Raw genomic sequence first — 68,425 nt, 5'->3', positions numbered from 1 at the left:
TTGCCAGTCTACATTTTATATCCTCTCTACTTCGACCATCATCAGTTATTTTACTCCCTAAATAGCAAAACTCCTTTACTACTTTAAGTGTCTCATTTCCTAATCTAATCCCCTGAGCATCACCCGATTTAATTTGACTACATTCCATTATCCTCGTTTTGCTTTTGTTGATGTTCATCTTATATCCTCCTTTCAAGACACTGTCCATTCCGTTCAACTGCTCTTCCAAGTCCTTTGCTGTCTCTGACAGAATTACAATGTCATCGGCGAACCTCAAAGTTTTTATTTCTTCTCCATGGATTTTAATGCCTACTCCGAATTTTTCTTTTGTTTCCTTTACTGCTTGCTCAATATACAGATTGAATAACATCGGGGAGAGGCTACAACCCTGTCTTACTCCTTTCCCAACCACTGCTTCCCTTTCATGCCCCTCGACTCTTATAACTGCCATCTGGTTTCTGTACAAATTGTAAATAGCCTTTCGCTCCCTGTATTTTACCCCTGCCACCTTTAGAATGTGAAAGAGAGTATTCCAGTCAACATTGTCAAAAGCTTTCTCTAAGTCTACAAATCCCAGAAACGTAGGTTTGCCTTTTCTTAATCTTTCTTCTAAGATAAGTCGTAAGGTTAGTATTGCCTCTCGTGTTCCAACATTTCTATGGAATCCAAACTGATCTTCCCCGAGGTCCGCTTCTACCAGTTTTTCCATTCGTCTGTAAAGAATTCACGTTAGTATTTTGCAGCTGTGACTTATTAAACTGATAGTTCGGTAATTTTCACATCTGTCAACACCTGCTTTCTTTGAGATTGGAATTATTATATTCTTCTTGAAGTCTGAGGGTATTTCGCCTGTTTCATACATCTTGCTCACCAGATGGTAGAGTTTTGTCAGGACTGGCTCTCCCACGGCCGTCAATAGTTCTAATGGAATGTTGTCTACTCCCGGGGCCTTGTTTCGACTCAGGTCTTTCAGTGCTCTGTCAAACTCTTCACGCAGTATCATATCTACCATTTCATCTTCATCTACATCCTCTTCCATTTCCATAATATTGTCCTCAAGTACATCGCCCTTGTATAGACCCTCTATATACTCCTTCCACCTTTCTGCTTTCCCTTCTTTGCTTAGAACTGGGTTTCCATCTGAGCTCTTGATATTCATACAAGTCGTTCTCTTATCTCCAAAGGTCTCTTTAATTTTCCTGTAGGCGGTATCTATCTTACCCCTAGTGAGATAAGCCTCTACATGCTTACATTTGTCCTCTAGCCATCCCTGCTTAGCCATTTTGCACTTCCTGTCGATCTCATTTTTGAGACGTTTGTATTCCTTTTTGCCTGCTTCATTTACTGCATTTTTATATTTTCTCCTTTCATCAATAAAACTCAATATTTCTTCTGTTACCCAAGGATTTCTATTAGCCCTCGTCTTTTTACCTACTTGATCCTCTGCTGCCTTCACTACCTCATCCCTCAGAGCTACCCATTCTTCTTCTTCTGTATTTCTTTCCCCCATTCCTGTCAATTGTTCCCTTATGCTCCCACTGAAACTCTGTACACCCTCTGGTTCTTTCAGTTTATCCAGGTCCCATCTCCCTAAATTCCCGCCTTTTTGCAGTTTCTTCAGTTTCAATCTGCAGTTCGTAACCAATAGGTTGTGGTCGGAATCCACATCTGCCCCTGGAAATGTCTTACAATTTAAAACCTGTTTCCTAAATCTCTGGTTTACCATTATGTAATCTATCTGATACCTTTTAGTATCTCCAGGATTCTTCCAGGTATACAACCTTCTTTCATGATTCTTGAACCAAGTGTTAGCTATGATTAAGTTATGCTCTGTGCAAAATTCTACAAGGCGGCTTCCTCTTTCATTTCTTCCCCCCAATCCATATTCACCTACTATGTTTCCTTCTCTCCCTTTTCCTACTGACGAATTCCAGTCACCCATGGCTATTAAATTTTCGTCTCCCTTTTCATTTTCATGTGCAAGACTAAATATGTTGTGCCCTTTTCAAATTGAAAGTGCAACCATTCGAAAAAACCCAGAACCTTGTGTACTATTTTTTCTGTTGTTGTATGTATGCTTAGAATGATTACAACGGTAGTGACATCAACAATAAACTAATATCATTTGTTGTACATAAAGCTTTAAAAATTGGGAAAACCATCACTGTCTTTTCTTCATGGACTCTCTTCCTGCAGTTCTTATTAATCTGTACACCTGCTTCCTCAGGGGGTAAGAATTTGATGTAGAGATATGATTCTGCTATTTGCAATTTTTAAATGACCTCAGCACTCCCTCCATTCGGATTTCATGAACAACAAGTTCACATACACCATCACATTTTCTGTTCACATGACAGCAATGACTGATCTTTGAGAAGACACAGATTTCTTTTCATTTTTGTAACTACTTCCATTACTCACAGTGTATAGAACTCTAGCAGCTCAGGCCTACGAAACTACACAGAAAATAAGGCTGTCGGCGGGGCACTGGCTGACTGATGGTGAGAACACATCCGCTGATTTCCAGGAGTAATCCTCTATATTAATAATATGATAATTAATAATTTTTCTTCCTTGTGGCTCTTCTGCAGATAATATCCTCTGTAGTACAGGTGAGTACGTGATGAGCCAAGGTAGACGCAATGGGCCAGAGCAGTGACCTGATGTTCGAGTAGATCCCCCTGGGGTCTGTGGCCTGATATTTCAGAGGAAGGCAAGGCGACCGCTAAGAGCAGATACCAGACACCAACCTCGCTTTTGTCAGAGCTGGCGACTATCAATCGTCTTTGGCGATTTATCTGGTAATAAATATGCAACCAATAGCTTCTTCAAGATTTATTCACCCATGAACATGTTTTCGAGCCACTGCAGGCTCATCATCAGATGGACATGTTACAAGAACCTTATGTTGAGGACCAAGTGTAGCAAGATGCAGTGTTGGTGTTGCTGGCGGAAATGATGGAAACAAAGTAATCGGTGACGAAACATTTACGTAATTTTTTTTATGTTGTAGATACTTACAGTGCACTGCTTTTGTGGTCTTCATATCAGATAGCTTCCTAAAATGTACATTATTAAGCCCGAAACTTACCCTTTTGTATGTAAGGAATGACAGTGCTGGAAGAACTCTTACGTTATTTGATTTTAAAACAGCTGAGCAAAACTCAACGTACTCAGACATTTTTCTCTATACTTATTCTGATCATCACTAAGTTTACACAATATTTTTAGCGTAACGCAATCTGACTTTCAAAAATCCCTACAAAAGAATGGCCCTGACTAACAATGATCTATACCTTTCATGAATCACTTAGCTCACAAAAATCTTCGTTACTCGAACTACTGCAATACAGCGAGCGCCAATACTAGCAGCTAAATAAAAGATTCTAACAACTGAAGGCACTAATTACTGATAGGCATAGTTAACAAATGAAAAATTTTGATAGAGAAAAAAACAACATATTTACCTTAATAGTGTTCAAAAGTCACAATACATATATAATTTTGTGTCATCCAGTTAAACAAACTTCCTTTTTCTGACAGACACACGTCCAGATCGTGCTCTCATAGTAACCTCTCAAAACTCTGGCATCTCTCTCCCCACATCCACGAATGCTGGCGGCTCACCTCCAACTGCCCAATGGTACGTGCTGTTCACTTCCAACTGCCCAACGGTACACAAGCGAATATTCCAACAACGAGTACAACCAGCCACTGACTGCACACAATGCAGTCAGCGATTTTCATACAGAGCATTACGTGATGCTACCAACATAAAAACCTAAACAGCCTTCTTACATGGCCCCCATGCTCCACACAAAAAATTTTACATATTGTTTTGGGCAGTGGCCAATACTTATTTACTAAAATGTTTTTGTATTAACGATAACAAATATATCAAATGCACACACTTATTGATACAATGTTTGTCAAAAGCAAACATTGTTCTCACAATCCGTAAAGTTAGTCCTGATTATTTATCATGGTAGTAATTGCAGTTTTTGCAAAAAGTCTGAGTAGTAAAAGAAAATGCACATGGAATCAGTGGATTTCCATGCACTCTTGAAGAAGTGGCGTTGTCCTTCCAACGGAAGGACAGTGCTGACTCTTGACAGCCAGACAGGTAAGGGGCCACAACACAGCAAACCCACAGCTGAGTCAGTCGAAGTTTTGGATAATATTGACAGGTAGGTCATCACAGAGCAGACCCACAGTATTTCTTGTAGAGATGATAATACTGGTGGGCCACAGATCCACTGTAGTCCTGGTAGAGATGGGCAGCAGCCATCTGTTGTGACTGTGCGAGTGCACAATCACCATTGAAGAGTCTTGCAGATAATATAGCAAGTCTATGAAGCACTACTTGTGCACTCACAAACTTTTGGAATGTCCTTAGAACCAGAAATGCTGTCAACCAGTCCCTTGCTAAATTATCAACACTCCTGTGACCACTAACAGTCTTTTTTTTTAACTTCTCACATATTGCGAATATACTGCGACCAACAGAAATGTGCGCAGCGAAATGAAACCTTACTATATACTTAATTGAAGAACTGGTGTCTATACAATTACAAATTTATGGCATAAGAATGGATTTATAAAGGTACAGAAAACATAATTAAAGAACATTATAATACAGATAACATTTGTAGTAATACAGGCTTTATAAAAGAATAGAAATAAATACATACATCAGTGTTACAGGAATTATGACATAAGTAAATAAATATAAAAAATGAGAATATCTTCTTAAAGATTGACTTCACACAATAGCATTAAAAACATAACAGAATAAATAATCTCTAGACATCTTTACAAAGTAAATAACATCATATCAATGCAAATTATATTTGAGGATAGCAATATACCTCATCATAATGAATGTAGCGTAGTATTAAAAAAATTCTGCAACATAACTCTTATCATCTAAACACATAAAGACAGGAAGAACACAAATACACAAGGATACACAAACACATAGCAGAATAACACGAAAGGAAAGGACAGGGTTCTTTCTCAGTATAACATTTGGTACTGCAGTTCAACCCAAAACCTCATTTCATATATCTCTCCCCTGATTTCAATATTTGTTCCCGTAAGAAAAATCCTATCTAAGTACGCTTTCTGTATTTATATGTTCACACATTTCTTACCTCATTGTTTATTTTCCATTATCTTATCTCAACATTTGTTTCAAAGAAAATCCTATCTAAACCTGTTGTCCCTAAACCCTACGTCTTTGTTCATATCCTCTTTCAAAATAATTATTCTTCATTGTACACTACTTTTTTGGCCAAACCTTTTTCTTATAGCTTCTCAATGCATTTCTTCCCATTTATCACAACTCATTCTCTTATATAGCCTACCCCCTTTTAAGCTAACTTAAATCTACTGAGCTCAGACACATAAACTAAGGACCAAGGCAATGGCGCAGCACAAACATTAACACAAACAAGAACGAGAAAAAAATACAATGTGACACAGCAAGCCTCAGTATGCCTAAATTAGCAAAGCAAATCCAACATTACAACTAATATGAGTCAATGTACAGATAAGAAATCAGTAGTAAAACAGGCTTAGCAGGGTAATGCAGAGTGAAATTCAGTAGAACTATGCCTTGAAAACAGCAGCAACAACATGACAAAGCTCAAGTAGAAAAGATATTACAGTAAAGATAGCCATACCTAATACCTATGTCACATCTTAACACCAGAGTGATGCATCACGATACCTTACTTCACCAAAGGGTTATGAACTCATTGAAAAGATTATGTATGCAATTCCAGTGAAAGGAAATGTCTATTTGTGTTCCCTTTTTTAAGAAAGTAGATCATAAAATTATTATTTGATGCATCTGTAAACAGAAAATATTTACATTAGTACATAAATTAAATTTTTCTTTAACCAATGCTGCAGCACAGCTAGAAACTAGATATTAAACAAAATGAGCAAGTATATATGTAAAGCAATGGATGAAACATCATTCACTACTAATATGTCATCTCCTAAGGGGGAAAAAACTCTCAACTAGAAAGAAACTAGTCATAATCAGGTGTGTAGACGTAAAAGATTTCTCATCATTTCATTAGGCATTTCAGTAAATATCAGAAATGATGAGCTCCAAAGTGTACTCATATGTCTTCAAGATTGACCATGTCGTATTTGCGATTCTTTCTACAAAGAAATCTCAATAGCGAGGTTAATGGCGTCTTTTTTTCTCCACCTGTGCCTCTGAAAGGCACACACTAATGGCTTTTTTTTCAGGCGACTGTTGCACAGCTGAGCGCCCATAATGCATTACATCAAGGTCACCTACCTTCTTTATTGAAACATTTATGACAGCAGTTTCCGCTACAGTGACAGTCTCATAAAATAAAAAAAGTTCGCAGGTTGCAAATTTACATTAGAAGAGTGTAGGAACAAAATCTCATATATAATAGTGTCCAAAATTTCTGTTAGCATAGTGGTACTCGCATTCACGCATGCGCACACATTTCATAACTCTCAAAGTACGATTCTTGGTTTCTAACACCCTTCTCAAAAACCAGAGTCCCTAACCTCTACTCATTATTCATATACATATGAACACATGATCACATTACTCATACAGCATCATCTTATTGATCATAAGCACACCTCAACAGTATAATACACATTGTCGTCGTAGTAAAATCATCATAACAGATCAATCACATCTCAAAATCATCATAGCTTCTTTCAGTAATTTCAAAACTTAAAAAAACTTCTCTGCTCGTTTTAATAGTGTCATCTACCTCAAACATACTTCGAAAATCATTATCCCATACCAAATACATCATTCAAAGCTCTTATAGTATCACAATGGCCCCAAAACAATATTAACAGTTCACAAAGTACAGAAAAAATACAATTTCATTCATGTGAATTAATTAAACTGTGTAATTATGTAAATGTGTGTCACTGACATAGAAAAAAATATTTGTCTCCCTCTCTTAAATGATCAGATAGCTGTGTAATTCTGTGATAGAGAAATATGGTACCGATGTGTAAAGTTGTACAAGCACATTACCATATTAGCTAGGTACACGCTTAGTACACAAAGTAGGCGTGTACCCCCTGAGTATTAATGTAATTATACCTTTAGGTGTTACAGATTACAGCAATGGAATGAAATGTATCACTAAAAACCTTTGTATCTTTATAATTCAAAAATCTTTCAAAAAAATGTTTTAAGTACAAAATTTAATGACTCCAATACGTGTCCTGTAGCGCTAAACTGTGTGTTTTGCTGTAAGATAATTTCTGTCATTACTTAACGGTAAAATGTGCCAAGTGTCGTAGCTGTCGTCGTCCATAAGCAAAGTTCTGCAAAGTTCAATGTACTTACCCCGTCATAAACAAAAGTGAACATGCTATGCATATAGATATCGTAGCTATTATGCTCATTGCTATGATCAAGAAAGTACTGTAGTGTAGTGTATTGTTGTGGTACAGAAAAGGCTGTCTCATTGTAGCTATACCACAAAAGTTACTACTGAAACATGTTTTACTTTACAGAAGAATACAGAAAAACTGTGGAGATATAAAACATATATAGCACAAAAGCAATAATATAAATTGTGTCACTCATTAATAGCGACATGATATAATCGTGTAGCTGTCAAACAAACCAAATACTAAGTCATCTGTAATCCCTCAGAAAGTACTTTAAAAAAAGAATATCTTTTCAAGTAAACCAAAACGTTGCATTAATGTTTCATCAACAGTATATGTTCTAAGTATGTAAGCCTTATAGTCGTAATGTAATCGTGCAAGTAACACGCAAGAATGTATACACAATAATACTGTGTCGTCTGTTCTCTATAACAATGCATTTGTAATTACTGTCTAAATAAGTTTCCTAGTTAACTTCAAACCAAAGTTGCATATTAACAGTTTCCAAGTGTGACAAAGCATACTGGTAATATCAAGTGAAAAATTTGTTGGCAAAGACTATGTTAAAAAGCAGATTATCTCTCAATAAACGGCTTTAATTGTGAAATGTGGTGTAATCCTTTACTCTTCCTAGCATGCAGAGTTGCAACTTCAGCGCAATTATCATGTGGTATACGTCGGATTTTGTAAGGTCCATTGTAAATCAGAAAGAATTTGTGACTCAAGTGTTTCTTCTTATGTGAGCTTTAACGAGAACTTTCTGACCAATATATAGTTTCTTTGGATTTGCTTTACTGTGTAGTTTGCTCCTTTTTTCTGCAGCAGAATTTATATTTTTAATACCCAAATCAATTTATGTCTTTGTGTCGAAGTTTACGTGTATTTGGAAAAGGTACAAGCTCTCTGATTCTGTTCGGTGGTTCTTCATTCTTCAGTAGAAGAATAGGTGGTAAAGCAATGGAGTCATTAAGTATTTCATTCAGCACGTTTTGAAATAAGTGAAAATACCTATCCCAATATTGATGCTTTCTGTGACAAAGTCTGGAAAGCTTATTGATTTCTTTCATAATCTATTCAGACGGGTTACAATGTAGTGAGTACAATGAAATACAAACGGGTTTGATTTTACGATTCCGAAACATATGTGACCAAACAGCAGATTTGAATTGGGGTTCGTTATCTGAAATGATGTTAGCAACATGTCCAACTTCACATAAGAAATATTTAACAAAGGCGTTGGATACAGACCGTCCAGTGGCTTTACGCCACTGTGTGAAAGTAACAATTTTTGAAGTAAGTTCAACAAACAAATTTTGAAGTAAGTTCAACAGCGACTAAAACGTACGAAAATCCATTTGATGTTCTGACAAAGGGTCCCAAGAAATCAACAGCAGCAAATTCCTTTATTTTAGAAGGAATGGTAGGGAACAACAGAGCACGATGTGAGTTGGTAGATGGTTTAGCTTTTTGACAAAGTTTACAAATAGACAAGACTCTTCGAATTCTCTCTTCCATATTGTTAAAATAACGAGTCGTCCGAAGAATATGATAACATTTTCGTGGAACAAAATGTGCGTAGCTGAAATGAATGTACCAAATGAGCTTATTAATATAATCGTCAGGATTGCAAAGTACCCATAGCTTGTTATCAACAGTGCAACATTTGAAGAGTATGTTGTTTCTAACCAGAAAATAATGCCGTATCTGCGTGTTCGTCCTTTCATGCCATTTACTTTTGATGGCTTTCCAAATCGGATCCTTACCTTGTTCATAAGCAATGTCTTTTAAGGATTTAGTGATGAAGTTTTCAAAGGCTACTTTCTGAAAGTAAAGAATACAGAAATTTTTTTCGAGGTTAGCTCCTCTGTTGTTTTTCTCAAGCCCAGCCGGTGCACCTGACAATGCGCCCGCAACAATGTTCTTCTTGCCGGGAATGTAGGATATTGTGAAGTGGAATTCTTGCAGAAACAATGCCCAACGTTTTAACCTGTCATGATTTAATTTTGAAGACATAAGAAATTGTAGTGCACGATGATCACTGTATACTTTTACGTGTTTACCAGAAAGAAACAAACGGAATTTGTTAAATGCCCAAACGATAGCTAAAGCTTCTAATTCAGTGACAGAATAATTCTTTTCAGATTTTGTTAACACGCGGCTAGCAAAAGCAATGGTTTTCTGAACAGTAGTGTCATTTTCTATGGCTTCTTGAAATATGTGGGCACCAAGACCAACTTTAGAAGGATCCATGCTAAGGCAGAAATCTTGTGACAGATCTGGATGAGCTAATATTGGCGCGTTAAGCAGCGCTTCTTTCAAAGAACTGAATTCGAACTGAGCCTGTTCGTCCCAGTCCCAAATAGCATTGTTTCCAGTGAGAGAACAAAGTTTTGATGTAACTAGAATTTGCATATTCGGGAAACGACGGTAAAAATTCACGAGACCTTGAAAATTGCGAACTTGTGTTTTTGTGGATGGAACTGGAATGGCTCTGATTGCTTCTAACTTTTCAGGATCCGGTTGAATGCCTTCAGAAGAAATAATGTGTCCCAAAAACCTCACCTTTGCCCTACCGAATTCAGACTTTTCCAAGTTAACTGTAATTCCACAGTCTGCAAAAATATGTAACAGACTGTTGAGGATGCGATTATGTTGTTCCCATGAGGCTTCTGCTATTAAAATATTGGCCACATATAAGGTGATGTGACGTTTTAAGAACTCAGGTAATATGGAATTTAGCCCACGAATAAATGCTGCCGAAGAAAAGTTCAAACCAAAAGGAAGTTTCCGAAACTGATAACAAACGACGAAATCTGTATATTTTCTACATTATGGATGGCGTTCGATCTGATAAAAGCTCGGTCTGAGATCAATAGAGGAAAAAACTTTAACACCATTAAAATTTTGAAGAAATTCTTCCAACATTGGTGACCTATGTTTCAGGAATGATGATAGTACTGATTTGTCTCAAACCTAAGACAAGCCTGACAAATCCATTTTTCTTCTCGACAACATGTAATGAATTAATGTATGAGCTTGCTGTAGGTTCAATAATGCCCTCGTCAAGCAAAGGTTGTATTTCTGTTCTAACACGGTCCATATAATGAGTCGGTCTAACACAAAATTTAGTATGCTCATGAACACGAAACTGGTATTGAAATCCCTTGATTGTTCCTGTTTTGTGAGTAAAAACTGTGTAATGTGCTTGTAAAATGTCAAAAAGGTCCTGCCTATCAGTGTCATAACAGTTTTCAATTGTTTGAATTTTATTCTGAATTAAGTCATTAGTATCAAATACGTCGTCGATATCGTCCCTGTCAATACTTGCAGAGTGATTGTTAGTGTCAAGTTGCGTCGGAAATTCCGAACTGTTGTCTAACAAGAGGTAAAGCCGATTAATTTCCTCGTCATGATTTGAGAGCCAATCTTCAAATTTTAAAGCTATTGACTTACTTTCTTTCCCTAAACTTATTTCAGCATCATGAAAGTTTAAGATTGCTTTGCATTCTTTCAAAAAGTCTACTCCCAACATAATTTCTGTCGACAATAATGGAGCAATAAGAAAGTTCATAGAGAATCTGTGGTTTTGACAAAAGAATATAAAGTTGGTTTGTTTGCGTACATCTACACTTTTTCCAAAGATTGCACCTTGTAATTAAATCTTACGTAACGGAAGCGTGGGGCAATTGTTCGATTTGTTGAATTTTCTAAAAGCTGTTTCATTGATTACTGAAATGGGACTGCCAGAGCCAAGTACTGCTGTAAATTTTACATCATTTCCTGTAATTTGAATTACAGGATATGCAATGTTGTTATGTTTAACGTCATGTTCCTGGAGTAAGATGTCCCTAATGTCTTCCATTTTTACGTAATTAATAGCCACGGCAGCTACGTCGTCAGCTTCATAAGTACGTTTTGTGGCAGCCAACGTTGTGAGTCATTGTCTACTGTCTCTTTGTTATCAGGCGTCGTTATTGGGATTTGGAGATCTAACCTCTACAATTTCAACTTGTCGAGAGGGCCCTGCTCTGTTTGAATCCCGCCAGTTCTGATTAAATTCTGGTCTATTGTTAAGATTATATCGTCTGTCGTCATGTTGGTAGTTCCGGTAATTTCCCTTGCCGGTAACTTCGTGGAGAATTTCTCCCTGAGTCGTTACTGCGTGGTGGGCTGTTGCATCTGAAATTATTCTGTCTCCCTTGATAATAACAGTTCTGGTTCCCATATTGTCTGTTTCTATGATTGTCTCTGTGATAGTCATTACCACAGAGAGGTCATATTTCCCTGTAATTATTATTACTTTGCCAACGGTTGTCATATGGGTGGTGTCTGTTTTGGTCACGATTTACGTTGTAAGAATAGCCTTGTCGTGTCCAGTTATTTCTGTCGTCACGGAATTGTGATGGATATGACCTGTAATTGTTGTTTTCCTGGTTTTGCTTCTCGCAATTGTCAGTGTCAATTTCCAGTTCTTCTAAAAGTCCATGAAAAGCTTCGATGTCGTCTTTGCAACGTCCTGCCAAAATAATATGTCTTAAATGTTCCAGCAACTTAATTAAGCAAATGCGAATAAGTTCTGAGGGCTGTATGGTTTTGACAGTTACTGATTCTTGTGGAACATGTCTTCAAAATATTTGACGAGACTGGAAAATTCAGATTTTTCAAAGTGTTTCATCATTATGACGCAATGTTTTATTTGGTCTTGAGTAGCTTGAGACCAATGTGCTGAGAGGAAGTCTTGATAAATTTCTCCTTCAGTGTGACAATCGCGAATGACCGATCCCATTCTTATGGCTAGTTCATTCTCTAAGTAGTCACACATAAATTCTAATCTGTGCTCTAATTTCCAGTTGGGAGGAAAACAATGAGGGAATTGATGAAGCCACGCTTGTGGATGAACGTCGTTGCCAGAATTCTTAAATGTTTTGAATTTACGCATAGTAATGAACAGCTTATTGTCAAAGTCATTATGACGGCGAGACGCATATCGGTCATTGTTACGTCGTGTCGGCGGTTCCATCTAAAAATTTGGTGCACCTTGCCAATTTCTTTCAAAATTTCCGAAGTGCCCTGTGGTATTATTTTGTGGATTTTCCGTATTTCTAAGTCCCTCTTCACGTATTGGAGCATGAGTGTCCCCTGAAATACGTAATTCTTGTATTACTTGTGCCAACTGATCATGTACTTCCAAGATTTCTCTTTTGTGTTGCATTATAATTTAATTCTGATTTTGTTTGAATTTGCTAATTTGTTCGTACTCTTCTGTGTCAGTAAAGGCTATTGGTCTTTTGTCATTCAGATCATCGTCAACATTTGTAAATAAGTTAATGAACTGATCCGAAAGTTCGGCTACTTTCGCCGATAATGAACCGTTTTCCTCAGTGTGTTTTTCTGAACCAAGTTTCAGTGTCCATTTGTGTTGAAAGCATATCTACCATGTCCTTTAAGTTTTCTTGAGTTTTTGCTAGTTGCGTAACCGACTCGGTAGATGCAACTGAGTCAGTTTTAGCTTCCAAGGTGTCGTGATTTTCATGAAGAATAGTTTGCAGTTCCTTTATAGCTGCTTCGTGAGTCTGTAATGCATTTTCATGATGCGAAGAAATAGGTTGAAAATGCTCACAAATTTGTGTTTTTACGTCATTACAGACTTTTTGACATTTAGATTCGATGTTATGTAACTCAGTAGTTAAGACTTCACGTGTTTGTTCAAGCGTAGTCTCTAACTTTTGAAGCTGTCGTTCCATTTGTTGCATTAATTCTAATAATAATTTATATATTTAATCGTATGGCTAGGGTGCCCGTCAGACTGGCCGTTCGCCGGTCTTACAATGTGACACTACTTCCACGACCTGCAGTCTATGAGCATGTTAGGATGATGATGACAGTACAACACCCAGTCCCTGGGCGTGGAAAATTCCCCGACTCAGCCGGGAATCGAACCCTGGTTCAGAGAACTGACAATCCGTCACACTGACCATTCAGCTACCGGGGGCGGACGTAATAACAATGCACTGATGTCTGAAACATGTTCCTCTCTACTTTTCGGCTGTGCATTTGCACCGGCAACATTCGCATTTTGAAAAGCAGAAAATGGGTCTTGACTCGATTGAGAAACGGGTAATGACGCAAAACCTGAATCTACAGTATTTGCAAGATTGTGTCCTGTCATTTCGCATTCCTGGGGCGAGCTGCTGCCAACCGATCGATCGACAATACTACCGTGTTCACTAGCTGTTTCACTGTCTACACCATTATTTATTGCCTGGTCCGTTTCCCTATGCACAATCATTAAATTGCTATTCTGAATATTTGTTAATCTATTACATGGTGGTGCTAACACACTACTATCGTCTTCATTGTAATTTCTCAATTGACTTTGCTGCCTAGTGTTACGTTTTACACACGCCATAATTGCGAAAATATTTCACACAATAACACAGAAAAGCACAATTTGAAGAGCAAAATAAGAAAACTCATTAAAATAGCCCTGAAAATAATATCCAATTAATTGCAAGCGCGGCTGCGAAATATTTGGTGCAAATCTACATGTATGTCACAACTGTTTTACTGTACAACAATGAAGAACAACAACTACAAAGGAGATTGTCTCTACAACTGCGCACTAGCAATAAACAATAACTACACCAATTACACAAACTATAAGAAAAAGATCTGACGATTCCAGTGAGGTATCCTCTGCTAAGGGTCGACATATGAAACTTCCCGTTTTGTACGTAAGGAATGACAGTGCTGGACGAACTCTTATATATTATTTGATTTTCAAACAGCTGAGCAAAACTCAACGTACTCAGACAGTTTTCTCTTTACTTATTCTGATCATCACTAAACTGACACACAATTTTTTAGCGGAATGCAATCTGACTTTCAATAATCCCTACAAAAGAATGGCCCTGACTAACACTAACCTGTACCTTTCATGAATCACTTACCTCACAAAACTCTTCATTACTCGAGCTACTGCAATACAGCGAGCGCCAATACTAGCAGCTAAATAAAAGATTCTAACTACTGAAGGCACTAGTTACCGATAGGCATAGTTAGCAAATGAAAGATTTTGATAGAGGAAAAACAACATATTTACCTTAATAGTGTTCAAAAGTCACAATACATATATAATTTTGTGTCATCCAATTAAACAAACTTCCTTTCTCTGACAGACACACGTCCAGATCGTGCTCTCATAGTAACCTCTCAAAACTCTGGCATCTCGCGCCACATCCACGAATGCTGGCGGCTCACCTCCAACTGCTCAACGCTATGCGCTGTTCACATCCAACTGCCCAACGGTACACTAGCGAATATTCCAACAATGAGTCCAACCAGCCACAGACTGCACACAGCGCAGTCATCGATTTTCATACAGAGCACTACGTGGCGTTACCAACATAAAAACCTAAACAGCCTACTTACAAGCTATGTGCATAGATATACACAATATTTAGCTACACTTGGTTTTACACTGATTCACAGAAAGTAAACGCTCTATGTTTTAGCAAAGGATGTGGATATGATAGATCTTACACTAAACTACATGATTGTCTTTCGCCAGAGATACGTTGCATTATGGTACAAATATTACTGGCACAGATTTTACATTTCAATAAATGTTGCTAGCTGCAGGAGTGTCTTCATATTAACAACAACATTTTTAATATGGATTAATCGTTGAACAGATGGTAAACAGATTGAGTGAAATATTTAATACATAAGTAAAAACTTTTTGTAAGTTACAGAATACCATGTTATGGAACATATTAAAAATTTTGTTACCAACATGAAGACACTCCTGCAGCTAGCAACATTTATGGCAATCAGGTTACCTTCCATTCAGAAGGCTGTTGCAATTAGCGCCTGTTATATTGACTTGTAAATCACAGGTTTCAGCTACCAGTCGTCCTTTTTAAGTTTTATTGTCAGACAGATTTCAGCTAGAAATTAGCCATTCTCAATGCACTATCATTTTTGATCAATGCATGTAATGCCTGTTGGCCGGGCTTCATCCACATTTCATTTATGGAAATACAAAATCTGTACCAGTAATATTTGTACCATAGTATAACGTATCTCTTGCCAAAGACCATTATGTAGTAAAGTGTAATATCTACCATATCCACATTTTTTGCAAAGACATGTAGTGTTTACTTTCTGTGAATCAGTGTAAAACCCATTGTAGCTAAGTATTGTGTATATTTGTGAACATAGCTAAATAATGCACATTATATGACGCGATCTGATACGAAGACGACAAGGCAGTGCACTGTAAGTATCTAAAACATAAAAAACTTTCGTCACCGATTGCTAAATTTCCATTGTTTCCGGCAGCAGTACCAACACAGTATCTAGCTGCAGTTGGTCCACAGCATAATGTTCATGTTACGACTCCATCTGATGATGAGCCTGTAATGGCTCGAAAACATGTTCATGGTTGAATAAATCGTAAAAAAGTGACTGATTGCATATTTATTACCAGATAAATCGCCAATTTAAATCACAGTCTCAATTCGTCATCCACTATGGACATACTGAACTTCCCAATCGCCTTTCTGCAGCTTTTGTATAGTTCTATGCGCTTTTCTCACTATGGGTCCGTGGCTACATTCGCAGGAATAGTTAATGTGGCGTGGCAAAGACCTTCGCTCACGGAGTCTCAGTTCCTACAAGCATGAACATTCGGGCAAAACAAACTTCAAAGGTACTCTTTAGCGCCAAGAAGTTACATTCTGGAAATGCTAGGCTTGGGACAGTCAGTAATAGATAAACGGCGTTTTGTGAGAAGTGGCTGGCCTTCTTTATGAACATTAATTCGTTTCGCTTTGTGAAGCATTGAGCCGACTTTGTCACTGCTTTGCCTGAGGTGAATAATAACTGGCCTAAAACTTCGTAAGAGAGATCGTCATAAATGGTACAAATAGCTCTAAGCACTATGGGACGTAACAGCTGAGGTCATTCGTCCCCTAGACTTAGAACTACTCAAACCTAACTAACCGAAGGACATCACACACATCCATACCCGAGGCAGGATTCGAACCTGCGACCGTAGCAGTAGCGCGGTTCCGGACTGAGCGCCTAGAACCGGACTGAAGCACAGCAGAGAGATCGTCATGGGTTAACATAAACAGATAACGAGTAAGGTAAATCTGGACACCAATTTCCGTGAAATGCGTGTGTGGAAGTGATCGCTTTGGCTAAAACATCGAGCTGGTTGAAGAGCAAGAGAGTAATTTACAATAGTTTAAGAGCAGCTAGCAAAGGCCAGTAAAGGATAGTAAATTTAGCAAAACTTTTGGATCGAGGGAAGATTATTGTCTAGCTAACAAATGGATCACTGGCCAGCAGTTGTGTTTCAAATTTGGCAAGGAAGACATTTGTTCGAGGAATGACAGAAAGCACACTTTGATTGAGGTGGCAGAAGAGAACACTTGACTTAGAGAATTTATGTGGAGGACCGATTGCGCTCACTTCGGATTCCACTACTGTCACGAGTGACTGAAGATTCATTACGACTATCGGAAATGTTAGCCGCGCGTGTAGTTCTTTCACTGATATGTCAAATTCAGGCAGTCACATTACGATTACTGCGTAGTTACTTTCCGAGAATTATTGTGTAGATAATCCTTGCTGAGGTATTCACGTGTTCGATTAGTATTGTTAACAACTGATAACTGTCTAACTCTCTGCATTACTTCTGAACTAAATGATCCTGTAATAATTTGTAATTCGTGCATGTCAGGAGAGAATTTCGTAATAAAAAGGGATCAATATGGAACACTGTTTCGTTTCATAGTTATATAAACACTCTGTTTGTTATAAGGTACAGCACCTGTGTCTCATGTTTGCTTGGACCACACCTGTCCCGTCTGTTATCTGGTATTAGTTGTATATGAGTCCAACAGAAGTACGTCATTCTAACATCTGCAAGAGTATCTAGAAGGCTCAGCCACACCACAGCACCACGATTTCCGCATCCATTTTTCTCCATTCCCCATTTTACCTTGAGATCCACGTCTGTTAGCCTCATCGTCGGAGGGTCATTAAAAACCTCTTCCCTTAACAACGTAAGCACCATCACTAAACAGTTTCTTCACCTTAATTCCTACCTTAATAATGGTCCTAAGCATGTCTTGTTTAATGTTGGAAATGACGTGGGCAATTTTGTGAGTATATCATAATTTCTGTAATTGACCATTGAGCTAATTCTGTTTTATTTCATTTAGGTATGAGAGTCTGGTGAGCAAAAAAATAAATTTTGCGTTTCATTACTGAATAATAAACGTTTGCCATTCGCATAGATGGCAAGTTTTATTACAGCTACAAATGTGCTTATGATTTCTCCTGAATGAGAAGATGGCCTATTGATCAGTGGTAATTTTTACTCAAATACTCATAAACTACACCCAAAATGTAGACATTTTAGGTGGCAGCGTGTGCACTGTCTACACAGCACTGGCTTTCTGGTTATCACTTTCCCTTGAGCAGTGGGAACAACGGAAAAAAATTTGGAAATTTGTGGGAAGTTCCTATGGGACCAAACTGCTGAGGTCATCGGTCCCTAGGTTTACACACTAATTAATCTATGATAAACTAACGTAACCTAAAGACAACACACACACACACACACACACCCACACATACACACACACACACACACACACACACACACACACACACACATGCTCGAGGGAGAACTCGAACCTCCAACGGGGGACAACAGAGCTACCTGGCGAGAAATCCTTAAGATCAGCAATTACCAGGCGTTGTTTGGTATATGACTTGAACTGTGAAACAAGATATACTTTGACGTGTTTGTTTATAAACTATGAGGAACTAGAAATACAATCTACACTCCTGGAAATGGAAAAAAGAACACATTGACACCGGTGTGTCAGACCCACCATACTTGCTCCGGACACTGCGAGAGGGCTGTACAAGCAATGATCACACGCACGGCACAGCGGACACACCAGGAACCGCGGTGTTGGCCGTCGAATGGCGCTAGCTGCGCAGCATTTGTGCACCGCCGCCGTCAGTGTCAGCCAGTTTGCCGTGGCATACGGAGCTCCATCGCAGTCTTTAACACTGGTAGCATGCCGCGACAGCGTGGACGTGAACCGTATGTGCAGTTGACGGACTTTGAGCGAGGGCGTATAGTGGGCATGCGGGAGGCCGGGTGGACGTACCGCCGAATTGCTCAACACGTGGGGCGTGAGGTCTCCACAGTACATCGATGTTGTCGCCAGTGGTCGGCGGAAGGTGCACGTGCCCGTCGACCTGGGACCGGACCGCAGCGACGCACGGATGCACGCCAAGACCGTAGGATCCTACGCAGTGCCGTAGGGGACCGCACCGCCACTTCCCAGCAAATTAGGGACACTGTTGCTCCTGGGGTATCGGCGAGGACCATTCGCAACCGTCTCCATGAAGCTGGGCTACGGTCCCGCACACCGTTAGGCCGTCTTCCGCTCACGCCCCAACATCGTGCAGCCCGCCTCCAGTGGTGTCGCGACAGGCGTGAATGGAGGGACGAATGGAGACGTGTCGTCTTCAGCGATGAGAGTCGCTTCTGCCTTGGTGCCAATGATGGTCGTATGCGTGTTTGGCGCCGTGCAGGTGAGCGCCACAATCAGGACTGCATACGACCGAGGCACACAGGGCCAACACCCGGCATCATGGTGTGGGGAGCGATCTCCTACACTGGCCGTACACCACTGGTGATCGTCGAGGGGACACTGAATAGTGCACGGTACATCCAAACCGTCATCGAACCCATCGTTCTACCATTCCTAGACCGGCAAGGGAACTTGCTGTTCCAACAGGACAATGCACGTCCGCATGTATCCCGTGCCACCCAACGTGCTCTAGAAGGTGTAAGTCAACTACCCTGGCCAGCAAGATCTCCGGATCTGTCCCCCATTGAGCATGTTTGGGACTGGATGAAGCGTCGTCTCACGCGGTCTGCACGTCCAGCACGAACGCTGGTCCAACTGAGGCGCCAGGTGGAAATGGCAGGGCAAGCCGTTCCACAGGACTACATCCAGCATCTCTACGATCATCTCCATGGGAGAATAGCAGCCTGCATTGCTGCGAAAGGTGGATATACACTGTACTAGTGCCGACATTGTGCATGCTCTGTTGCCTGTGTCTATGTGCCTGTGGTTCTGTCAGTGTGATCATGTGATGTATCTGACCCCAGGAATGTGTCAATAAAGTTTCCCCTTCCTGGGACAATGAATTCACGGTGTTCTTATTTCAATTTCCAGGAGTGTATAAATGATGATACAGTTTACTCCAATGATTCACAAGGACAACAATATGAATTTCAGTTTGCAAAGTTCTCTTAATACTCAGAATGGTTTCAATGTTCAAAATCATTTTCCCTGATGGAAAACACGTTCATAAATGCAACCACCAATCGATGAGAAAGGAAACCAGAAGAGAATTTACGTTCTCGTAAGGTAAAAAAAACTGTGTAAATTATTAATAACTGTCGTAAATAAATAGCTTATCTGATGGAAGAAGCTACAAAAACAACATCAAAGCAGTCCTGTTTTCCGTGATTTAAAAACTGAGTCTGCATAATTGGATGAAACACAGTTGTTGAAACTAGAACATTAAGAGGCTTGAGAAAGAAGGATAACTTAGTTATGTTGCTGTATAGAATAGTATGTTGCGTCAGGTGATATAGCAATTGTTATTATTTATCAAGATTATTCCTTTCAACTTTTGGTGTTTTGGTTGCCATTGATATTCTTATTTTGCAGATATAAAAACCTCACGATATTTTACTGTTCACAGAATGGATCTTATTAAAAATTACTCGAAATTCTTACTATCACAATCGGCTGTTCAGCCCCATTACAAACATGTAGATCACGTGTCAAATGTATTTCAGTTTTCCTCCTTTAATGAGACGTTGTTGTAAATGAAGTGTTTTCTAGACAGAAATCAACGACGAAGAAAAACTAAAGAATTAAATTAAAAATATCTTAAAGACGATGGTGAGAAATGGCACGAGAACAGATCCTGCTTTGACTTAAAATCTCTTAATGGGTAATATCGCTATTTTTTATTGTATTACTGTGAACATTATGGTTTGAGAGTTCATGTACTTCGTCTGGATGCATCCAGTCAAATGGTGCATATCGCGATAGGCCACAATGATGTGTTGTGGATGTGGTTTGGTGTATGACAAGTAAATGACGTTATGGCCGAATGGTGTCGAGTATCCACGTGAGGAAGGAGGAGACACGGGTGTAGACGTCAGGGTGACCCACCACGCCACAATCGCGTCGGCCGTACGAGTCGACACCGATGAGGTAGGCCCTGGGCGGCTGGCCCTCTAAGGCCATGAGCGCGCTGCCGCTGTTGCTGGCGCAGGAGTCATCGCCGCCCCTGCCGCCGGCGCAGATCTGCGACGGCACGATGCGCCGGTCCCATCGCGAGTACCTCTGCTGGCAGGTCTGCTCGTCCACCACCGGCACCTCTATGTACAGCTTCACTGGGGTGGAACCACCTGCAAACCCCAAACAGGAATTTTGTTAACCAAAGCAAGTGCAAGTACTAAATCTCCTTGAGACAGAGAAACTTCTTTTGACATATCCGTACGGATTTAGTAAGCATTGCTCATGGAGAACTCAGCCTGCCACTTTTTCGAATGGTATCCTGCGAACTATGGATGGAGGGCAGCAGGCAGATTCCATGTTCCTAGAATACAGGAAAGTATTTGGCAGAGTGACCCACTGCTGACTGTTAACGAGCATCTGAGCAAAATGAATAGGTTCCCAGATATATGAGTGGCTCTAAGACTTAAGTAATACAACCGAACATGTTGTTCTGGATGCGAATGTTCATCAGAGACAAGGGCACCGTCAAGAGTTCAAAAAAAGGTTCAAATGGCTCTGAGCACTATGGGACTTAACATCTGAGGTCATCAGTCCCCTAGAACTTAAAACTTCTTAAACCTAACTAACCTAAGGACATCATACACATCCACGCCCGAGGCAGGATTTGAACCTGCGACAGTAGCGGTCGCGCGGCTCCAGACTGAAGCGCCTAGAACCGCTCGGCCACACCGGCCGCCCCGTCAAGAGTGTACCAGGGAAATATTATAGGACAGGTCTGAATGAGAGATGAGTTGCAATATGGGACTGTTCCCAGAGGATGTAGTAGAGTAAGGAAAAGCGTTTTCATCAAGTGACTGGGAGGATACAGCTTGATTTAAACAAATTTGTATTTGGTGTATTGAATGGCTACTTGTTCTAAATGTTTAAAAATGTAAATGTGGATGAATTGAATAAAAAATCCTGTAATGTTCGAACGCAGTATTTTTGGTGTGCTGCTTGATACAGTTATGTCGATTAAATGTCGAGGCGTAACGTTGCAAAGGGATATAAAATGAAAACAGCACGTAAGGTCGGTAGTTGATGTATTCAGAGAATCCTACGAAAGTTTAATTTATCTACAAAGGAGACCGGATGTAGCACATTAGTGTCACCCATTATTAAAAACTGCTGTAGTGTTTGGGATCTACACCAGGTCAGATTAAAGCAAGACATTACAGTAATTCAGAAGCGTGCTGCTAGGTTTGTTACTGGTAGGTTCGATCAACACGCGACTGTTACGTAAAAAATCTGCCATCTGAAACTTGAATCCCTGGACGGAAGTCGATGTTCCTTTCACAAAACACTACTGAGAAAATTTAGAGTACCGGTATTTGCAGATGATTTCAGTACCATTGTACCGTCGTCAACGTACATTTCGCATAAGGACCGCGAAAGGAGAATAAGAAAAATCTGGGCACGTACGAAGGTATATCTACAGCTTTTCCACTCTCTCCACTTGCGACTGGAACACGAAAGGGAATGACTTACTAATGACACAAGACACCCTGCACCGCATAGAGTCTTGCTGCGTACCGGAGTATGTCGTAGACGTATATTTAGATATGAGGTACAAACGAAATCTGTGACTGGACTGAGGTTTTCTTGGTGAAGACGACCCAGAATGTTATCTTGGATGACGAGTCATCAATAGATTAGACATAAGTTCAGAAGTTCCCAAGGCAAGTGTGCTGGCACACTTACTATACGTGTATTATATTAAATGACGTGGCGGACAATGCTGATAGTAACCTAAGAGAGATTTAGTCGATGACACTGTTACCTATAAAGAAATATTGTTTGGAAAAACATTACTAATCAGGCAGATATTCTGCTTGAGCCTTTCCAAACCTAGTAACGGCTTGGACGCTTATCGGGAAAGGCATCAGTTGCTGTTGTAGATACTGCACAACATTTCTATGACGCGATACCTGATGGTGACTAGCAGCTGTCTTGTAGCAATATTGTGCCTTTTCCACTAAATCATCCCATGTGCTGTCCAACTACTTTTGAGGCACACTTACAGCTTCTTGATAAGATTTCAATGTCGTGCAAAGATTAGCAACTTGTTTTAAATCAACAAAAACGTAACATTGTGCAATGGAGGAAATGCAAAACGTTTTTAGCTCTTCACAAAAATATCAGTGAGTCACAAGTGCCATCAGTCAACTTAAGCTTGAGTGTGATAGTTTGTGGGGACAAGAAATGAATTGCACAAGCTCAGTCGTGCGTAGGAAATTTGGCATACGTGTGTAATGGAAATGTTGACAAATCAGAACTGGCAGATAGTTTAACATAAACAACTATCCCGTCAAAGTTTACTAACGTAGTTTCAAGAACTACTATTAACTGAGGAAAGGCCGGCCGAAGTGGCCGCGCGGTTCTGGCGCTGCAGTCTGGAACCGCGAGACCGCTACGGTCGCAGGTTCGAATCCTGCCTCGGGCATGGATGTGTGTGATGTCCTTAGGTTAGTTAGGTTGAACTAGTTCTAAGTTCTAGGGGACTAATGACCTCAGCAGTTAAGTCCCATAGTGCTCAGAGCCATTTTTGAACTGAGGAAACCGGGAATATGCTGAAAACTCCTACTTTGTGCTCCCTTAGGAACAGCAAAGACAATGTTACGCGAATTACAACGTGTACATAGGCATGTAAGGAGTCATCTTTCTGCCCTCCAAACGCGAATGGAGAGACAAGAAACACTAATAGGCGGCACAATAGGATATACGCTCTATCATACACTTTAAAGTGTTCTGCAGGCTATAGATGTAGAAAGAGACATTACTACACTATCCAGAGATAACTTTGTCCTCAGACAACTCTTTGTTATCCTGGACCTGAGAGATTACTTTTACAGTCTTGCTACTGACATTAAAGGTGAGACGTACATCAAAGACGCAGATACAGTTTTAATTGTGTCATTGAAAATCTTAATTTCACTCAAGATTGTGATTCAAAATATGTAATAAATATCTCAAATTTGCTGTTGTCATCTGAGAAAAGAACATAAAGGGTGTAACAAAACGACACCAACCGACTTTGACGGGTTGTAGACGTTGTCTTGAGAAATAAGAATAAGAACCCGAGCCCGGAACGTCTGATGCTGCCACAGAACGTAAGAGCAGAAGTTTCAAAGCTGCAGGCTACCCATTCTGCAGCTAACGTGGTTTTTTCGCTGACAGACCTAATCGCAACTCCTCGCGAATAGGCTGCCAGTATTCAAATCGTTAGAGAGCAGCTGACGTGTCCACGCCTGTCACAACACTGCAGAGCATGCAAACTCTCTTTAGTCGTCAAAAGTTGACTTTGGAGTACCCATTGGCCACTGTAGTTTGGATGCATTGTAGCGTCCTTAGATGACGTTTCAGACATGGGATTCTGTCCGCAGTTTGGTTTTCAAAACACACTCAACAATCCCTTGAAGTTTGTCGGTGTCGTTATATTCCACTCTCTGCATAACTTTATATAATATTTTAGACAGAAAAAATCTAAACGGAGAGTGTAGCTGAAGCATTTACAAAAGACACGAGAACTACCGGCAAGAGGACCAATAAGAATTGATTTAGGAAATATATTTTCAAATGCTTTATATGGAACGTAGTTACAAAGGGCAAAGGAAATTGAACAACACAAAAACAAGACAAGAAATATCTTGAAAGCTTTGAAATCTGGCTGTGCAGAAGAATGGAGAAAATAAAATAGATAGGAAGAGAGACTAACGAAAGATTAAATAAAATAGATAGGAAGAGACACTAACGAAAGATTAAATGCTAAAAAGAAAAGAGAGGAAGCAAGAAATCAAAATGGGTCGGATATATTCCAAGGGAAAACTGTCTTTACAAAAAAGCTTTGAAGAAAGATTTCGTGGAAGATCAATTCCAGCTGAAATCAGTCTTTTGGTAAATTAATGTGTCATGATCATTTTCAGTAGTACTACATTAAAGTGTGAGACTGATAGCGTGCTGATTTGCTTTGACTACTGAACTAACCCCACGTTCTTGTGAACGTTCGGACGTACGAAGAACATCCGCTCTTTAACTGCAGTTATGACGGTCCGTAAAACATACAGTGACGGCATTTAGCAAACTTTTACGCTACGAAGTAATTAGAATAAAGCGTGTATAAAGGTTTTGTCAGAAACAGCCGTGGATAGATAAGCTAGTTTCCGCAGGAGAAACGATGCTTTGGAGTTGACGTTTTATTTTATTATTTAAAGGGCGTCTACACAATCAAACTACCGCGTTATTGTTTCTAAGTGAGCACGAAACGAATCACGAAAGGCTTTACGATTCGCGGATACGTTTTAGCGGCATTGCCAGCATTACAAGAAGAGATTCTAGGTAACAATGTGTACATGTAACCACTGCTTTACACCCAAATCCTCCTGCTCACATGGGGAGTAGTGGTTCTGTGTCACTGTTTTAGTATTGTTTTCATCTACTGCAGACAATGAAGAACATGTTACGTTACGTAATAAAGATGAACTAAACTTTGCCGCTGTTGCAACTACTGCCTAAAGGTAACAATAACAAAAGAGCGAGTGCAAGCTGCTACGCTTAAAGAAAAATATAAAATGTCTTTGGGCTAGAGTATGCTAATCGTAACCACGCATATACATTATCAGATATGCTCCCATTTCATTACGAAACTGCTTTTCGTAACAAAGTTCTTCCAGAAATTTGTTTCTATCCAAGTAATTTCGCATCCAATGAAAACAAGTAACGTAACCAGAATGTCTACCAAACATCATTATCGTGGTGTTCAGTCCGAAGACTGGTTTGATAAAGCTCTCCATACTATTCTATCCCGTGCAAGCCTCATCTCCGAATAATTACTGCAACCTAAATCCTTTTGAATCTGCTTCTGTATTCATCTCTTTCTCCTCACTACCTTTCTACCACTCCCTCCTCCGCCCCCGTACACACTTCGGGCCGGTACTATGCTTGTGATCCCTTGACATCTTAGAATGTGTTCTTTCAAACAATCCCTCCTTAAGTTATGCCGCAAATTTCCTTTCCCACCAATTCCTTTCAGTTCCTCCTCGTTGGTCACACGATCTACCAATCTAATCGTCAGTGTTCTTCTGTAGCACCATATTTAGAAAGCTTCTGTTCTCTCCATGTTGACCTGTTTAACCTCCACGTTTCACTTCAGTACGAGGCTAACCTCCAGGCAAATACATGCAGAAAAGACTTGCTAACACTTAAATCTATATTTGATGTTCATTCTTCTTCACAAACGCTTTTCTTGCCATTGATATGGTAAAGTTTTTGCCCTATATTTAGAGGATCACAAGTTACCTTACTCTTCAAATAGCAGATCTCATCTACTACTTTTAGTGACTCCTTTCCAAATCTAATTTCTTCAGCATCGTCTTAGATAATGTCTCTACACTCCATTACCATTTTTTATCTTTTACTAATATTGATCGTATATCCTGCTTTCAAGATACTGTCCAGTCCGTTCAGCTGCTCTTCAAAGTCCTATGCTCTGACGGAATTACATAGTCATTGGCTAACTTGAAACTTCATGTCTCTTCTCTCTCAACTGCAATTTCTTTTCCAAATTTCTCCTTTGTTTCCTTCACTGTTTGTTCAATGTACAAGCTGAATATCATCGGAGGTAGGCTAAAAGCATATCACACTCCCGACTTAGACACTGTTCCCTTTCATGCTCTCATATACTTTCTGTACAAGTTGTACATAGTCTTTCGCTCCCTGTATTTTAACCCTCGCTAGTTTCAGAATTTCATTCTATTCCAGCCGATACCGTCAAAGCTTTCGCCATCTCTGCTAATGCTATAAATATTGGTTTTCCTTTCCTTAAGGTAAATCATGTGATCAGTATCTCCTCATGTCTTCCTATATTTCTTCAGAATCCGAAGTGATATTTCCCGAGGTCTGCCTCATTAAACTGACAGCACCTGCTACCTCTGGAATTGGAATTATTACATTCTCCTTGATGTCTGAGTATGTGTCATCTGTCTCATATATTTTACACGACAGACGGGAGAGTTATGTCATGGCTAGCTCTCCCGAGGCTATCAGTAGTTCTGACGGTATGTCGTCCACTCCAGGCTCCTTCTTGCGGTTCAGGTCTTCCAGTGCTCTGTAACAGCTTCTCACAGTATCATATGTTCCATTCTATCTTCATCTATGTCATCTTTCCTTTCTACAACATTGCCTTCAGGTTCATTACCCTCGTATAGACCCTCTATATACTCCTTCAGATTTTCAGCTTTCTCTTTTTTGCTTAGTACTAGTTTTCCATCTGAGCTCTTGAAATTCATACAGCTGCTCCCCTTTTCTCTAAATCCACCTTTCCCCTAGTGATATGCGCTTCTCTATTTATAAAATCTTTAAATTTGTGCTCTAGCCGTCCCTGCTCAGCCATTTTGCACCCCCCGTCAATTTCATATTTTAGACATTCCCTTTCACCTGTTTCATTTGCAGCATTGTTATAATCTATACTTTCGTCAATTAAATTCAACATCTCGTGCAATATTTCAGGAGTTCTACTAGATTATGTCTTTTACCTATTTGAAGCTCGGCTGCCTTTACTGTTTCACTCTCAAAACTACCCAAAGTCGTCGTCTGTATTCCTTTCCCCTGTTTCAGGCAATCGTTGCCTGACACTCAAATTCTCAACAACCTCTGAGTCTTTCAACTTATACAGGGACCATCTTCTTAGTTTACTACTTTTCTGCAATTTCTTCAGTTTCATTCTACAATCCGTAACCAATAAATTGTGCTCGGATACCACATATGCCCAGGGAAGTATCTTACAGTTTAAAATCTGGTTTAGAACTTTCTCTCTGATTATTGTGTAATCAGTCTGAAATCTTCCGATGCCTGCAAGTCTCTTCTACGTATATAACCATCTTTCATGATCCTTAAACCAAGTTTTAGCGATGATGAAATTGTGCTCTGTTTAAAATTCTGCCAGGCAGTTTCCCCTGTCATACTTATCCCTCAGTCCATATTCACCTACTATTTTTCCTTCTCTTCCTCTTACTGATTTCCAGTCCTCCATCCAAATTAAATTTCCGTCTCCCTCAGCCGTCTACACAGTTTCTTTTGTCTCATCACACATTCTTTTCATCCCTTCATCATCTGTGTAGTTAACTGGCATATAAACTTTTACTGCTGTGGTGGGTTATGGCTTCATGTCTATGTTGCCCATGATAACGTGTTAACTCTGCTGTTCACGACAGAGTACCCTCATTCCTATTTTCTTAATCGTCATTAGACCTAATCCTGCATTACTCCTACTTGGTTTTTTATTTACAGCACTGTACCCTCCTGACCAGACACCCAGTCTACCCTGCCACCGAACTTCGCTAATATACCACTACAGTTAACTTCAACCTATCTATTCCCCTTTTTAAGTTTACAACTTACCTACCTACCAAATTAAAGGATCCAACATTCTGTTTTGGTTTCCCTGGCGATATTCTCCTAGGTAGTCCCAGCCCATAGGTCCGAACAGGGGACCGTTTTACCTCCAGAATATTTTACCCGGAAGGATGCTAGCATTTAACAACACAGTAGAGCTGCTTGCCCTTGCTTTCAGCCATTCGCTGTGCTACTAGTACAGCAAGGTCATGTTCGTGGACGTTACAAAGCCAGATCAGTCAGTCATACAGACTGTTGCCCCTCCAACTACTGAAACGGGTGGGGTCCCACTTCAGGAACCACACATTTGTCTTGCCTCACCGCAGATACTTATAACTGCTGTAACGTAATATTTGCGTGAGCGGTAATTACCGAAACATCCGCCCTACAGTCGACTAAAAATTGCAATCCCGTTTTTTGTCGGTTACAAATGAGCGGGTTTTGTGGCAATGGACTTGGGCAACAGAACTTGCCGCTAACTCAGCTGCTGGGTCGCGTTTCCCTTTCCGGTCCAGCTACATGGAGGTGTGCATTTTTCAGGCTTGCAGTTCTGCCCAAAGCTAAAGTGGTAATAACAGTACTTGCCCTTGGGGTTGTATTTATTTCGAGACTTACTACGACTTCTTTTACATTAACGCTTACAGCTTCTGTTACGAGACCTGCCTCGATAACCAGTTGACAGCGCGGCCATTTGTTGCTCTAGCCCCGAAATTCTTGTCATCAAGTCACTCATTGTTATCGAAACAACCTGTTGGCAACAAGTACCACTTTTTATGATGAACAATTCGTTACGGGGATTTATTTCTGTTATTCTATCAGCCATTATAGCCACCTTTTCGAATCCCTCGTCATTGACAACTAAAATGTTCCTTATTGAATCCGGACGTTTTTCTGACATATCTACACCTGCCAAGGCTTGCATTTTGCGTAATAACTGACTAGGTTTTTGGTCTCCCAAATCAATTCCAGTAACTAATCCCGTAATAAGCTTATCTTCACTTTCTTTGAAAATATTCAGTAGACGTTCCTTAGCCAACGAATATTTATTCGCATCTGTGCCGCAAATAATGTACCAAATAATCTCCTTGTATTTCGGTTCTAATTGTGACACTAGGTGGTTAAATTTAGTTTCTTCTGTGACAATTTTGCAAATCCTGAACTGTGCTTCTCCTTGATAGAACCAAATTTCGGGTTTTTCACTCCAAAAAGGCGGAATTTTGATGCTAACCTTGTTTGCTTCAAGGCGATCTTCGGAAACGCTCCCGTTTGTCGTCATATCTTCTTATTATCACGTCGGGGTCACCAAATGTAATTGCTGTAACGTAATTTTTGCGGCAGTTCCCAAAAGATGTTGCTTGACGATATTTAGTCTAATTTTAAATCACCAAGAACACACGCCACTTGGCCTGCTTAGGACTCTTTTATTGACTTTACTTAGCAGCTATCCCAGAATCATCACATTTGCTACCAAAGAATAAACAAAAAAATAAAATTTTAAAGATATTACATCATGTTATCAGTAATGAACTATAAATATTAACGGTCTTGGCAATTCATAAAATATAAAAATTTCATTTAGATTTCATCACTATTGCCTTTACAATTACTATTCACCTTTTTATTTTGATCTTGGGTTACAAGGACCATACAGTCAACAAAGATTATAAAGTGCCAAAGAAACATAACCGCAAAAAAGCAGAATAACATAAAATTATGAAGTTAGTAAACAAACACACTCTTAAAGTAAAATAAAAGCGCAGTTAGGCAAACACTACACAGCCGGCGGCAGTGGACTCTAGAGTGGAATTACAAACAGCAGTAAACAGCATCATTATTGTTCAAAAATGTTCAAATGTGTGTGTGAAATCTTGTGGGACGTAACTGCTAAGGTCATCAGTCCCTAAGCTTACGTACTACTTGGCCTAAATTATCCTAAGGACAAACACACACACACCCATGCCCGAGGGAGGACTCGAACCACCGCCGGGACTAGCCGAGCATCATTATGACGAACATGCACACGCTCTTATAATAAAAGACAAAACATGAAAGGTCAAACACAGTACATCACACAATAAGCACAACAATATCCGAAGAACAATAATGCAGATAACATCATACAACAACGTGAGGAGTGTAGTATGCACACAGATATAGTTAAGATAAAAGAAAAACTCAAGATGGCAAACACAACACAGGCAACCGTACGTACAATATTTCCGGCAGAACGATGACATAAAATGCACAAGAGAGTAATAATGAAAATCTAATGTACAAATAGAGGTCTGTACACAAATTAAAACACTTAATTACGCACCATATTACGAACCAGGCTGATACCATGTGACAGACCTCTATTCGTACATTAAATCTTCATTACTGCTCTCTTGTGCATTATATGTCACTGTTCTACTGGCACTACTATACGTACCGTTGCTCGTATTGTGTTCGTCACTTTCGTGGGGAGGGGGTAACTTCTCGCAATCAGTTCCTTATAAAAATCTGATAGTGCAGTCTTGTACTTGGAACACGCCAATATGATGCGGTTAAGATTCACTACTGTCGTTGTGTCCTTATCGCAGTGTCCAGACGTGATAATCTTCAACCGATGTAGGAGCGTGGGGTAACACCTGCGTCCCAGCCTCATGAGAATGGTAGAAGTCACATGACGTCTACGAAGCTGCACCGAGGCGAACCACGATCGACAAGAGGTGTTCGGTTCCATGACCGCTAGGTGGCCGCCCTTCGAGTGAGGAGAGACATGCCATTTACAGTTCCAAGCGTGATAAGCAGTCATCCGTATCGTCGATGTGAGATCCGTATAAGGGATCAGCGTTGGGTGTAACTGGCCTTCTGTAATACTCCTCTTGGCCAGGCGGTCAACCGTTTCATTGCGAAGAATACCATGATGTTCTTTAATCCAGATTAACTGAACGGCAGTGCTGAGATCTGTGCATCTTTTACGACCGCCAAGACGTCCAGATCGTATCTCTTGGTCTGTTTTTGAAACGGGGGATGTTGCAATTTCTACAACACACTTTGAGAGTCCGTAACTATCAGGAAGAACTTGAATGTCCACGTACCATAATGAATAGCTTCCTTGATGCTCAGTAGTTCCGCCGTATGCACAGAAGACTCAGGTGAAGCGCAAATATTTGGTAGGCGCCACTAGAAGGGCAAAGGAAGGCGTACCCCACACCGGCCTTAGATTTAGAACCGTCCGTGTAGACGTGAGCGCTCTGCCGCCATTGCATGCTGAGAATATGCTCCACGTCGCGAGTGATGATGTTCTCCGTCCGGAAATCGGACGGCTGGTATGCCACTGGGGATGGAGTAAAGAACAGACTAAACGAAGGATGAAAACAGGGAAGTTATGTGTCCTGTAGAACGAGTGGAAAGAGATGGCGCCATTTCTCTTAGTTGGAAAAAAATGTTCAAATGTTTGTGAACTCCTGAGGGACCAAACTGCTGAGGTCATCGATCCATACACTGACACACTACTTAAACTAACTTATGCTAAGAACAACAAACATACCCATGCCCGAGGGAGGACTCGAACCTCAGGCGGGAAGGGCCACGCAATCCGTGACATGATGCCTCAAACCGCGTGGCCACTCCGCGCGCTCGTAGTTGCAAACTAGTAAAGGAGTTCTTGTCATTTGTCGTTCATGAGGTGACTGTATGAGTCTCTAGAATCGAACCAACGCCTTAAGAGAGGCCCAATCGGATATCGAAGTTCGTCTGAGGAGAAAAATGTCAGACAACATCTACCGTCTTATGGACAACGGCATGACGGATGCTTCCACGAGCGATGATTTCATGGCTCCGAGGACAAGACGAATCGCTCTATAATGAACCACATCAAGGTTTGAGCAAAGCTAATTGTGTTGCTGTGCCGTAGACAATTCTACAATAATCCAAGACAGAACGGATCAAAACCTTTCAAGAGCTTAAACGGTTCCGCTCCCCACCACAGTCGGGCAAGCAAACGCAAGATAGTCATAGCGTTGTCCACCCTGTCGATGAGCTCCGCAGCAAACTTTCAACAGGAGTGTGCACAGACAGTTGTTCGCAGAACTTGCTCTTGTGTTTTGTCTTGCGGGCCTTGAGAAAGCGATTAGGTGGACGCATTGTTCTGTGAGTTCGATGTCGAAGTAGATGACAAAGAACTTAGCTTGTGCCCGAACAGGAAATGTTTACGGGCCAAGACGAAGTTGGGATGAGAAGTTATTACGCTATTTCCTCGTCAATATCACAACAACTGATTTATCAGGTGACAAAGTGAGCCCATTTTTTAACTCCCATTCGACCAGAATGTCATATGCGTCGGTAAGCCATAGGCGTGTGACCCAAAAGCAGGACGAGTGAGGGTACATATAGACGTCATCCGCATACTGCAGAACTTTGAAGGTGGGGCTGAACAAAGTCTCTAGGTCGACAACATGTAGGACATATAGTAAGGGACTCAGTATCGCGCCCTGCTGGAGGCCACAAGACACATACGGGGTCCATGCAACACTTTGTCCTGATCGCTGATATGTACGGTACAGCAACAAAGCCAACTGTATATAACCCGTACAATCACCGCCAGGGGATGCAACAATTGCAATTTGTTCATAAGTTCAGGTATAAGGACATTGTCGTACGCTCTCGAAAAGTGAAGAAAAATGGCCGTTAAATACCCGCTACCGTAGAACGTGTTTTCAGTGTCCATCGCAAGCGAGGTAATTTTAGCATAAGTATTTCTTCCCTTACGGAAGCCGTATTGCGTCCGCAGGAGTAAGTTCTCATGTTCCATCGACCATTCTAAACTTGAGGAGACGTTCGAAAGTGATACACACGTAGGGTAGTCTGGCGATACGATGCTCCTTGACCAGGGTCTTTGCCTGGCTTCAATATGGGCACCAATAAGTAAGTCTTCCAGTCATCAGGAACGTTCCCACCCCTCCAGACGTCATTAAAGATGTTCAGAAGAACACATTTTGCATCGTCAGGCATACTGAGAACCATGCAGTAGTTTATCTGGTCATACCTGGACGATGTGTCAGGGCCCTATTGATTTCCACGAGAGAGAATGGCGCGGTTATATCATCTCGGAGATCGATAGCGGCACCTGTACCCGCGAGATCGATGGATTCTGGCATGGTAGTTGTGGGTGCCACAATAGCGGCAAACTCGTCTATCCAGATCTGCAACCTCTTGGGAGGTACCGGTCTCCGTTGGAGCGAGTTAACCACCGACCAAATACTTTCAACAGGAGTGTGCACAAATAGTTGTTCGCAGAACTTATTCTTGTGTTTTGTTTAGCGGGGCTTGAGAAAGCGCTTAAGTGGACGCATCAATCCGTTTCTAGGCAGCATTGTTCTCCGAGTGGTATGCCGTTCAAGATGACTACAAGCCAGTCTCCGGCGCGCCACCCGACTCTAACATTCTGGGTCCCTCTAGGGAATCGGGCATTGGCTGGTGCCAGTCATCATCCTCTTCTGTGGAGCAAAATGCAATATGCTACGTTGATATAATTCCTAAAGCTAATGTACCTTGCTTTCGGGGACACCACGGTGAGGAATGACGATAGTTGGGCATCCATTATTGCTCCATACCGTGACCAATCTGCCTGCATAACGTTCCATTTTTGGAATGGCCTACAGGTCTTCGATATAAGAAGAGCGTAGTGGTTAGTAAGGAAGAGTAATCATGTAGAAAATGGAGAAAGTGATGCCTAACGCAGACTCAGATCGACAGCTGGGGGGTGTTTGGCAACCAAATGATCATCAGCAACGATAAATTCCCAACACTGGGGCAGCACTCATCGGAACAGTAAAGACAACCAACTTACTTACTTGAATTGTAGCAATGGCGCCACGGCTGGCAAAAGCTTTGCCCATTGTATGACATTTTGTAAGTCTGCGAGCGTTCACAAATCCAAATACACTTATAATCACGAAAAAAAATCTCTTTCTACGCGACTTGACTAACGACGACAATTATGTAATATGTATAAAGAAAAAGCGTATTTTGCCGTAACTGCGGAGCCGCCTCTCGATACGTCCCCTCCCTTCTCACCCCAGCTGCGTTCTCCTGGAACATTGGAGCGTCCTCCTCCCTGCAGCCCCACCAAGGCGATAATGACATCGTGCTAGCATTTTTCATAATTGTAGACGTTTTTGACATTACAATACCTTCCGTCGATAGCTCCACATGAGGTCCTTACAGAATGATATCTGCCAGAATTTTACCCCTCTTATTACAGTCCGTAACTTTATCAAGACCTATTTTGCCCCTGACATTTTATGTTAATATTGACTGATCCACATGCTAGAAAAGAAGGGGTAACGGCTGCTGCATACTACACAGTATGTTTGTTTAGGACTCTCTACGTATCTATCTGTCAGTCTTCGAACCTTCTAGAAGCTGTGGCTTCGCCCACGCCCCAGTGACTTGCATTTCTCGGTCAACATCACCCCAATCCGCGACCCTGGCGGAGCCCGTCTGTTTCGGTCACTCATGAATTACGATCAGTCATCTTGAAGTAAAACTCGTGATCCGTTACTCGTATCAAGTTGCGGGTTTCATCTCCTTTATTCTGATAAAATGTTCTTCACGGGTAAATATGCTTATACGCTCCATTCTTCTTTAATTACTCAAATTTGCCCAAACAGGGACGAGGAGTACTGTGGACAGAGGACGCAGATACCACTCCCACACCTCAACTAGAAGGCCGGCCGCTGTGGCCGAACGGTTCTAGGCGCTTCGGTCCGGAACCGCGCTGCTGCTACGGTCGCAGGTTCGAATCCTGCCTGGGGCATGGATGTGTGTGATGTCCTTAGGTTAGTTAGGTTTAAGTAGTTCTATGTCTAGGGGACTCATGACCTCAGATGTTAAGTCCCATAGTGCTCAGAGTCATCTGACCCATCAACTAGAAGTGAGAACTTTGGCCTCTTCACAATCTATACATATGTTAGTTTTTCTCTGTATTTGTTGCTTTTAGGTACTCTTCATGTGCGAGAATTAGCAGTGCATGAAAACGACTTCTTGATTCATAGAAGAGCCAGGTATATTCGTCGTAATGTTTATGAAATGACAGGAACGGTTGTGCCACGATTCCACACGTCGACACCATCTGCGACAGCATAACGTAACTACCGACCAATCAGAAGCAGTGTTTCGGCTGTATTAGGCCACCACAGCAGCAGGTTTTGCAGTCAGTTTCTTTTGACGAAGACGATGATGGAAATCGCCGAAAGCTCGAGATTATATCCTGAACTGACGAGGCAAGAAGTCCGAGAACGTTTTATGCAACTACCACACTTCGTGTGGTTTGTGAATAGTTTCCACTTACACAGTTATCAGATTAGTCTCCTGAAACGATGTATAGCGAACTGGAAAATTTGAAACCAATTTGTCAGGACTTGTGCACATCCTTCAATTTCTTGGCATTTCAATTTAGCAGTTTTGTAACCCCAAATGCTAATCAACCGACTGGGAAAGTGATTAAGTTCAAAACATACTTAAGCAACAGACTGCTGTGTTATCCATCAACCTGCGGTTTTACTTACACTTTGAGAAAACTGTTTCGTTTACAACACCTGTCCCATTGTAGTATCCAATTAAGGCGCCTCTTCAGTTGTCCTTAAAAGGTTGAGTGCAATCTTTTCTACTTCAGTCAGCAAGAAAAATCCTTTACGGTACCAGGAAACAAACTTCGGCGTCCCAGTTAAGTCTGCTAACTACTCAACTGACTGAAGTACCCCATTTAGAAATTTCCGTATTCCTTTGATTTGTTTCGGCTTTCGTTAATATAGGACTTTTTTATCTTAATATTTGTCACCCACATGAGCCATACACCTTGCCACGACAGGGTATCTTCCGAGCCTCAACGATGCAGATAATTGTACCCTATGTGAAACCACAATGGAAGAGTATGTAAAGGCAACAGTGATGAAATCTAAATGGAATTTTTATATTTTATGAAGTTACCAACACCGTTAATAGCTACAGTTCATTACTGATAACATGATGTAATATCTTTAAAATTTTATTTTCTTGTTTATTCTTTGGTAGCAAAGATGTGATGATTCTGGGACAGCTGCTAAGTAAAGTCAATAGAAGAGTCTTAAGCAGACCAAGTGGCGTGTGTTCTTGGTGATTTAAAATTAGACTAAATATCGTCAAGCAACATCTTTTGGGACCTGCCGCAAATATTACGTAACAGCAGTTATATAATAAAAAAATCACCCTGGCAGTGGGTGCTAGCAAGACCCGCGTGGCAGGTACAGTTTCAAACATTAGAATGAGGGCAGATTTTTAATGTGCGTTCTAGTGGAAGTAACTTGTCTTACATATCATTAGTGTCGACCCGAGAGTAAACGTTACTTTCGTGAGTGCACTACGACTTCTAATCGAAGCAGCTGGAGCTTAGTGCCACCGCTGTAACGAATGTAGATTCATGAAATTGGAGGACAATGGGCCTCGTCAATGTATCAGGGTATTAACACATTTGTCTGTGGTTTGTTTACGAGGGTAACCACTCCCCAGGAGTATTATTTTCATAGTACTTTCGTACTCAGAGCTCGCAGTCTGGTATGCAACATGCTTTGGGCTGACCTGTGGGCCCATCAGGTAAGTCTGACAGGTGTGGAAGGTGTAATTGGACTTCAGATTTGCAAAACCACATAGGCAGATCTCCTAAGCACTTGATCCATCCAGCCTTGCTAGACAACAGCGTCCTGGTGCAGACAATCTACAGCTTGTATGTTGTGGCCAGAGTCTGGTCCTTCATTATTTTCTCTTGTAGGATACCGATGTGTGTTATGTTATTTGACCTGACAAAGGTAACAAGTCAAATTTACGTATAGTACGAGTGGGAAGACCGACTAGGTTACTGAATTGTGTCTTTCAAGTTATGAAAAACAAGAAATTTAACGGTAGCTCGGAAAATGGTCTTCAGCGACTTCGAGACAACTGAATTATGATTCAGAACACATCTCTGATCCTCAACCCATGAAAATATGAAACGAAATATTTTTAAAGGCCGATTAAATATTCTAGGTATCTCATTTTATAGCATATAAATTCCTTAACAACTGTAATATTACCTATGAGAAAAGATATCTTATCTGAAAAGAGGCAGAATTTAATCATGCACTATTTTAAAATAATTTATTAAACTTTTGAAGAAGTGAGAGCTATCAGACCAGGCATTTGATGCTAATATGTATGGAACACTTGAAAAGATCGATCACAGATTATTTGCATCTATTTCACCACCATAAAGTCTATTATGTCAAACAGTGGTCGTCATAATATAAGACAGCGTTTTAAGATGGCTGCACAATTTGATTTTTCAAACCAGGATCAATAAAATTGATCAGGAACTATGCTGAATGGATAAAAGTAAGAAAAAGGCTGTCAGTGAACAACCAACCACCATCACGGCAATCTACGATCAAGCTTTACATCTTTGACACAAAATAAACTAAGAAGTAGCTTGCTGTTTGCTGTACGTTGACAATAATAACTTAGGAATGTATAAGAAGCCCGCTTTATTTTTAATGGCGGTATTAATGGGGAAAAGAGAGAGAAGAGAAAAATGAGAATCGTTTTGAAATTTGTTACCGATCTTCAAATCGGCGACACACAGTATGTGGGTTTCTTTATTCTTTCAATCAAGAAATGACGTTTGTGGGTGATGATTATCTTAGCTACCCGAAAATAAGAACGTCGAGGTTCACCAAGAAGACTCTACACAATAATATTGTTTCAATATTGAGAACACATTTTTGACAGCAGTTCACACGTGGAGAGGCTTACCTTTTTCGGTTCTACCCCATCCAGCCAAAACAAGATTCTTCCCGACGAATGTTGCTTGCCTCATCTCAGGCGTAATCGGCAAGCATATTGTTCTAATGAAAGCTGGAATTTAAAGAAACGGGTCTCTTGTAAAATCGATTATAACAAGATTGAGAATAAATTATAAGCAAATATGACATCCTTAATGTATACAACAATTCTAAAATTTATCAATACAGCTTAGTAAACGGGAAAAGTGTTAGGAACTAACATGACTGCCAATTTTTACAAATTAAAAAATAAAAAGAAAGATGGAAACGAAAGCTACTGAGGCCCAGTGGATTATCGACATCATAATCATTGTTCCAACCGTAAACAAACAAAATTAAAGCACAGCCAGCCTTGCACACACAAAATTGGTCACAATGAACAGTTTTAGAACTTCCTACGCGCAAATAACCTTCAGGTATAGTTATGCCTCAATTCATCTGCTCTCATCTTTAATGGTGTAATAAAGGAAGAAGACTTTTTAAAATCCTTTACTCACGTTGACTGATTTGGACTGGCGATAAATTGCGAAGAAAGAATTTTACGGCGTTACTGCAACCTTGTTTATTCATTTGAATATATGAAACCATAGGAACTATATAAATGTACAAGGGCTGGACAATAATAGGGGAACACCACGAGAAATGCATGCTTCAACACAGGAGCAGATGCTGACCAAGCCTGCCGTTGCTTTGTTCTATTTGACCATGACGTGGGTGTACATCTGGACCTGTGCATTTTTCTCAATAAGCTGCAAGTGTCAGCCATCGTCAGAATAGTGTTGTGTGTAGTTCTGAGTGCATTAGGTTTGACCTAAGCGAATTAGAACGTGACAAATTACTGGTTCTCGTACAGTGAGTGCTTCCTTTACCAAGAGAGCGGAAGTGTCTTGAGTTTGAAACTGATGATTTACACCGCATACAGGGAGAGCTTAAAAACATCATCCGCTAAGTTACAAGTCGGACGAAAGTGTGTGCCGAGTGATCGTGATGGACGGCCGTTGGAGACTTTTGTGGCGAAAAATAAGAGTGCGACAGCTGAAAAAGTCACTGCAGAACTGAAAGCTGCGCTCACGAATCATGTCAGCACCAAAAAAACACGAAGGTAGTTGCATAAGCGGGAAATTGCAGGTCGAGCTGCCATTCAAAAACTGCGAATAAGTTATGCAAATGCCGTTAACACGAAACCGTGGTGCCAAATCCATAGAACCTGGACTATGGAAGAACGTCATTTGGTCGGACGAGTCTTGTTGGACATCGTTTCCAGCTTCTGGCTCAGTTTACACCCCAAGAGTGAAACATGCTGGGGTTTCGATGATGATCTGGGCAGCCATACCATGGCCCAACGGGCACTGTGAAGGTTCACACTGCCAAGGATTATATGGACGTTTTGGGTGATCGGGTTAATGCTATGTTATAATGTTTGTTTCCCAACAGAGATGATGTTTTCCAGGACTACAGGGCGCCTGTTTGAGCAGCTCGCTTCAGCCAGAATTTTTTGTCAGCACAAGGATAAAAGTCTTATCCCTCCTGGTCACCACAGTCATCAGATCTCAATACTATTCAGCCTTTATGGTCTGCTTTGGAGAGAAGATTGCATCATCGCTGTCCACCTCCACGCAGCTTGCCAGTTTTGCAGGAAGAGTGATATGAGGTTCTCTTGAAAACCATACAAGACCTGTACTTACCCATTAGGAGACAACTGGAAGCTGTTTTTAAAATCAACAGTCTTCCTGCCCTGTTTTGTCATGATAATGTGTTTTTGGTGTTTTCTTATTTTTCTTCACCCCCTGTATTTGTTCCACAGATATAGGTGACACTTTCATTATTTTTTAGTATGTTCTGACACTGCAAAAGTAAAATTGTATTGATACAATTGCATGTTCTGCACATTTTGAGGTCTGGCCAATACTGTTCCCAGTGACTCATCGTCAATAGTGTGATAACACAATAGCAATACATTGTTTTGGTTATTATTGCAAACATTGAGTGGTTTGAGACGTATGTGTATTAGGCCGGTCGATTGAGTGTTCTAATTTGGCACGATAGTCACTTCAGGGTTTATCTGTTTTTGCAGAAACTACTGGCAATGGGTGTGGTGCAGCTTTTATCTTTGACACACTGTACTCGTGTGATACGAAACGTTGTATTCTTCTGCTCGGCAATACAGCTACATAATTGTGGCAAAGAGCAGCAGAGAGTGGCACACTCACGAGAATTGGGGACGTTGCGGTCGAGTCTGAGCAGCGCAATGTCGTTGGAGGCGTTTCTGGAGGACAGCGGCTCGTAGTGCGGGTGCGGGATGACCTCCTCGATGCCGTAGTCCTCGGCCGGCGGCGCGCAGAAGTCGCCGTCGCAGTCCACGTCTGTGCGCTGGTCCCAGTCGCCCAGGCGTACACTCAGTCTGGCGCAGAGAAGAAAACATTAGTCGCTGCCATCATTCAAAGCGAAACACCAGATAGGAACGTCCTCCGTTCTATTATCTTCCTGCTAGATATCAAATTCGCTTGCTGTTAATGGTGACGCCTGTACATTATTTCTCAAAAGAAACTTATTATCTTTGAGTTCTTTTCGATGTTCTCTTGTCTCTTAAGGATACTGTTTTAGTTAAAAATTTATTAGTCATGGTGGACTGATTTGCTCGTAGGCAAGTGCTATATAACCTACGAATTTCTTAGCAATGCCACGTAATACCTCTGTGATTACTTTGGTTATAGGAACGTAGATACTCAAATCTGGATGACCATATTGGTTTCCGTTCCCTACGCTATATTTAAACACATTTCTGTTAGGGAAATATGCACGACAATGCTTTTGTTTCCTAAGTTAAATGACAGACAAAACATCTCTTTACAAACGGACACAAACAACATGCTAGTAGTAATGTGTGTGTAAAGGTTGCAACACAGCGATTGCAGAATTCCTTAAAACATGTCGTACTGCACAGGAATTTCTAAAGTTTTGGCCTTATTTACATGTTAACCTGTTATTGACATCGCTGAAAAATATCTTTGTGTATTCTCATGAAGTTGTTTTAAGAGTATCTTTGTAGCTACCTCCGTCATTGGTGGTGCACAAAGTTCCTTTTTTTAATGATTTACTTACTAGCTTTGATGTATAATACTCACAAATTTCAGATTTATGAATCAGCAAGTATTTTTTAAGTGTTACAAGATGATATTAAGGAATCACCTCATCAGGACATGAAAGGTAATAAATGAGATTACAATATATTATTAAACATGTCTTCTAAGTAGCTTTTTCTGGTTGTGTTTGTTGGACCATGTAACATGCACCTTTTGTCTGTATGATGCCTCGGCTATCAAACAAAATTACACAGATGGATTGCATACTATTACTAGGCACACGCCCAGGGCTGGCCCAAGACTGGCATCTTAATATCGACTGAAGCAGCTCTAGGTCTAATACTGTTAGAATTACATATGGACAGGTCAGACTTGTCCTGACAGACTATGATGGAGGCTTCAAGAGCTATCACCAACAGATGAAACGTCACTAAGGTTCCAAGAAAAAACTCACAGGCAGTGGGCAAATTTTTACAGGTCATTGACGTAATGGGTATTTAATAAGACACAAGCATAATTTCTTTAATAATTATTAATTCAGTAAGCTTACAATATTTACACCCAGGATACATAAGTGAATATTTTGACATGGATTGGCATTTCAAGCGTTTGCAACTGACCACCCTTTTCTGAAACCCTCAGCTCACAGTCTTCACTACCACAGGCACTTACAAAGTTGTTGAACATGACAAGAGCATTCGAAAAATGCAAAATAGTGGGCTACCACTGAGAGATTTTTGCATGTATAGCTTTATTCTCTCTAGCATCACGTAGAAGTTTTAACATTAATGTGAAGAGTGTTTCATCGCGCTTGTCGGGAAGTATGGCCGCTCCCTGCCCGTAAATTAACTTGTTGATCTTGAATACGACTGGTTAGCGACTATTGCTGGATTTGTGTCGGCCATTTATATAAAATTGATAAACAGTCAGCTATTTCACCTGTAACTGTCTTGATTGTACTTCCCTCAGGTCCAACCCTCCCACTTGAAGAATACCCATCGTTTGAAGCAGTCAGAGAATCCATATGGTGCTTATCTGATGCGCTACCATAAAGCAGATCATCCATATGATGGCTAGTCAACCAACTATCGCATACGAGACACCATAAACTAGCCGTACGTCAACATGTCTAACAGTGCAAGCCCTGTGTAGGATGGAAAATTGTACTCTCTCTCTCTCTCTCTCTCTCTCTCTCTCTCTCTTTCTCTCTCTCTCTGTCTACCTACGTACTTCCGATAACGACATGTTTCTGGGAGTCAGTATGGAGAGGTGTACTCACAGCTTGTAGGAGCCGAGCTTCCTGCTGTTGACGCAGTGCGAGACGGTCAGCACGTAGCGTCTGGTGATGAGCGAGCCGCCACACCGGATAACCAGGTCACTGCCACCTGCAAACGTTAGGCCTCACAGTTCTAACCCAGCAAAACATCTAAAAATTATTTCACTAAGAGTTTTATCTGTTCCTTATTACTACTTTATCTTCTGAGTTGCCACATTGTTAGGAGTACATTGTTTTTGATTTAGTAATGTTTCTTTAGTTGATCAGTTATAGCCAGTACCATACAGATTACTAATACACTGCTTGGGATAATCGGTTAGAGCAGCATGGCTTTATTCTTCTTTCCATAAGCACAATTCATCCAAACCGAAATACCATAGTAACAAACAATACTGGATTGAGATTACATCTCACCCATTCTCTCTTTAAAATTAGTGGGTCGTATTTGGTTGCAGTCTTAAGTGGAAAGCATATCACAAGTAAGTATATTTACAATACAATAACATTGTCCTGCCTGTGAGTGAATAATGTTTATTGGGACACAACCGGTCGTTCTCATCTATGCAAAGATAGGCGCCTGCAGGTTTTCATATCAGTAGGGCAAAACATTTTCGGTATTCATATGTTTAGAAATTTTGTGGAAATTGTTGTCTGCTCATCATGACAGGCCCTTGACATACCATTGTACCATCAGACATGCCTTAATCACTATCAGCCATGAGGTGCATTCATACCCAACTGCTCTTAATATATGACGTCAGGAATAAAGCTGCTATGCCTCTCCAAAAGTTGGAAGAATGAGACCTCTCCGCAGTCACCGCCATATATGCCAAAGAGTCATCCAGGATAATGCAGAAATGCGATTCATCGATGAAAACAGTGCGATGATTTTCATCAGCAGTCCATGCTTCTAGATCACATCATCACTCCAAATGCAGCCATTTATATTGTGTTGCTAATGGCAGCCTACGCGCAGGACAGTAACTGCTTAGTCCCTCTGTTATTCTTATTACTATCCCAATGGTATGTACGTGTACGAAGTTACATAGACATCTCACCATGTCTTTTGGATGCTACATTTTTTTGGTCAGGGAAAGTAACTGTTTTTCCACCATAAAATTTTTCATACTTATTTCGTTCCCCACGTTTTACTCGTTTGAAGCTTTATCAACGTTTCAACATTGATTTTAAAATCGATTTATGTGGAAATTGATCTCTTGATTATGTCTTATAAATGTTGAGCAGGACACACACAACCTGTATCATAATGTTCAACATACAGTGAGGTGACAAAAGTCATGGGAAGCCTCCTAATATCGTGTCAGATCTCCTTTTGCCTAGTGTAGTGCAGAAACTAGATGTGGCATGGACTAATCGTTTGAAGTCTCCTGTAGATATAATGAGCCATGCTGAAAAGAGCTTCCTCTTTCCTTCCCTTATCAGTCCACTTAATTTTCAACATTCGTCAGTAGCACCAAGTCTGAAATACTTCAATCCGCTTTTGCTCTGGTTTTCCTCACAGTCCATGTTTCACTATCATACAACGCTAGTAGTAGGATAACAGCAGCACCAGTGCATTTTGTTAGTGCGGGTTGCCAACATAAGGGGCAGGTATGCACTTGGGGAAGAACCTATTATTCCCCTTTGATTGACAGGTCATTAACCTATTGTTCTCCTTTGATTGACAGGTCATTAACCTGTTATTCTGCAAAGTGGATACTCTTAGACGAACATTAGGTGAAAGACCTGTCAGTCAAAGGAAAACAATAGGTTAATCACTTGTCAATCATAGAAGAACAATAGGTTTGCCCCTGAGTGCATACCTTCCGCTGATGTAGGCACTAGCAAAACGCACTGGTGCACCTGTTGCCCTACTACTAATCATGTGGTCAAAACATCCATTCTCCGAAATTTCTTCCTAAGGCCTATGTTTGATACTTGTAGGCTTCTCTTGGCCAAGAGTGCCCTTTTTTTCCAGCGCTAGCTTGCTTTTGATGTCCTCCTTGCTCCGTTCATCATTGGTTATTTTGCAGACTAGCTTTCAGAATTCGTTAACTTCATTTGCCTCATTTCCATCAGTCCTGATGTTAAGTTTCTTGTGTTCTCATTCCTGCTACTTCTCATTACTTTTGTCTTTCTTCAATTTACTCTCAGTCCATATTCTGTACTCATTATACCGTTCATTCCATTCAGCCCATCATGTATTTCTTCTTCACTTTCACTATGGATACCAACTTCATCAGCAAATCGTATCATTGATATCCTTTCACCTTGAATTTTAATTCCACTCCTGAATCATTTTATTTCCATTGCTGCGTTTTCAAGCTACAGATTGAACAGTAGGGTTCTAAAGACTACATCCCTGTGTTACAGCCATTTTAATCTCAGCACTTCATTCTTGGTTGTCCACTCTTATTATTCCCTCTTGACTTTTGAATGTATTTTATACTACCCATCTTGCCCTATAGCTTATCCCTATTTTTCTCAGAATTTCGAATATCTTTCACTATTTTACATTGTCAAATGCTTTTTCCAGATCGACAAATCCTATGAACGTGTGTTTATTTTTCTTTTCCCTTGCTTCCACTATCAGCTGTAACGTTAGAAATGCCCCTCTGGTGCCTTTGCCTTTCCTAAAGCCAAACTGATCGATATCTAGCGCATCCTTAATTTTCTTTTCCATTCTTTTGCATTTTATTCTTGTCAACAACTTGTATGCATGAGCTGTTAAGCTGATTGTGCGATAATTCTCGCACTTGTCAGCTCTTTCAGTCTCCTGAAGTGAGTGCATGTTATTTTCCTGAAAGTAAAATGGTATGTTTCAAGTTGGGCGTCTATGATTCTGCTGTGTGCATACAAAAACTCTGAGTCTGAGATATTACTATCGTGAGTAGTAGCAAGTGAGCAGTTGTCGATGGAAGTCAGAAGTTACTGGATGCAGGGTGCGGTGGAGAGAAGCCATGCAGCATGAGAGGTGGCAGCCTGCTGTGATCATGCTAGTAGCGTCAGAGGAGATTATGATACTAATTGAGCATCTATGATACTTTGCCTTTCCGTTGCATGTAGTTGTTGGTTGCTTGTGTACTTAAGGGATTTTGCCAGATTTGTGTATGGATACACTCAGAGTCATATTCGTATCTCTGTAGTGCACAGAAACGTGTTTACTGAATGTGGACATGGTGGAATAATTAAAAGTCTGTGTAAACTCTGTCAGCATTAAAATTATCAATTTTCTGACAATAGTAAATTAAAACATTTTTAAAAAATTAACGCTATCCCATGACTTTGGTCACTTCTGTGTGAAATGAGCAAGGAGATAATCATTTTGTGGTCGAAACTCTACCATCGGACACGTTTGCCTCCTGATACATAATAAGGAAATGTGGTTCTGCTTTTAGAAAATAGTTTTTCTTGTTTTAACATCGATAAATACATCAAAGAAGTGAACATCACACAAACATTGAAACAGTTCCACGCCGATGTCCTGTAGAAGCACGAAAACGAGAGATCTACAGAAAAATGACATACTGGAAGGCAATAATTGTAACTGTGCTGCAGATACCAAACAGACTTGTGAACACCAGTATGTAATAATAAAGTAATAAATAAAACCCACTGAATTTGAGGAAACTTCTTCACAATATGTATGGGTAGTGAAACAAGAAAAATTGTTCGCTCAAGCTAGAATTACATCTCCTTATTACAAGTGCACTAGGAGGTTGGAACTGAAAGAATAAAGACGATAATTAATTCAAAATTTCATTATTTGAAGATCTACGAAAACCGTTGTATAACTACCTTAGAGCTATTACACTATATGACGGCATGTAGAGATTCTCCTAAGTGAGAGAATGTGTGTTGTCGGACAATACGTGCTTCTAGTTAGAAAATCTTTCAATATTTGCTGAAACAACTGGAATGTACACTTCGATTTTTCTTTTAGTTTCCAAAATGAGTCAAAAAATTCGACGCACAAATATCGATATTTCACAAACTGACATTATGTTTGGCACAACATAGATATTTTTGTTTCATACCCATATACAGTACAAGTTAAAAACGTTGACGTGACTATGACGTTAAGCAGATAAACGTCAATATATTTTCAACAAGTAAGAATTTATTGTTGAGCAATGTAGTTGTGTTTTCCCTAGAGATAATGCATTGTCCGTTCTTCCCAACATTAAAAGATGGACTGTTTTGTTATAAATAGATTTTAAACACAAACATTTAAAAAACTGCATAAACCTTAAAAATGCTTTCATCCTTTACGATTAATATAGTACAGTATCTATATGACGATAGTGCCAAATTATATATATACATCTCTATACAGCTAGAATATTCGGGATTTTAGTACTTGTGAATAACGTGAAGCTTATAAGAAAGGATATGATTGTCGGAAGGACAGACTCAATACGCAGGAAAGTCAAAACAGCCTTAGGTGACATTAACAGCAAGGGTGATAACATTGAAAATGCAGCGGAAATTCCACTGTTAAATGCAGAGGAGAGAGCGGATAGGTGGGAAGAATTCACAGAAAGCCTCTATGAGGGGAAAGATTTGTCTGATGTGATAGAACAAGAAGCAAGAGTCGATTTAGAAGAGATAGGGGATCCATTATTAGAATCAGAATTTAAAAGAGCTTTGAAGAACTTAAGTTCATATAAGGCCGAAGGGATTGATAACATTCCATCAGAATTTCTAAAATCATTGGGGAAGTGGCAACGAAACGACTATTCACTATGAGTTCGGCGACATACCAGATACTTTAGGAAAAGCATCATCCCCACAGTTCCGAAGACAGCAAGAGCTGACAAGTGTGAAAATTATCGCACAATCTACTTAAGAGATCATTGATCCAAGATGCTTACAAGAATAATATACAGAAGAATGGAAAAGAAAATTGAGGATGTGCTAGGTGACGATGAGTTTGGCTTTAGGAAAGGTAAAGGCACCAGAGAGGCAATTCTAACGGTTCAGTTGATAATGCAAGCAAGGGTAACGACCTGGGGAAAGCGTTTGACAATGTAAAATAGTGCAAGATATTCGAAATTCTGAGAAAAATATGGGTAAGCTATAGGGCAAGGCAGGTAGTATACAATATGTACAAGAGCCAAGATGGAATAATAAGAGTGGACAACCAAGAACGAAGTGCCGAGATTAAAAAGGATTTAAAACACGGATGCAGTCTTTAACCCCTACTATTCAATCTGTACGTTGAAAACGCAACGATAGAAATAAAAGATTCAGGAGTGGAATTAAAATTCAAGGTGAAAGGATATCAACGATATGATTCGTTGATGAAATTGCAATCCGCAGTGAAAGTGAAAAAGAAATACATGATGGGCTGAATAGAATGAATGGTCTAATGAGTACAGAATATGGATTGAGAGTAAACTGAAGAAAGGCAAAAGTAATGAGAAGTAGCAGAAATGAGAACACGAGAAACATAACATCAGGACTGATGGACATGAAGCAGATGAAGTTAAATTCTGAAAGCTAGGCTGAAAAATAACCAATGACGAACAGAGCAAGGAGGGCATCGAAGGGAGAGTAGCACTGGCAAAAAGGGTACTGTTGGCCTAGAGAAGTCTACTAATATCAAATATCGGCCTTAATTAGAGGAAGAAATTTCTGAGAATGCACGTTTGGAGTACAGCATTATATGTTAATGAAACATGGACTGTGGGAAAACTAGGACAGAAGAAAATCGAAGCATTTGAGATGTGGTGCTACAGACGAATATTGAAAATTATGTGGACTCTTATGGTAATGAATGAGGAAGTTCTACATAGAATTGGAGAGGAAAGGAATATGTGGAAAACACTGATAAGAAGATGTAACAGAGTGATAAGACATTTGCTGAGACATGAGACAATGATTTTGTAAGGTGGCAGAATAAATGAAGGTCAGATTTGCACCTTACATGAGAGCTTTATACATCACAACGGGAAGGTGAATGTGGTACCTAACTTAATTCTGCGGTTATGAGAAAATTTGCCTATCAGTGTGTAATGCAAAACAGGGATAACACTCAATCGACGATAATTAACATATTGTTCCTATATAATGCATGTCTATGAGCAGAAGGTACAACAAGCAGCAAGTGGCGTTTTAGTTTGGAATTTCAGAGGGGTGAGCAGAGGCAAGGCCACGCTACAAGGGGTACCACGGAAACCACTTTCCAGGCGGAAAGTCAATGACAGACCAGGTGACTCAGATGGGAAGAACGAGGATAATGGCCATCTGAGGGAGGACAGGGAAGAAAGCGTTTAGAAAACTATGTTTCGGAATCCCAAAGGGATATGAACAAGACCAGTGTCACATTTTCGATCATGTGTCCAGTGAGTGCTACACACACGAGAGTCAATGTATGCATTTATCCGTCTGGAACGAGCACAAAACGTCCAGTTGGTGGAAACGCGCTAGGAAGGAAAAAAGAGCCAAAGTTTCGACGCAATTTAATGGTAGGAACCTTTCCATTGGTAGAGAGAGTGTCGACAATATGAGAGGAATGCTCCTATTGGTCGAAAAAAAGCCGTGACCTGAAGAATGAAAGAACCAAGATGTGGAGACAGTTCAGCTATGAGTAGGACAAGACGGAAATTTCAGGAGACTCTTCTCTGAACTGGCATCAAGTGCAAAACGGAACGTTTAACGCTCTGTACGACGCAGAGGAGTAATTTGTGTGAACACTGCATTCACAGCGGCTGACATAGAGCTAGAAATTAGCTGTAGCATCGTTTAGCTCCAACTGTGGAGAAACAAACCAGCCATTTAGTTAATTGTTCTTGCAAGAACTGAAAGGGCATTATAATATGCACGCTGCTCCAACCATGCAGGTGTATATCGCCACATTCTAAGACTAGGGTTGAGTACATGTTCTCTCGCCTGCAGGAAAATTCAGCGAAGATTTTATTTGTTTTATAGGAATTTCAGTGAAAGAGAGCGGCCTAGCAGATGACATCTCAGGTAAATACCGCGAGCAGAGGCGTAAAACTGTTGGTTCACCAGCTTGCGTCCACTGTAAACTCGAGCGAACTTGGGTAATCTTTTGCTCGATTTTTTCACACAACTAACTATCCACCATAGACTTTATTGGCATCCTAAAAATAGTAACGAACTTTGAATCGGGATCTGACGATTTTTGTAGTACCGACCAACAATATAATGTAAGTGTAGGAATAATTTTGTAAAGTAACTTCTAGTTAAACTTTAATATTGTCGTGTTTAGGAAAATTTAACCTTCTGAGAGTTAATATTTAGTATTGCTGTGTTTAGGATTATTTCACTTGCTAATGTTGATAAGATGCGTTATCCTGACAACTGTTTTTTGTTGTCACAATGAAAAGTGTGTAAAAGCGTGTATTTTTGTGCTAATATTGCAACATTAAACATGTCATTTCAACTTACACAGTTGTCTTCAATCGCAGAATAAGTAAACCACAAAATATGGCACCTTACAAATGGCGACCCTGCCTGGATGGCAACTGGTCTGCCTGGAAGTCGACTGGTCCGCCTGGATGGCTATTAGTCAAATTAGTAAGAAAAATAAAAAGATTTTGAATTTTGAAAGAAAAAAATAACTTTGCTTTTGTTTTGTGACGAGGCTAACCAATGTATGTAAATGTATAGTGGACTGAATACAGTAAATGTGCGATTCAAAGTTTAGAAAAGTTGTGTTAGCAAGTAGATGAACATTTGTCATTGTATAGAAGTAGCTTGTGCATGACAATGCTGGCGCGCACGAAGTTATTCACGGCGATGTTGGGTTGGGTTTGAAAATACACAAACAGTGAACAATGTTGCTCATGACGTGTACATAATCTAAGAAACTTTCCATGATATTTTGGAAACGTGTAAGTTCATATAACTTGATGTTAACGAGAGCGCAAGCTCGCGCAAGTCGACAAAGACAGAGGTTAGCGAGACGATCAGGCATGGCGGAAGAATGGAGAGTATCGCAGATAATTATAAACTGAAGATCTTGGCAACATAGAGATAGACGTAGAACAAACAGTATCGAGTGCGAGTCACGGAACGGTACGTTGTGATAGTGCAGAGGGAATGACAGCAGTTTCACGAGTTGTATCACAGTTGGAGAATGCACAAAAACGAAATAATGATGGATGTAGTGGGTCAGAAATAGAATCAGAGGATGAAGAACTTCGGTACGTTGAACCGAATATAGTAATTTTGAACCAAACAGGACAGTTTCTAACAGAAATAACGTGTTTAACTGCGTCCGCGCTTTGCACGGAAGTCGGTGAGACGGCACGCGAAAGACGCGAACAGCAAAATTTTCATCAAATGGTGACAGGTGACGATGGCAAAGAGTCAGACAGTGTGTTTGCAATACTGAAGCAACTCACTATGGTCGTAAAGCAGACAAATGCAGGGTTAGCAGAATTAAAAACTGAAACAGCAAATTTAAAAACCGAAACAAATGCAAGGTTAGAAGACTTTAAAACCGAAACAAACGCAGGGTTAACGAATTTGAAAACAGCAACAGATGCAGTGTTAGTGGCATCCAATGCTACCTTAAGTTGTTTCCAATTTGAAACTTACGCTGGGTTCGAAAAAGTCCGCGTAGATCAGCAAAAATTACGAACGGAGGTTAATGAACAGTTTACTGAAATCCGGAGAGAGGCGAGAGAGTCGCGGGAGCCTATACGATCGTTAATGGCCGACCAGAAAAAGATGCATTCTGACGTTGATCAAGTGCAGGATGCAGTGTCTAACGTTAATCAAAGAATGGAAAGAATGGATAAGTTAGCACGTAAGACGTCTGGTAAGGCGCAGTAAATCATGGAAGAGCTCAATGTCAGAAAACCTGTCAAGCGAGCCGCATTAAAACGATTCGATACACGAATTGAAAACATAGTGTCGAAAAATCAGAAACAGTATGAAGACCTTCATACAGAATTGAAACAGTGTATTGAGAATCGTACAGAAAGCAGTAGCGAAGCAACGGAATCGGTAGTATCATCCAACATAGTGATGGATAGAAATGCAGAAATAAAAAAGTCAGTTGTGCAATCTTTCATAGCAGTAGCGGAAACACAAAAACGTCCTGAAATTCCAGTCGTATATCCACAAGAAGTTGCGTCCATAATAAAGGAAGCGAAACAAAAGTAAACAGGAAAAGAGCAGTTAACACAACTGAGCGAAGCAGGTGATGATCGGTCACAGCAGACAAGAGAGCGTGAAACGGTAAACGCTCGCATTCCAACAGAGCGGCAGCCGGCCCTCCGAACGTACGTGAGTAACGCGAGAACAGAGCAAGTTGCGGCGACACATGTACCAATTTCGCGATTTCCAAGTTACAGTACAACAGGTTATATACCCCAAGACAATATGAATATAATAGAAAGGCAAAACACTGCTCCATTAACGGGGAATGTAAACGAATCTTTCAGTCCGATACACGAGGAACGGTACGGCGGAGATAAATGCACACCACTGCGTAGATACGATGCTAGATGGGACATAAATACGTCATATCAAGACCCAAATGTGGCAGAACGAGTACAAGAGAACATGACACAGACGAAGGGAACGAGTAATGTTATGAAACCACAAACGTCGTATGGCGAAAGAGAAAAGTTTGACAATGATCACTTTTTGAGTCAGAAAATTCCAACATTACAAAGAAAGCGGGAAAGGCTTACATCCACGCACATTTATAAATCAATTTCAGATCGGTTCACTTTGGCCCTGGTCACTTAGCCATAAACTTGACTTCATTTGTGGACATATGGACGGCGCAATAGCGGAAACCATGCAAAGAGTAGCTGTAAACTGTCAATCGTATGAGCAATTTAAATCCTCATTCTTGGAGCGATGCTGGTCCATAGAAACACCAAATAGAATAAATTATCAGTTATTACAGAAAGAGTTGTTAGAAAATTCAGGAGAAATGAAAAATGTTAGATTTTTCGAGGAAAGACAAAAAAGAATCAGTGTTTAGATAATCCATACACTGATGGAGAACTGATACGGATGTGCACAATGAAGTTACCGTTACGTTATCAGCAGTCATTGGTTGGTAGGACAGGAGACAATATACAGGAATTTAAAGGGATGCTAAGGGAACTTGAATTCATTTTCAGTGAAGAAGACGCGAAGAAACAACGAACGGCGAGAGAAAACAATAATAGGCGAAATAACAGCAACCTATCAGGTTTTAATAATAATAATTCCAATGGCAATAATAACGCAGGAATATGTAGTGGTTTTGGAAGGAGTGGTAATCGCCCATGGGATTACTATAATAATTATGGTTTTGGAAACGCACAGAGGGCAAATAACAATTATGGTTTTAATGGGCCGCGGAATTACAGTGGTGGATTTGGTCCTAGAAACTATGGTGGTAACTATGACCCGAGATACAATCCCCCTGCGAACGAAGGCGGAAGGTTTAGAGGTTTTCAGCAGCAAAAATCAAGGTTATTCAGGTGATAATGAAATGGCCAGAACGCAAAAAGTTTGGGAACATCAAGCTTCAGCGGGACAAAACACGCGAAATGAACCGGTAGAAGAAGTCGAGTTGAGGCCACCAAACCCAGATAAAAGACAGAACTGACGATATGAGGGGCAGGAAGACGAACAGGAATACCCAAGTTAGAAGTGAAGTCCTTCCAGTACCTGAAGTAAAACATCGTCATTTTATAAAATTAGCACGAAGCAATAGGTAGATTACAACGTTGAAAACAAATTCTTTTCGATATACAAAGGCCCCATGGAAGTAAGTAAAGTAGTTGATAATAATGCAGTCGAATTGATGAAGCAAAAAACAGGAAAATCGTTAGGTTTGCACCATGTGAGTCATTTAAGAGTATATAAAGGTTAGACAAAAGAAAAAAAAGAATAGCTCCACACAAGAATTTAGTTGTATTAAATGTCCAGAAATCAAAGTATGAAAGATAGCAAAATGAACACAGACAAAACTTTTAACTTGTACTTATCTCAGTTAAATAAATAAAATAAAGGTTGTTAGGAAAGTGAAGGGAGACTGATGAAGAAATGACAGGAAAATAAGAACGACAGTAACTCTTCTACAACCGAAATGTGTCCTGGGAAGCAGTGAAGGAGGAGAAAGTTTATTTTTGTAGATGAAAGGAAGTGAAGAAGTAGGAACGAAATAGGCGTTTTTAATTTGTTCCTTTGAGGACAGTGAACCAATAATTGAGGAGATATTTTGGGGGATATGAGAAGCTTATATGATTTTTGGAAAGTACCAAAATCTGATATTTAACGATAGACATGAGGGAAATAAATATTAGAAGTCGTTAGGAGGTAATAATTAGGAAAGAGAATTGAAGTATGCAGTTAAGCAAAAAACATGTTATTTCGTGGAAGAAGATAAACAATGGGAAATAAGATTGACCCAGAAAAAATTTCTATATGGAAGAGTATGATGAGAGAAGAAAGGAATATAAAAGTTTACTATCGATAAAAAAGGAGAAAGGGATAAGTACAACTGAGAAAAGAAATTTTAAACTTTGAAATAATGTGATAGATGTATTGAGAAGATTTTTGAAAGGCAAAAGAAAAATAGCAGAGATAAAGGGTATTTTGAAGTTCTGTTACAGCTAAGGACAAAAAGAAGGGCTTGCAGAGAAAAAGACGCTGGAGTCGGAGTCAAGGTGCGAAGTTTCCAAAACAACATATCATACTTGTAGTTAGAAAACTAAAAATATGAGGTAATGGGCAGTCACTAACTTACTAACCGTCATCCCCTTCAATCTCACTCTTACTATCCATCGTGATGAAGATGAGGAAACCATGACTTTTATCTTAAGGAAGAATTAAGTAAATGGGCAAAAAGGAGGAAGACAGTGATAAGAAATACATTTTCTTTATAATACTTTTTGTAAAGTCATGAAAAGAAGGATATATGTGTAAAGTTTTAGCGTAATTTAAGAGAGAAACATTGTATTAGATGTAAAGTCGTAAAAATCTTAAATATCTGTAAAGTTGATAGCGTAATCTAAGGGAGTAAGGGTTAGAATAATATAAGATAAATAACTGAGGAAACAGAACGTACGTAAGAAAGTAAGGAAAGTAAGATTACCACATCAGCGACAAACTCTGTTTTAGATATGAAGTCATCAGATAAGGTGGTTCATCATTGCGGCCAGATCGACGACAAGACTGAGGAGAGCAGTTAGGCGTGGGAGGAAGGGACACTGAGTGTGAGTGCCTGGTGCGTCAGCTAAGAGATGATGAAAGAAGAGGCCTTGGTGGAAGAATGTTCCTAGATGATAACTCCTCTGTGGAAAAGTTTGGAGAGATATAACGCATCCTGGATACAATCAACATGTACCATGACGTGAGATTTATTCATGTGAAAGCCACACACAAGTGTTATAACAATGGTTTTGCGAAAGTGTTAGATACATGGCTCTTTTATCGCGAACTATTGAAAGCAGCATACGAAGAGATAATGGATATCCACCGAATCTGAACGGAGGCGGACATATTATGGCGGGGACGAGCGGACGCTTAGACTCACCACAAGAAGAAGAAGAAGAAGAAAAAGAAACGCATTTCTGTAAGTCAATGTGCAGAATAGCGGAAACTGTCATCAGATCATACGAAATTCGACAACTGCGAAACAATCCCTGTGCACCCATGGGACGGAACAAGAAACGGATGGAAGGCTGTTCAACTTATTTAGATGAACAACGGATTACAATGAAAAATACACAACAATTGCAAAGAAGACGCCATAAGAACGGATTAAACTAGAACGAGGTTAAACAGGTCTTCAATCCTAATTCCCAATCCAGAGAAGAGCGAAGATACGGGTGAGAAGGCAGCAAGATGCACCAAGAACCGAAGATGCAACGCAGAAGATTTGGAAGAAGGAAGAGCCTGGACCAGAAGAGATCAAGACACCTTTTCAAATCCCTTCCCATACAAGACCATTATTGAATTTAACTACCACCGTGAATCCAATTTAACTGTTTTAGCGATATAAACATCCGATATTTTTTATGGAAAATTGCAACACCTTCAGATGTCATTCCGGAAAATGGGAGAAAGCAAAACGTTTGGAAACCTAGAGACGAAGTGACCAACGATGAACCGGAATAAAAACTCGACGAAAGATGATGAAAAGTTTATGCTCTCAAAAAAGGGATCTCCAATATAACGTCAGCATGGGCATATCCAACAGGAACAAAGGCAACGACTCACTCACGACATGCTCAGACCTTCAGCAACCTTTCTCTCTTGCGACCGTCATTCCATACTGAACGGAAACGCGGCGAGACGCATACCAAGCGTCTTTCCATGCTCAACAGAGACACGACGAGGCACACAGCCGACCTTCCCTCCACGTGCGACGGAGACGCATCGAAACACATGAAGAAAAAAATGACAATTGTAATGAACCATGGTGAAGATGTAGGAAAAGAACTGTCTGTGACAGGCTACTATCTGAACAAAAAGGAAACAATTAAAATTTTTGTTTAAAAATAATTTGAATTAGACAACTTTTGTCATTTAGCACCAGATTTTACTAACAATGTTTTTTATGTTGAGATATCAATAATATATCCTTGAATTTTATATTTTTCAACATGCTTAAGTTAAGAAAATCTAACATTAACATTTTTGGAGGGTTAAGATTCTAGTGTAATGTGTTCATTAAAATATAGGATAGACAAATATGAAGGGATTAGCTATTCCATGATGTCAGTTTAAATACTGTAAAGTAATTAGTAGGATTAGAAATTTAATATGTTAGTGAAAGTCAAATCTGAAAAATTTTGTAGAGTTATAATGCATAGAGTTAAGATTTTTGGGGAATATAAATATGTTGATGCATAGGATTATGGCTGTGAAGTCATGGGAATGGTTGAGTTATATATCATAAAGTTTTACTGTAAGAAGTTAAACTGTTGTCTGGTCTTCAGTCCTGAGACTGGTTTGATGCAGCTCTCCATGCTTAAATTCTAATTGATACGAAAAAAAATTATAAAAGGGAGGATAAGGTCAAATGAAGGATTCCTCAACTTCAATACATACCCATCATCATTTAATAGAAATTAGGTAAGCAAAACAGATCAGTTTCAAAGTAGAAAAAGTATAGAGATGATACAAATTTATGTATCTACTCAAATTTCTTGAATTTAAAGTTACAATTAAAGTACAAGCGCGGGGTGAGTTGGTCAGCTCGTAGCAGTTCCAGCCCGACGTGTGACGGAGGCCGACGAGAAAGACAGGCCGTGGCGCGTGGCACTGCTGGTCTTGCGAGGGCCAGAACTGTCTCCAGCGGGGAGCAAGTAACTGTTACACAGGAGCTTAATAATACCTGACAGCGTGTTTAAATGCATGCTATTTCTCGATAGCACACGACAAAATTAAGATCTTTTGTGGGTATCTTTTCAATGAAATATTGATTTCCCGTAGGCCCTGCACGGAGCCGAACGTTCGCAAAGTGTTGCCGACGAGCCGACTAGTGTGACGTCGCAAGTTCGTTGCGGTTCCCGTACATCTTGTTGGCCCTGCACGGATCCAAATGACGTCAGGTGGCGCGAGGGGCCGGCGCCACGTTTGAAACTGCCGCTCCCGCCTCCCTACAAGCCTTTGCTACCTTTCATTATCCCAAGATTCTCGCATTTTCAAACTGTATTTTGTGTCCGTTTTTCAGGTAATGCTCAGCTATGGGCGACTTGTCAAGCTCCCTTTGTTTTATATATCGCTTGTGCTCGGTGCAACACTCTACAACTGAGCGAATTGTCTGGCCTATACAGATACTGCCGCATTCGCGAAAGACTTTGACGACACAGTACCAGAACCATTAGGAAAGTAATGTCCGATCGGTCGCGAAATGGAGACCCTAGAGAAAATAAAATATCTTTTATTTGCAACAGTTTCCTACATCTTCTAGATACTTGTCTGCATAATCGCCGCTCCGATTTAGGCTCGGCGCAAATTGAAACGCGTATAGTCCGTGTGACGTGACACCGCGCGACGCGCACTTTCAATACGCGACGTGCGGACCTGCGCATATTGAGACGCGCATGACGAGTGCGCCACAGGCGTGGTGATGCGCACTTGCCGGGTGCCAGTTACTGACCCACTGCTTTCCAAACTAACAGTGCGTGATTCGCGACTAAAAGAGTTATTATTGTTAGACTTGAGTTCCGAAGCAGATTAAAATACTAACGCTGAAGACGAAGTGTTGCTTTATTCATTAATGAATAAAAATTCAAATAAAATAAATATATTCTGTTTGAAACGAAAAGAGGTCGACAATTTCGAACTAAGACTAACATGAGTGGTCCTGATTTTACAAATTAGTTCAGAATGACTAGAAAGCAGTACATGGAAGCATACAGTACACAACTGAATGAAATAGGATGCAATGGAAGGGATCCGTTTGCAACTGAACAAAAACTGACAGTATTTTTGAGGTAGTGGTGTTGCACTTATGCCTGTCCTCTGGTGCAGGAATTTCACAGCAGCGGCCAGCTTTTAATGGTCACTTCTCCGGTGTTTTCAATCAGTTATGAGGCTGAAAATTTATGTAGGACACAACACTAGTAGGGAGTGCACACTGTAGTGAATCGGCTGCCCCTTCTTGCCGTCTGAAAACATTGTGGCGGCACAAGGTATAATCCTAGTCGCTAATGGCTCAGTCGCTATTTAACTGTATGTGACAAAAGAAAAAACAAAACAAAAAAAACCGAATAGATATAAATAACTGAAAAATATAATGTATTAGCAAAAAAGATGGAGCGCTTAAATGGTGAAAACCGAAACACTATTCAATGACAATACATTTCAGTATACAGTAAAGCAGCATTTTTCGGACGCCCAGTACTAATCACTGTCCATAGGCGCCATGTCGATGTGAGCATATGGCAGGACTGCTTCGCCTCACCCCTCCCGTAGTGCTAGCGCGGAGCGAGAAACTGTGTCACAACCAGAACGCCGCGTTCCCGATCGTGTCGCGTCCCAATTTACGCAGTCACATTTGAACCTGTAAAGTCACAGAAATGCGCGCTGTCCTGCGCGCATCGTATGCGCTATACACGTCTCAGTTTGTGCCTATCATTAGACATCTGTCGTAGCATTGTACCAACTTTCCAATATACTCCTCTAGAAGGCAGTGATTCATGTGAGCAGAGATGAATATCAGAGGGAGCTGTACGGCGGGTGCTGAAATACTTGCCACCGGAAACGCTGCAGGAGCGACCTCATTATCCCTGCAGTGTACGGCCGAGAATTGTCAATGAGACAGAAAATGAATTACAGGTGCATGAAGCCAGGTCAAACTTCGCAGCGGACACCCGTAGTTGGCGGAGACACCGTGCTCTAGGCATATTTACGCCTTATTGTGTTCTCAGGACTGGAGAGATCGACGCGACGCCATTGACGGGCATACTAGGGACAGTGCCTAACACATCTGTGCAAAGCGTCATCAGATTTTCACTGTCGTTTCCATTTGGCGACCTATCGGACCTTACTTTCCGCATGGCCTTCGTATACCACTACCTGCAGAGCACTGCGACTACCTTGTGCAGTGCACTTTATTTCGAAAGAAAATTCAATTCGTTGTCTTTGCAATTACTGGCGCAGTTTCATTACGGTTCTGGAGGGTCACCGTAAGTTTTTTAAGTGGAAAAGATTCGCTTATACAAAAAGGTTGAAAAGCACTGTCCTAGAAGGAAGTTCATTTTCCAGTCCAAGCTACACTGGACAGAAAATGTCCTAGCAAACAGCTGCTGTCACCTCATCGATTCCTTGCGATATCTGCAAGTTTAAAAGACGAGAGCATTGGAACTCGCTTTTGATCACTTTAAGATTGAACTGAAGCATTTGACTTTCCCCCGATGTCATCGCAGGACTTGGCTGTTTTAAGTGATGCTATTGAGGTATTTAGTGTGCAACAGTTGACCGAATACGTCGTGATGACCCTATGTGGAGTGTAAATAAATTTATACATGCTGCCAGTGTCAACCACCTCCTGACGGTGAGAACGAAGGACGTTGTCAGAAGCTTTCGTTGTTATTTAATACTAACCAGACAGAATTTTTGCTCCCGTATGTCATTGCCATGAACTACGTTTCCAGGGCCTCAGATACCGTTCACCTTTTCAGTGGTAAGCAGAAAAGTACTGGCATTTGTCGTCAGCATGAAATGTGTGGCGAGTAAGAGTGAGGCGTAGAGCTTACCTGAGGAGTAGATGAGCAGCGCCGTCCACGGGTACTTGTTGATGGGAGCCACGCCGGCGGTGATGCGGTCAGAGTAGTCCTGTCCACATGTGTCCCTGCAAAAGACTGAAACGTCACAAGCCACCCGGCTAGCTTCCTTCCATTTATACGCTACATTCATCTGCCAATTGTCACACTAGCTATAGGCAATACGCTTTATTTCATCATGCTACAAGTCCCATGACGTTATTTAATGTTGGGGAATGTTTTTTATAAACCTGCAGTGGTTGTTGGTCGAGGCTTGTAGTTCCATTTTATGGAAGCGTAAGAACCGCTCAGTTGGCACAGAACAGGTGAAGATAGACACTCTTAGTTTGTATATGGAAGGTGAAAGGTCGCTGGCTTCAGACGTCGAGGACAGAGTTCAGACGGTGGACGGGACTTCACGGTATCCGTGTTCTGACGAGCGAGATTGTGGTTTTTCACATGCGATCACACAGTGCCGACTTGCCGCCACAGTAGACTGTTGAGGGTATGCACAGCACCCGCAACAGAAGGGCGTTGATGTTCGAAAATGGGACGTACCGTTTCCACAGTATCGTTAATTCCGGTTCCAGTGAGAGTACCGGTTTTACTTATTATTCAATCAACCACTGGAGTAATTAAAAGGTTTGATGGGTTGCATTTGTATTAGTGAGCCCTTCCCAATTAGTTCATACCTTGATTGCAAAAACTTTTAAGAGTCAAGTCACTGAGTCTTATGCAGTGTCACTGCTCACCACCACCACCACCACCACCACCACCACCACTACCACCACTACTATTACTCGATTGCGTAAACATGGTCGTTCAGTAGGATTTTGTAACAGTTCCCCACATTAAGATTCCTTGTTAGGGGCATTTTTGAGACGGCGATTCTGTTGGGCAATTAAAGTTCAACATAGTGTCTTAAGGAATCTGTGACAGTCTTCAAAATTCCATCATTCCGATACGGCTTCACATCCACACACCGCGGGGCTTTGCAAAATGAGAACACCACCTAAGGAACAAAACTTTGCATTCTCCTCAGAGGCAAGTAACGAGGCTTGCAGTGGCAACACACATTCTTCCATATCTGAATAGCGTAAAGACGTTATTTACTTTCATGAATTTAGAAATTGACAAATAACTACCTATGACATTTCAAAAAATGTTCAAAATGTTCAAATGTTCTGCTAAGGTCTTCGGTTTCTAGACTTACACACTACTTAAACTAACTCATGCTAAGAACAACACACACCCAAGCCCGAGGGATGGGCCGCGCAGTCCGTGACATGGTGCCTCTAACTGCGCGGCCATTCCGCCCAGCAAAAACTTTCACAACTTTTGAAATTAAAGAAGAGCAAAGAAAAATAGTGCAGGTATTGAAGACGTGATGCTATAGAGCAGACTCGGAAAAAGACGGCGCCACTCACGTGGGCAGGAGCCGCAGGTTGCGGTGCTGCAGCAGGCTCTGCCTACAGACGGGACCCTCTGGTTGCGGATGCGGCTCTGCAAAGAGTAGCGAAGGAAAAGACAAATTTAATAATAAACATCTTACAGTGAACTGTCATATTATAGCATTATTGTAAAAATTCTCTGCACAGAATTTGTCATGGACGCTTTTAACGTCTTCCCGTGCATTGAGCACATCTCATCGATTTTCTTGATATGCGGATTCAGCTTTTCCAGGCGGAACAATGAGGCAACATGAATTCAGTACAATGATGTACCCACGAGCAAGGTTCTAAACGTCTCTGCAAATCTACAGTGTTTGTCAAAATGAATGATCTGAGCTTGGATGGTAATAATTACGAACCATAGGACTTGTTGGAAAGGAAATGTGTGTTGTTTGAATTGGCGTGACCTAGAGTTTCAGAAAATCGCCGTTAGATGTCAGTCAATTAGATGGCGCACGTTCAACAGTATTTTACAGTTTGCATAGAGTGAGTCAGTGCTCTCGGTCCGGCGTGCTTTTCGTCGGTGTTTTGGCTTTGATCGCCTGCACCCAAAAACATTCGTCGTTGGCATCGCCAGTTTAGAGTGACAGGATGTTTGTGGAAAAGTAAGAGGTCCGATCGACCTCGCACTTCCAATGACATGGTGGAAAGTATTCGGCAAACGTTTGAGCGGAGTCCGCGGAAGTCTGTCCGCCGCGTAAGCACAGAACTGGCATTTCCTCACACGATTCTCTGCTGAGTGTTAAGGCGTCGTTTGGTCTGTCAGCCATACAGACTACAGTTGGCGCAATCTATTCGGTTTGGTAGTAAAAGGAAACGGAAGACGATACATGTTTACCATGCTTAATTTTCAGAGATGAAGCAACATTTCAAGTTCGCGGTTAAGTAAACAGACACAACGGGAGTATATGGAGGCTACAGAACTCTCATGACACTATTGAGCACCAAAGAAACACACCTAAAGTGAACGTTTTAGTGCCATTTGTCGTGAAAAGGTGTTTGGTCCATTTTTCGGGAATGAGCTATTTTGAAGTGCTGCTGAACGAGCTTATTCCACGGTTTCAAGAGGACTCCGATGACTTAATTTTCAGACAGGATGGAGTTCCGCCACACTGGCATAAAAACGCACATCAGTTTCTCAAATACACTCTGCCTCAACGCCGGGTATGGCGCACGGGACCCGAGACACGCTCTGCATTCTTGGCCGCCGAGATCGCCAGGTGTGACTCCATGTGAATTTTTTTGTGGGTATATGTGAAGGAAAGGTTGTTGATCTCCCCTCTAGGTCGTGACCCAGAAGAAGTGAAGAACACAATAAGAGCGCCATAACGTCTGTAAAAGCAAATATATTGTGTAAAGTCTATGACCTATTTAGCTATCGTCTAGATGTCGTTCAGTTTCTTGTGGACACACAGAGCATTTGTAATAGTACGTCTAAAACGTTAAGACTTTATGAGTACTTTGCAATTTATCCCATGTTTGTAGTATGTTTTATCTATAAATATCGAGTTTTGAAATTAGGTAATTCTTTTTGGAACGCCCAGTATATAAAAACACTGCACGCAATGTATCAAAATCAACAACAAAAGATGTTAATCTTCGCCTACGTTAGGTAATACTTTTATATGGTGAATTTGGAAACAATTTTTTTACATTAACTTTCCCAATGACATGTACGACATTTCTTAACTGTTCCGTAGATGAATAATGAATATGCATAGTGTGTGGAGGGCAGGATGAATGTCAATAGTGTCATTTGCCATTCCCAGTATATGGAATGTGCACGAGTTTAAAATTTATTAACTTGCTTAGGAAACAGCATTTAAGCGGCGCTAACTTTACTAGTAATCTTGTGATGGTACGAATAAACTGCGACGAAAGTAATGTGACATTTATAATACTCTACATGAATTGGCATCTGCGTAAGGGGACAACCATCAGCTGTTGAATGAAAATTTGTGCCGTACTGGGACTCGAATCCGGATTTCCCACTTATCGCTTGCGGTCGCCTTACCATTTGGCTACCTGCGCACGACTCACGACCAGACTTCCATACGTCGTCAACCATGCGTCTGCGGCCTGTACTCGTGCATCCATTACGTATACTCCCGTACAGATCAGACGCTGCGCTTGAAAGTCACTTGCCCGGTATTGGCACACGGATACTCAGTGAATAATAAAACGTTGTCTAAAACTCACTTTTGGTTATTTTTCTCCCCATTACACCACTGAATATCGTATCCAAATATACATTTACTGATACATTGCAAAACCAATTTACACAAATCAACAACTTGGCTCAATGAAGACGGCATTTCGCTCTTACCTGTCGTTTCATTTTATACAATGACTGATTCTTAAGCCAACTGTGACTCATTTACTAATTGTTTACAAAACAGTATGGAGGAATAATCTAAGGTTGAACATTTTACAAAGAGGAAACGTAGATACATCATCACGGTTAACAGTCCAAATAAAATAGACGAAGGTAGCTGTGAGAACTCAGATTAAGATGATTTTTCTTCTGAATTTCGGAACTGTAATAATGCCTATGTACGTTTCCGTGAACGAGTGTGTAAGTTTCTGACTAGAAATTCGGTGGTTTATGGTTCAATCTTTAGTGAGTCCTGCGGCTTTGTCTGCAACTTATCGCTTCTTTAATTTCTCACAGTGATTGACATGTTAGCGCTTTTCCAATAAGCAAATTTCATACAGTTGAGAAACAACGTTGAGAAATAATTTATTCGTTAGCCTTCGGTCTCTTGTGTTGTGCTTTGAAAATGTTTGGTGTTTTGAGAATTTCTGCATCTTCATGTGTAATATTTGTATTTTTCCAGCACTGACACCGATGGACGCCGAAATTCGTTGTGTACGGTTGTAACATGATTTGTTCTCACACTACGCCAATATACACTCCTGGAAATGGAAAAAAGAACACATTGACACCGGTGTGTTAGACCCACCATACTTGCTCCGGACACTGCGAGAGGGCTGTACAAGCAATGATCACACGCACGGCACAGCGGACACACTAGGAACCGCGGTGTTGGCCGTCGAATGGCGCTAGCTGCGCAGCGTTTGTGCACCGCCGCCGTCAGTGTCAGCCAGTTTGCCGTGGCATACGGAGCTCCATCGCAGTCTTTAACACTGGTAGCATGCCGCGACAGCGTGGACGTGAACCGTATGTGCAGTTGACGGACTTTGAGCGAGGGCGTATAGTGGGCGTGCGGGAGGCCGGGTGGACGTACCGCCGAATTGCTCAACACGTGGGGCGTAAGGTCTCCACAGTACATCGATGTTGTCGCCAGTGGTCGGCGGAAGGTGCACGTGGCCGTCGACCTGGGACCGGACCGCAGCGGCGCACGGATGCACGCCAAGACCGTAGGATCCTACGCAGTGCCGTAGGGGACCGCACCGCCACTTCCCAGCAGATTAGGGACACTGTTGCTCCTGGGTTATCGGCGAGGACCATTCGCAACCGTCTCCATGAAGCTGGGCTACGGTCCCGCACACCGTTAGGCCGTCTTCCGCTCACGCCCCAACATCGTGCAGCCCGCCTCCAGTGGTGTCGCGACAGGCGTGAATGGAGGGACGAATGGAGACGTGTCGTCTTCAGCGATGAGAGTCGCTTCTGCCTTGGTGCCAATGATGGTCGTATGCGTGTTTGGCGCCGTGCAGGTGAGCGCCACAATCAGGACTGCATACGACCGAGGCACACAGGGCCAACACCCGGCATCATGGTGTGGGGAGCGATCTCCTACACTGGCCGTACACCACTGGTGATCGTCGAGGGGACACTGAATAGTGCACGGTACATCCAAACCGTCATCGAACCCATCGTTCTACCATTCCTAGACCGGCAAGGGAACTTGCTGTTGCAACAGGACAATGCACGTCCGCGTGTATCCCGTGCCACCCAACGTGCTCTAGAAGGTGTAAGTCAACTACCCTGGCCAGCAAGATCTCCGGATCTGTCCCCCATTGAGCATGTTTGGGACTGGATGAAGCGTCGTCTCACGCGGTCTGCACATCCAGCACGAACGCTGGTCCAACTGAGGCGCCAGGTGGAAATGGCATGGCAAGCCGTTCCACAGGACTACATCCAGCATCTCTACGATCGTCTCCATGGGAGAATAGCAGCCTGCATTGCTGCGAAAGGTGGATATACACTGTACTAGTGCCGACATTGTGCATGCTCTGTTGCCTGTGTCTATGTGCCTGTGGTTCTGTCAGTGTGATCATGTGATGTGTCTGACCCCAGGAATGTGTCAATAAAGTTTCCCCTTCCTGGGACAATGAATTCACGGTGTTCTTATTTCAATTTCCAGAAGTGTAGATTTCATCAATGTCGAGGAGAGGTCAGTGGTAGAATTCATGCGTACTGTTTATTGTTTACTTGTAACGTAAGTTTTCTGGAATGGGATACTAAGTGTTGCCATTTGAGCACTCCTATTTCGCATCCTTTATTCACTTGTTTACTTTCCACCAATTGTGATCGCTCTTTACACTCTTGCAGCGCCTGTCTGTGTCCTGTCTATGTCACGGTCTGTTACTGTCATTGCTACGGGAGCACACAATCAACTGGTAACTAATACACAGAGACTCTACATTGTTCATTCACATTAATGTGACCACCCGTCAGAAACAAGGTTAACATCTCTTGCAGCGCGAACTGCTTGCGGGACGTGCAGGAAGATAGCCAATGAGGTTTCGGAAGGTACTGAGTGGATGTAGAGGCATGTGAATTCCAATAACGTGGCCAGACGCACTTTGTTTCTCGGCTGAGGATCCATGGCGCGAACAGCCCAATCGAAGTGGTCCGACAGATCCTCGATTGGGTCTAACTCCGGGGTATTTGGTGGCCAGGGAAGTACTGTTAACTCATCCTGGTGAACTTTGAACCACTCACGTACACTGCGAGCTGTGTAACACGTTGCATTGTTCTGCTGGTAGACGCCAATGTGGTGAGCAGAAACTAAATGCATATTAGGGGTGGACCTGATCCCCAACGATACATGCATACTTGTGTTGAACCCTTGTCCTTTCCACAATGAAGATAGCTCCTAGGAATGGCGAGAAAACATCCCCCAGACCTTAACGCTCCTACCTCCAGCCTGGATCCATGCGACCATTGTTTGACGTTGTTTACTTTCAGAATTTTCACGTCGTACTCGTCAACGGCCATCTGTCTGATGGAATAAAAAACGTGATCCACCCGAAAATATCATCTGTCGCCACTCAGAGGACATCTGGTTGCGGAGAGAAACGAGGGAGCGAGAGAGAGGTGAGATACGTCTAGCTCTCCAGTACAACCAGCCGGCAGGTGTGGCCGAGGGGTTCTAGGCGCTTCATCCGAAACCGCGCTGCTGCTACGGTCGCGGGTTCAAATCCTGCCTCGGGCATGGATGTATGTGATGTCCTTAGGTTAGTTAGGTTTAAATAGTTCTAAGTCTAGGGGACCGATTACCTCAGATGTTAAGTCCCATAGTGCTCAGAGCCATTTGAATCATCCAGTTCAACAATTCCAATAATCTTCTCTTGTACATTGTGAGGTATGATAAAGATCGACTCTTGTGCTCCTTCCGCAGAACTAGTATGGCTTTTCGGCGCAGGTCAACAGAGTTGAACAAAGAACTTAAAATGTTACTTACAAAAACAACAACCATGGAAGCTTCGAGTTTTCATACCAATAGTTCACAAAATATTGCCATATTGTCAACAAATTTAGCAAAATGTGATGGCACATACAATTTGGATACAAGCTGTTAGCGGATGTAAATAGCGAAAGTGAACTATAGTATCACGGTGCGTCCAGCCTATGACCCACACTCTGTATGAGCGTGAAACTGGAAAAGTATAACCATTTTCTCAGCAAAGAATCTCCGGTATCTCCAACAGTTTAAGTATCCCTACGCATAAATGGATTTTTCTGATGATAGGACACTTTCGTACCAGAAAACGTAAAATTAACTGTGAATGCTACTGGCTATTTATGTAACTTAGGTAGCTGAAGGTAACACTGAAGTACCAAAGATAAAGATATGTAGGCTACCATTAAAACTAATTTCTAAAAGATAAATACAGCAGAAGATACGTAAAGCAAGAACAGTCTGTCACTGAAAGCACAATACCGTGCAGTGCATCTCCTACTTCAAAACTTTGATCTTTCCAAGAGTGCTTCAGTCTGAGGATGATAGTAGAAGTAGTGGGGGTGATAGCATGGTTAAGTCCGGAAGCCCCTATGGACATACGAAATGCTAATGTCTCACTAAATACTTTCTAATATTTTAATATAAAAACATTTCATACAAGGCACGTAACATATTGACGAATGGATAAAATGGCGAGCATCATGTTATTCTTGAAAATGTCGTTTTGAGTTCATGTGGCCACCATCAGTGATACTACTGGCGCCACAACAAAATCCTGTATCTTAGAAGAAGTACTAACTGCTGATCCACGAGAACAAGCAGCTTATTCCAGAATGAGATTTTCACTCTGCAGCGGAGTGTGCGCTGATATGAAACTTCCTGGCAGATTAAAACTGTGTGCCCGACCGAGACTCGAACTCGGGACCTTTGCCTTTCGCGGGCAAGGGCTCTACCATCTGAGCTACCGAAGCACGACTCACGCCCGGTACTCACAGCTTTATTTCTGCCAGTATCTCGTCTCCTACCTTCCTAACTTTACAGAAGCTCTCCTGCGAACCATGCAGAACTGGCTGTGGCTAAGCCATGTCTCCGCAGTATCCTTTTTTCAGGAGTGCTAGTTCTGCAAGGTTCGCAGGAGAGCTTCTGTAAAGTTTTGAAGGTAGGAGACGAGATACTGGCGGAAGTAAAGCTGTGAGTACCGGACGTGAGTATTGCTTCGGTAGCTCAGATGGTAGAGCACTTGCCCGTGAAAGGCAAAGGTCCCGAGTTCGAGTCTCGGTCGGGCACACAGTTTTAATCTGCCAGGAAGTTTCAAGCAGCTTATTTATCGACGGCTCTCTTGTTCATTTACACTTAAAACCTGCCACTTTACAGACGCTCATCTCCAGATTCGAGTTTCACTGTTTGGTCACTAAAGTTTTGAATCATTTTGTGAAATGCTCTGTATAATGGAAAAAAAATACCAAACCCATCTTGGAACAAGCTACAGATTGTAAACATGCGACAGCTGCAAACGGGAACTGGGAAGCAAACTGTCGCTGATAACGAAAGGAACAGCCTGCAAAAGCTGTGGTACTGATTTCGAGTCCCGCCTTGTGCACTGCTGAGTGTTTCCGATGTGCCTTTATATTCCAGTCAACGAGGGTAAAAAATTCTTGTAGTCACACATTCTTCTACAAAGGTAGAAAGGAGTGCCATGAGGAACCTATGAAAAGGTCCTGA

The 68,425-nt window shown here is 41.1% G+C and overlaps 1 protein-coding gene across 1 annotated transcript; it reads right to left on the bottom strand.

Annotated features, from left to right (window-relative positions):
* Positions 1-20,517: 20,517 nt before the first annotated feature.
* Positions 20,518-60,417, bottom strand: LOC124728510 (CLIP domain-containing serine protease HP8-like). Its single transcript, XM_047248488.1, has 5 exons — positions 60,354-60,417; positions 42,404-42,509; positions 40,252-40,442; positions 38,013-38,114; positions 20,518-20,944 (listed from the first exon to the last, which is right to left on the bottom strand). Exons 1-5 carry the CDS (start codon positions 60,415-60,417, stop codon positions 20,634-20,636), a joined length of 774 nt encoding a protein of 257 aa, XP_047104444.1. The 3' UTR covers positions 20,518-20,633.
* Positions 60,418-68,425: the final 8,008 nt, after the last annotated feature.

The sequence above is a fragment of the Schistocerca piceifrons genome, chromosome 1 (assembly GCF_021461385.2).
Source record: "Schistocerca piceifrons isolate TAMUIC-IGC-003096 chromosome 1, iqSchPice1.1, whole genome shotgun sequence".
Taxonomy (NCBI): Eukaryota; Metazoa; Arthropoda; class Insecta; order Orthoptera; family Acrididae; genus Schistocerca; species Schistocerca piceifrons.
This window is presented reverse-complemented; position numbering and strand designations above follow the sequence as displayed.

Coding starts and splice junctions, on each gene's coding strand:
- LOC124728510 (XM_047248488.1), bottom strand. CDS start 60,417: ATGTTTACGCAATCGAGTAATAGTAGTGGTGGTAGTGGTGGTGGTGGT. Junction 42,510..60,353: donor TGGTGGTGGTGGTGGTGGTG/GTGAGCAGTGAC, acceptor TAACGTTTGCAG/GTGGCAGTGACCTGGTTATC. Junction 40,443..42,403: donor AAGCTCGGCTCCTACAAGCT/GTGAGTACACCT, acceptor TCTCTGCGCCAG/ACTGAGTGTACGCCTGGGCG.